General features: G+C 40.4%; 1 protein-coding gene across 1 annotated transcript; it reads left to right on the top strand.

Moving 5' to 3' along the window:
- Positions 1-30617: 30617 nt before the first annotated feature.
- On the top strand, positions 30618-70254 carry ANXA10 (annexin A10; the record flags this gene model as incomplete). The annotated part of the gene is made up of 12 exons (XM_082842373.1): positions 30618-30716; positions 31459-31540; positions 37864-37958; positions 53882-53995; positions 55619-55709; positions 56951-57030; positions 63828-63881; positions 63969-64062; positions 64923-65018; positions 65532-65590; positions 68102-68224; positions 70186-70254. The coding sequence occupies 12 exons, from the start codon at positions 30618-30620 to the stop codon at positions 70252-70254; spliced, it is 1056 nt and encodes a 351-aa protein (XP_082698499.1).
- Between the last annotated feature and the right edge of the window lie 1835 nt (positions 70255-72089).

Here is a 72089-nt window from a genome sequence, read left to right as displayed (position 1 = left end):
TACTAACTGACCCACCTGCCTTTGAAATCATCCACGTTTTTTTTTTTTTTTTCCAGTATGCGGGCCTCTCACCGCTGTGGCCTCTCCCGTTGCGGAGCACAGGCTCCGGACGCGCAGGCTCAGCGGCCATGGCTCACGGGCCCAGCCGCTCCGCGGCATGTGGGATCTTCCCGGACCGGGGCACGAACCCGTGTCCCCTGCATCGGCAGGCGGACTCTCAACCACTGCGCCAACAGGGAACCCCCATCCACATTATTTTTTTAAACAAATTATTAACTTTGATAGGTTAGGATCATGTCTTCTTGGCCTACAAGTCATTTTGTATTTTTAGACTGATTTGGCTAAGAAGATGTGATCCTCTCTGATCCAGGATGTACTGATTTATGACCAGGGGACATATTCACTCGAAGATATTGGATGCTGCTAATACTTCTCCTTTGAGTCTATCACATTGAATTTTAACTCCAAAAAATGAAGCAGAAAAAAATGCATTTTATTGTTGGCCATATATAACTAACTATTCAGTGTCAGATTTAGAACCGATACAATTACAGTACACATTTCATGACCTCCACCTCCCTACCCTATCCGTGTGAGCGCTAGTTTCTGGGTTTCCCTACCTGGAAGGCTCTTCTTCCATCTCAAAGCTACATTTCAAATGCTACTTCATCTGGGAAGGCTTCTGGATTTACTTGCAGCCTGAAAGAACCTGCCTGTCATGGAATTGTCCATAACGTTTTATGTAACTTGCTCACGGCACCTACTGCTTCTCATCTTGTATTCTATTAATTTTATCCACCCAACAAAATATAAATCCTTTGAATCAAGAAATGTTCTTTTTAGGGCTTCCCTGGTGGCGCAGTGGTTGAGGGTCCGCCTGCCGATGCAGGGGACACGGGTTCGTGCGCCGGTTTGGGAGGATCCCACATGCCGCGGAGCGGCTGGGCCCGTGAGCCATGGCCGCTGAGCCTGCGCGTCCGGAGCCTGTGCTCCGCAACGGGAGAGGCCACAGCAGTGAGAGGCCCGCGTACCACCAAAAAAAAAAAAAAGAAAAAAAAGAAATGTTCTTTTTAAATTTCTTTCTTTTTAACAGTTGTCTTGCTTTATTCACAGAGTACCTACACAGCACAGAGACTGAGGTTCACAGAGTACCCGAACAGCACAGAGACTGAGGTTATAAGTCCTGACACTAGACTGTCAAGGCTGAAATTTCTACTCTTTTTTTAGAGTGTGATCTTCGGCACATTTTCTGACTACACAGGACCTCAGTGTTCTCCCCACTAAAATATGGGTGATAATAGTACCTAGCCCGTAGAGTTGTTGTGAGAATTAAATTTATTTATACAGGTAAATTCAAGTGAAACAGTGTCTCATAGAGAATGAAAGCTCAAATATTGTTAGCATTTATTACTTTTCATACAGCAGATACTCAAAGCATAGTTAAATATGAGTAAATAAGTTAAATGCAAAATGTTTAAAATTTTACTATGAAAAAGTTCAAATGCATAAAACATATAATTATCTAATGAACTTCTATCTTCTGAACAGTTTTCAAGATTTTTCCATACTGGATTAATATCTCCCAAACCTTTATTTGCAAGAACTATTATAAAACAAATCCCAGACATTATAAACTGCGTATATGTTTTTTTTTAAAAAAAAAAGCTAAATCATAAAATAAGGATGAATAAAAATAAACAGTAAGTAATAATTGTTTGGCAGGAAATTAGGAAATATTATCAAATCTCGTTTCTCTCAATTATCTGATATTTGAAGAACATATGTTTGCTTCAAATTTTTTGACAATTTTTATTTCACATTGTCACACTGAGTCTATATAATTAAAGCCATAAATCACACAACCTTTGAAAATAATCATAAAAAGAAAATAATCGTAAATTTGTTTTAAAATTCTGAATCCTATACATATAACTATTATTTAGTAATTACCATATGCTCTCTAAATCTACACAGAAAAAACACAAGAACCAAATCCAGACACAAATACAGATGTGCATACATGCACATACATGTACGTAGTATGACTTACTAGATTTTAACTTCCTTGAAAGCAGGCATGCTTCTTTACATCTTTCATAGTACTAAGGATATTATTAAGTTAATCATATTCTATTATAAATTGAACTCTGCAGAAATCAGAGATTTTTCTGTTCATAATATATATATTAAATTAAAACATCCTGCTTAATGATTTTTTTCATATTTTAACATCAGATTTATTTGGGGGAAAGTGGTCCTAGAGTTATGCATGATCAGTTAATACTTAAAATTCTCTGTTCTTTCAACCAAGAATTATTTATCCCTAATTTGTCTTCAAAATCTTTTAAAAATTTTATAGACTAAATGAACACTGTATTGTTCCCTAAATGGCAAGTAGCAGTAAAATGATATAATACACATTTATTGTGTGATTTTTGGAATAATGTATGAAACTTATGATTATAGATATTTCCTAACAATATATTGGGTGTTGAAGGTATTTTTAAATTTTGTTTCCTTAAAAAGTAATAAAGTTAGGGCATCCCTGGTGGCACAGTGGTTGAGAGTCCGCCTGCCGATGCAGGGGACACGGGTTCGTGCCCCGGTCCGGGAAGATCCCACATGCCGCGGAGCGGCTGGGCCCGTGAGCCATGGCCGCTGAGCCTGCGTGTCCGGAGCCTGTGCTCCGCAACGGGAGGGGCCGCAACAGTGAGAGGCCCGCCATACAGCAAAAAAAAAAAAAAAAAAAAGTAATAAAGTTAAATATTAAAATAATATATATATGAAAGTGTGAAAATCATGGTGCATATATGACTTCTCCAAAGACTTTTCCTGCTGGGTAATCAATTCTGTCCTAAATCAATTATTTTTTAACATATGACGGGATACATAATAGTTCAAAACATTTAGAGAATGGTATAAATGCACATAAAATCTACCAACTTCAAGCATGAAGCTGGGGGCTTGAGTACCTCAAAGAGTCTGGGTGTTAAAAAACGACAAAGCAGAAAATAAATCATTAACTTCGTGGTTAATCAACCTACTTTCCATAAGTCACCAGCCTTCTCAAAAGATTACACTTCTTTCATTGGTTCGCTAATTTATGTTTCTTATATCAACATGGGGCCAGGGGCTAGGCTACTGGTTCTATTTGTTTTTTACACAAATTCTGCCTACTCACCGGTGACTGGTAGCTAAGTATAAATGCTGTGTCTTGAGACCTGCTGTGTCCAGAACTGACCCTTCACTTTCTTGCCTGAGAAACTGAGGTGGACGGTGGACATATTTAAATTGGATTGAACAGTGAACTTCACTTTGTTCTAGCAACACAGTGAAACAAGTCTATTCATCTGACCACACACCAAAGACCTTCTGAACTGCTCTGAACTTAACCACTAACAGCAAAATGTTCTGTGGAGACTATGTAAGTATAATGGCTATTTCTGTAAAACTTTCCAGTCCTTTGAGATTTGAACCTTGTCTATAAAATTTCATTTGCAGGACTTGACATTTTCAACAGGAAATATTGGTGTTCTAATTTATCTCATTAAAGTTTTAATTAGTAGATGCTCAGTGTAACCATTAAACAAAGTTAATACTATTAAATGTCAAATTCGTGCTAATTTTGAAGTAAGGTATTGTTCTCTAGAGGCAATTTAGTGATGCCTACTTTCTTAAGTAACCTGACTCAGAATTCTAACTGAAGTTATAACAAGATGTTTTTGTCTCCATATTTATTTTCTATAATAAAAATAAACTTTATTGTTAATTTTTATTTTAAATCCATGATATCTTCAGAAAGTACAGTTCATTTTTGACTAATTATCTGCTGAATTTAAGCAAATGCAAAACTCAGTTTAGTCATTTTATTTTTCTTCCTTGTCCGAATCATTTTGACCCAATTGCTCTAATGGTCCACGAACTGTGGAAGAGCCTACATAGACACTGAGTTATCTAAATATACACTGTTTGAAAAGATATCCGTTTCACGTGCTCTTGGAAATTACACATAAGTGTGTTGTGTGTTGATGATGATGTTTTAGAAATCTGTATTACGAAATATGCTTTCAGGAAGCCTTTCATTTTTAATGCAAAAATTTTATGCAAAAAATACAGCATAACTATTTGGTTAAACTTTGGCACAAAAATAATGTTATTTACTCATTTACGAAGTATTAATTCCTAGAAAATTTTATTCACTTATATTGTTTTTCAAATATTGAAGGAGGACCTAAAGTGTGGCCACTTTCCATCACTGTTGGCTCAAGAACCTTAATTTTATCTTGAGATTTCAGGATCTCATTTGCAGTTGAAACTTACTTTTTTGTCTTATTAACTGTGAGGCAGTTACATTTCACCACAGAAATAAAAGTCATTAGGTAATTTAGGCCAGTACAGTAAATGATTTAGTTTGTAAAAATCAGGTTGCTTTCTCCCAATTATTACTTCCAAATAATTGTACTTGAATGAATAGAAATTTTCTCCCTTTCTATTCATTCTAGTACAATTATTTGGAAGTAATTAAGACTATATTCTGTGTGCCATGTATGGTTTTTATATTAACATTTATATGGCAATGTATCAAAATAAACATTTATAGAATATTTAAATTATATTTCAGGGATTATTAAAAGTTACCAATGATAACAAGCTTTTAAAGAAATGCAATAATTTGGGGCTTCCCTGGTGGCGCAGTGTTTGAGAGTCCACCTGCCGATGCAGGGAACACGGGTTTGTGCCCCGGTCCGGGAAGATCCCACATGCCGCGGAGCGGCTGGGCCCGTGAGCCATGGCCGCTGAGCCTGCGCGTCCGGAGCCTGTGCTCCGGAATGGGAGAGGCCACAACAGTGAGAGGCCCGCATAACACAAAACAAAACAAAAAAACAAAGAAATGCAATAATTTGTCATGCTTCTGGAACAGATAAAGACTACCGGAGATTAAAAAAGAAAAAAAAATCAGAGATTAAAAAGCTGGATTGGAGCAAACCTGAAAATTCACTTTAAGTATTTTTTTTTTTTTTTTTTTTTTTGCGGTACGTGGGCCTCTCGCAGTTATGGCCTCTCCCCTTGCGGAGCACAGGCTCCAGACGCGCAGACTCAGCGGCCATGGCTCACGGGCCTAGCCACTCCACGCATGTGGCATCCTCCGGGACCGGGGCACGAACCTGTGACCCCCGCATCGGCAGGCAGACTTTCAACCACTGCGCCACCAGGGAAGCCCTCACTTTAAGTATTTTGATCAGCTATTTCAGGGCCAGATGTTAGGTTTTTATGTATTATCTCAGCAAGTTTTGATGATAAAATGGTTTTACATCATCAATATTATTATATTTTAGAGCAATTATTTATATTCTTAAGATATATGGTCCAATTTGTAAAAATTTGGTATTAAAGAGACCAATATTTGAGGTTAAGTTCGTCTGTTTAATCTCCATTCTGGGTCTGGCATCCTTAAGCAAAAGATAAGCTCTGCCATGGGCAGGAAAGCAGAAGTCCTCATATCACAGTGCAGATAATTATTGACTGGGTGGCTTCTTAAAAACAGACTCCCAGCCCCTCTGCTCAGCAGTTCTAATTCAATATACATGACGTCTGAATTTACCCCCTTCGGATAAATGCATGACTATTTTTGAGAACACCAAAGTAATGTGTTATGTCAGTTACAAAATATAGAAAATTTAAATATAAATCAAGCAAGAGGCAAGAATTATAGAAAGGTAGTTATATTTCTATAAGAAATAAGCATATGCACTCCTTTAAAATTACTTTCTAGAATTATGGAGTCAGATGATCCTCGATGATTAAGGTAATTTAAGTGAGTTAGTTACACTGGGATGGTAAATTTACCCTTGACGCAGGCAAGTATTTTACTATGTGCTTAGCTGTAAAACTGTCTATTGAAAGCAAGGCTTAATTAAAGGATTTTGGCAAGCCTGGAATTGTTTTATTTGTGTTTTTTTTTTAAGAAGATGTTGGGGGTCCGCCTGCCGATGCAGGGGACACGGGTTCGTGCCCCGATCTGGGAGGATCCCACATGCCGCGGAGCGGCTGGGCCCATGAGCCATGGCCGCTGGGCCTGCGCGTCCCGAGCCTGTGCTCCGCAGCGGGAGAGGCCACAACGGTGAGAGGCCCACGTACCGCAAAAAAAAAAAAAAAAAAAAGAAGATGTTGGGGGTAGGAGTTAATTAATTCATTCATTTATTTTTGCTGTGTTGGGTCTTCATTTCCGTGCGAGGGCTTTCTCTAGTTGTGGCAAGCGGGGGCCACTCTTCATCGCGGTGCGCGGGCCTCTCACTATCGCGGCGTCTCTTGTTGAGGAGCACAGGCTCCAGACGCACAGGCTCAGTAGTTGTGGCTCACGGGCCTAGTTGCTCCGCGGCATGTGGGATCCTCCCAGACCAGGGCTCGAACCCATGTCCCCTCCATTAGCAGGCAGATTCTCAACCACTGCGCCACCAGGGAAGCCCTGGAATTGTTTTGATTTATTTATTAGCCAGATATAAATCCCCCTTCAGGAAGATGTTATTATAATTTACTTCTTGGAGCGGAGGAAATTTCACTGCAGTGTTAAAAAAAACTTGCCCAAGCCAGGATCTAAACCAGGTATCTCTCTGTCATTGTAACTCAAGCTCTTCTTGTCCACTAAAATATATTGCCTCTTCCAAATATATTTCCCCGATTCTTCTAGTGAAATTGCTGGCTGCTGTTGTCCTGTTTTGTCATCAACTGATCCCCCCCTTTTTTGTACAGAAGCATTATATTTACTATAGATTTCTTTATTGGGTTACACCCTTCCTTTTTGCCTCTAAGGAGACTTTAGTCCTATTCCTTTTCCTTTCCTTTTGACAGCTTTCCTATTTCTACCATATTTATTGACTAACAGAAACAAGTTACGCAGAGCCGTATCACCAGCAATATAACATATGGAATGCATATTCAGAACGTGAATTAACATTCTCTATTATGTAGAGAGAAACTATTAAAATTTCCTGAGTCTCTACTAAACTTCAGGAGCTTTGTGTTCCTTGTCTAATTTAATAGTCACAGAAAATCTTTTTACAAAAATACCATTGAACATGCAAGGGTTTTGCCATTCTTCTTGGAGGCTCCAGATACTCTGCTCAGTGGTTTTATGTGTATTAATTTTAGGCTTCACAATCTTCAAGGAAAGTATTGTCATCCCCATTTTCCAAATGAATATACTGAGGCTTAGAGAAGTTAGATAATTTTCCCAGCAGAAAGAGCTCAAACACGCCTAAGCGTGATTATCCTACATAATATAGACTTTACGCTATGAAGGAAAGAGCAGATCCTTTGTGAGCCCAATTAAGAGAGAAAATGAGCACCGGTATCTTCACAAAGATGCTCTTACTCATAAATGTGCTCCCAGAATGACTCAACAACAGTCGAACATCAGCAACTGAGGCAACGTCTAGCATGGGCAGCGAGACATCCTGCATGTTAGCCCAACTAACATGAAGTAACTGCGCTGCGGCTCAGGTGTGAATGGCAGGTGGTGAAGGCAGACACTCAGTAAATCAGAAGCAAATTCCGGGCTTTCAATCCAGGAGGGGCCGCAGGCCGAGCAGGCCTCCCGTGCGGGCAGAAGCTGCTGAGGGGCAAGGTCTTTACTTTTTTAATTTTTATGGGAGTGTAGCTGATTTAAAAGCAAGATCATTGTTAAAGCAGGTTTCTCCTACTGAAAGGGATTCCTGGGAGAAACATTCCAACCAAGAAATCTGATTCTGATGGCTTATCTGCAATACGACTCACTGAACAAATATTAATAAAAGGTTATTCATACTGTAGATTGCTTTTTACTATCACAAGACTGCACTGTCTGAACTTTACACACTAGGATTCAACAAAAGTTATGAATCATACTGGTTAGGGCCTCCACTTTAACTGAAGCTTCTGTTGAACTAATACGTATTAGATTGGAAAATTAAATGCAGTCACTTTTTCCTAGTTGTGATATGTAAGCATGTCGGTTAAAATTTTAAAACTCCCTTTTAACAGCTATAGATTGCTTTTGTGGGAAGGGCTGGGCAAACATGACTGTAGAATAATAATTGAACAAGCACTCAGGCCAGCTTTACCCTGAGGATCCAAGACTGAGGACAATGTACTTAATCTTTCTGCATCTCAACTTTCCTACCTGTAAAACGGGTGTTATCATAGCACCTGTATTAGAAGAGTCTCTTGAGAATTAAGTGGCAGGTAAAACACCAAGAAGACCAGGAGCATAAACAGCACCTGGAAAGGTGAACTTTATTAACAGCTTTAATTAAGTAGTTGTGCCAAAGCCTGAACCCAACTAATGCAAACGCCCTGGCTTTCAACAGCCCGGTACACTGCTTCTGGAAGGGAGGTTGAGTTTGCACCCATTACACATATTCATAGATACATATATATGTATATTCATATATGTGTGTGATTATTCATAACATTTATGCATAAATTTTAATAACATCAAAAGTTTCATGGGTGGAAATATATTCTCTTAAACTCAGCGTAACATTTACTTCTAAATAGTTTCTACCATGCTAAAAAATTTCACAGTCCTACTTCCCGCATCAGTTATTGCCAAATTCTATTTTTTATGGCAAAAGGCCTCATTGTAGGAATTGTATCCAATTCCTTTCCTCCAAATCTCTGCCTCCATCCTAACTGGGCTTTCACCCAAAGCCCCTCCGCCTGAAGGGTCCGACAGAGGTAAGCAGCGACCTCCACGTTCCTGACCCCATACCCGACTCTCATGCCTTTTCTTGCTAGATATGAGTGTGGTCTGACACAGTCTCCTTTTGCCAGCAAAGCCCCGGGGCTAAATTCTGGAAACTTTTCTCTTTCCAACTTACAGCCACTCTTTTGGTCATTGTGCCCAATCTGACGGTTTTAATTACAACGTACACACAGCGTCTTCTTTGAATATGTACCTCAACCCAGCATCTATGCCCAAACCCCAGATTCGTAAAACCAGGTGTCTACACAGGAAGTGAAAACTCTATCCTCCTTTTAGGTCAAAGGGGGGAAAAAAAAGTAAAAACTTAAAAATCGGAGTTATCCCTGATTCCTCTGTCTCTCTCATACCTTACAAATAATCCACACATTCACAGTATTCATGATATGACCACCTCTCATCACTCCCTCTCCAACTGCCCTGGTCCACGCCAGCAACATCATCATTTGTCGACTTCATGCAGTAGCCTCCTACCTGGTCCCCTGCTTCTATCTTTGCTCTAGCTTCTATGTCTTGGGGACACAACAGTGAGAATGATTGTCAAAAACATGCATTCTATTGACACATTGATGATGGTGTAGGAGCCATCATCATCCTGGAGTGAGTTACAGAGTAGGAGGTAAAAACATTAAAGAGGAGCTTGTGAACAAGCTTTTGGTCCTGGTTTACCAGTTCTTAGAGTATTTACCATGATAGGAAGAAGAAGAATGAGGCTTCAATGTGTAGGGTCATTTCCATTTTCCAAAGTGCTTACAGTATACGGACCACAGGGTCTATGGAAGATAAGACACCTTTCTAACATACCTCTCTGGATATGCTGACTTCTTTTAAATGCTAGAGGCTTCCAGATTTTGACGTTATACAATGTATTAACGTCCCATTAATACATTGTGCTCATTTCAATAAGCATTATGGCAAAGCCAGAACCTGCTGCAAATGTCAACAGCACTGGGGGCTGTAAAACCCAAGGAACAGGAAAAATATGGTTGATGATATTTTAACTTTTTCGAATTAATCAACCCACTGCAACAGTACAAGAAGAATGTCATTGGAGTATCACAAATCACTTTCAAAAACTGTACTTCTTTTGTTAAGTCACGAGGTTAAAGACTGAAGAAATGACGTTGGAGCAATGAGGCTCAGAGTGATTTTAATGAGTCACGTCCTCCTGGGACGAAGGGAACTGGGGAAAGCAGATAGAGAGACACCATTTAGAGGGCGTTACTTGCTGATTTTTCATTGCTGGAGCACCACCTCTAGACCAACACCCAGCCCTCTATCTACCACAGATTTCTGCTATCAGCACAAATTCCTTGTAACCATTCACCAAAAGAGAAAGGATTATGGGAATATGTTTAAGTCTTTCAGAGTTCACGCTGTCAATCTCCCTGCCTCAGCCTCTTTCGAATTGCCTCCAGGAGTTCCTAAAACTCTGCTTACAGTTTGCGGACATGCCTTTCTCATCCAGGGAGTAGAAAAGACTGCTTCTTAAGACCCATCTCCTTCTCCAGCATCCCATCTTATCACAACACGTAGTTGTGACTATATTCCTTCTCAATTATACTTTGATATATATCCTTCAGACATTCTGGTAATTATGCTCAAAGGAACCAGGAAAATAAAATGTTAACAGACCGTGACATGTATCATGTACGAAACACAAATGTAATTCTAGGCTATCTGTGCACAAGATACCGTGTTTTACATTGTCCTGTTATGGAGAAAGTGGGACTCACTTTCACTCACAGGCTACTCTGGACTGTCTTTTCATCTTTATTTTGTGGCAGTCTGTAATAAAGCAACTGAATATCAATGTATTTTATCATCCTGTCTCTCAATTGCAATGTTTGTACTATTTTATTTTTAAATGAGTGAGAATTGATACCAGGGCAGAAATATTTTTTCAAGTTACTAACAAAAAGCACTTTAACCCCAGCAGACACATTGTTCTTAGAAATGTGTATTAGTAATGGTTTAAAAAATATATGAATCCTACTGTATTTTATAGGTGGATGACTCTTGTGTTCTTGTCATCACTACAATATTAATCTGCTTGAATTATTGTTCAGTTCTTTAGAGATACTGAATATATGTACACATTCTGCTAAGTTTTCATTTAGTTGCCAGTCTCAAAATGTTGTTTTAAAGGGTAAATTTAAAAAAAGACAAGTGTGCTGAAAGATAGAGACACTGGTACCTGGGGCCACACACCTTCTGTGTACCTTTCATCACCTGTTTACCGACTACTGTGTGTTTAATCAAGCATGTAACTCATAAAAAAAAAAGCAAATATTCATAGTGAGTACAGTAGTCCTTTCAAAGCAAACAAGGGTCAGATTGGTGAACTCTCAATGACATGTCAGTTACTGGTTTTGAAATGGGAATTTTTGGTGCACCCGTGGTCACAACTGAACATACAGCAACTTAATTGTCAGTAGAAGCTCCTGGAGATCTCAGGCCCCTGCAGCCCTTATTCTGTGTTATTCCAGACACTGCCTGATAGGGTGACCATGTACAGATATGCCAAGTCTTCCTTCAAGGAGCTGATTTCTTGATTTAGTGGACTTGGTCTTTCTTTTTTTTTTTTTTTTTTGCGGTACGCAGGCCTCTCACTGTTGTGGCTTCTCCCCTTGCGGAGCACAGGCTCCGGACGCGCAGACTCAGCGGCCATGGCTCACGGGCCCAGCCGCTCCGCGGCATGTGGGATCCTCCCGGACCGGGGCACGAACCCGTGTCCCCTGCATCGGGAGGCGGACTCTCAACCACTGCGCCACCAGGGAAGCCCGGTCTTTTTCTTCTGTATAATAATACTGATTTGGAGTAATTTGAATGCTTCAAAGATGGAAATGGTTTCGGAAAATGTTACTTTAGTTATTTAGCAGAGGGAAATAAGTACAAATAGTAAGCCTGTCAGGGAGGAAGAAATTTTCCTCTATCCATCTAGGTTCTTCTGGCTGGTCTAAGAAATAAACGGACATGAGACAGATGAACAGGAGAAAATCACACAAAAGTTGAAAAGCATGTATACATGGGAGAGACCCAGGAAAACTGAGTCACTTGCCAAAATGGCTGAAACCCTCAGCTTATACAACATCTTCAAAGATAAAAGAGAATGTTGGGGGGTAGGGGTTGGGACCTCAAAGGGGAGGAAGGCAATTCACATGGAGACGGAAAAGCACACGTTTGATAAACACGTGTCTGCTGGGCCAGCAGAGACAAGGGGCACAGAAGGGATTTTAACAGACTTTGCAGGTCCCTCCCTGTCGACACACCTGGTTCATATTAAAGTGACCTACGGTGTTGGTTCTCTGTCTCTCCCTCTCTCTCTAGCTACCTAACATCTACCTTCATAGTGATACATCCAATCTAACTCAGCCCCACATTTTAACCGTCACCATTAGTTACACATTCTTTCTCACACAATGAAAACGGTAACTATCCATGTCTAAAATACATGTGCTCCATTTGTTAATAACTCCATCACACATGTACATGCAGTTTAGAGTGTGCTAAGCCCTAGCCCTGTCAGAAAGCAGAGGACGTTGTTTGGGTTCTTTCCATCCTTAGCTTTACAGGCTCCCGACAAACACTACTTTGTGAAGTTACTCAGGGCACATCCCTTCTCCCAGCCCACTTCACTGTGGCTACAAGGTTCGTGTGTAATTTAGACAGATTTGTTTGCTACCATCTGCATTCCCTGTCGGGTTCCCTTACTTCATAGCTGATTTTGTTCCATTTAAATTTATGTGTGGTAACATGTGTTCTTTGTGGTATAGACACTCGTAAGAGTTTTGAGTCATGTATCCGATCCATTTCCTTACAGAGGCTTCCATCACCCCAAACATCCTCCACACTCCCGGTTTGTAGTCAACCAACACCCCAGCCCTCAAACCTGGCAAACACTGACCTGTTTACCTTTTCTCTAGTTCTACCTTTTCCAGATTGTCATATAAATGGAATCACAGACTATAAACCCATCTGGAAATGGCTTCTTTCACTTGGTGGGGTGCATTTAACAGTTATCCAAGTTGCTGCATGAATCACTAGCTGTCTTTTTATGGCTGAGAAGCAGTCTTGAATGAGTATACCTGCCGTCTGTTTATCCATTCAGCTTGAAGGACAAATGGTTTGTTTCCGACTTTTGATAATTACAAGCAAATCTTCTAAGAACACTCAAGTTAAGGTTTTTGAGTAAAGTTCCCATTGCTTTAGATAAATATCTAGGGGTCGGATTGCCAGGTTATATGCTAAGACTGTGTTTAAACTTTATAAGAAATTGTCCAATTGTTATTCCAAAGTGACCCACAATTTTGCATTCCGACCAGCAGTGTATATAGCAGTATCTCACTGCAGTCTTACTTTGCATTTTTTAATGTAAATGATATCCATAGTTTTTCATATGCTTATTTATTATACCTTCATTGGAAATGTGTCTGTTTATAATGCTTACTTATTTTCTAAGTTGGTTTTTTGTTTGTTTATTTTTTATTGGCCTTTATATATTTTAGATAAAAGGGCTTCATAAAAAATGCAATTTACAAATATTTTCTCCCATTCTGTGACTTGTCTTTCCATTTTTTAACAACATATTTCATACAGCCAAAGTTTTCAATTGTGGTGAAGTTCAATTTTTTTCTTTATAGATTGTATTTTTGTTGTCATGTCTAAAAATTTTTGACTAACCCCAAGTCATGCAGATTTTCTCCTATATTTTCTTCCAGATATTTCACACAGTTAACATTTCTATTTAGGTCTATGATCAATTTGGGGTTAATTTTTGTATAAGGTGTGAGGTATAGGTCAAGCTTAATTTTTTTTTCATATGGATGTTCAGTTTTTATAGCACCATTTCTTGGAAAAACTTTCTTTCTCCATTGAATTGCTTTTACAACTTTGTCAAAAATTATATATTGGGCTTCCCTGGTGGTGCAGTGGTTGAGAGTCCGCCTGCCGATGCAGGGGACACGGGTTCGTGCCCCGGTCCGGGAAGATCCCACATGCCGCGGAGCGGCTGGGCCCGTGAGCCATGGCCGCTGAGCCTGCGCGTCCGGAGCCTGTGCTCCGCAACGGGAGAGGCCACAACACTGAGAGGCCCGCGTATCGCAAAAAAAAAAAAAAAAAAAAAATTATGTATTTATATGGATCTATTGCTAGATTCTCTATTCTGTTCCACTGATCTTATTTTCTATAACATTAGCCAATACCACAATCTCATTCTTACTGTGACTCCATAATAATTCTTAAAATCAATTAGCATTATTCCTTTAATTTTGTTTTTCTTTTTCAAATCTGTTTCAGCTGTTCTAATTCCTTTGACTTTCAGTATGATGAAATAAATTGATTGATTTTTGAATGTCAAATCAGCCTTGCATTCTTGGAATAAACCTCACTTGGTCATGCTACTTATTCTTTTTATATGTTGCTGCATTGGAATTTCTTAGATTGGGCGTTTTTTTTAACAAAAAAAATTATAAAGACAAACCCTTATAATTTGTAGTCAAAATGGCTCATAGTTCATTGCAGTTTCCATGGTTAGATAGTTCTTTGGGAATGAAATAAGTACGGATTGAGAAAATCGACAAAGCGGGTAACAGAGCAAAGCAGAATGAAGACTTTCAGTGAAAGGTGGGGAGCAAGTCCTAAGAGGTTTTTTTAAGTGAATCTGACACATTGTTAATTTAACTTTTCTGATTAGATAAATGAATGCACTATTATTTATACTTTATTTAACAGGTACTTTGGGGGAAAAAACAATTTTTTTCAGGTAGTTAAATTAAACTTGGACTACTTATCAGAGAGAAAACAATATATACCTTTACTTGATTCCTACTTTGTCCGTTTAAACCCTACAGGGCTAGTTTCCCCTGGGTCCTGTCTTAGTCAGCTCCGGCTGCTGTAAGAAAATTTCATAGGCTGGGGTAGCTAAACCAACATTTGTTTCTCAGAGTTCGAAGGCCTACAATTCCAAGGTCAAGGTGCCAGCAGATTCTGGGTCTGCTGAGGACCATCTTCCCAGCTCACAGGCCTCTTTCCCACTGTGTCCTCAGGCGACAGAGACACTCAGCTCTGGCCTCCTCTTCTTATCAGGATATGAATCCCATCATGGGGCCCCCCACCCTCATGACCTCATCCAGCCTCCCAAAGGCTCCTTCAAACACCTTCACACTGGGGACTAGGGCTTCATCGTATGAATTTGGGGGACACAAGCATTCTGCACATAAGAGATCTCATGACTTGGCTTTTGCTCTTTGGCACTTAAATATTCACAAATCACTTTCACTATATATTTAATGCATAGAAATTAAAAATATCTAGATCTGTGCAAGGTGAAAATTTTGAACATTTCTTTTTTAAATTTATTTACTTTTTTATTGAAGTATAGTTGATTTACAATGTTGTGTTAATTACTGCTGTACAGCAAAGTGATTCAGTTATACATATATATACAAATTCTTTGTTTTATATTCTTTTCCATTATGGTTTATCATAGGATATTGAATATAGTTCCCTGTGCTCTACAGTAGGACCTTGTTTATCCATTCTATATATAAAAGCAACATTTCTTCTTAATTAAAGCATCTCTCCCTCACCTACTCCTGCCAGCTTCAGGTCAAAACCCTGCATTAGTAAAGAGGGTGAGACTGAGTTTTTTATCCTTCTGTGGGTGGCCCCCTCCACCTGTGAGTCCCCTGACTGAGGCACCCAACACCCCCAGGATTGGGGAAGAGTGTGTACGTGGGGGAAAAGTTCAGGAACGTCTTGGGTCTTACTTAACAGGTATTTTAGTCACTGATGCTCTGTGGCCGTAGAAGATGTCTCTTTGGGACCACTGTGGGTTTACAGGACACCTCTCACTGGCAGAATCTTCTCCTGAAGTTTATTTATCCGTCTGTTCTCAGAGTTCCTATTAGTCCCCCTGAAGAAAGATCTGGAGGCAGATCCCTTCAAAATGACTTGTGACGAACGTGTCCTACTCTGGGGCTCTCACTGGGTCCCCAGTAAACACGCACACGCCCTACATCCCTACTAGCTCTGGGATGGAATAAACACTTGGGGTTGAGGCATCCCCGGTAAAGCCGCCCTCCTCACACTGGGCAACTGCTTAGCCAGAGTCTCGGCTTCAGCCTCATTTGCAGTGTGTGTCACTGGGTCCCCAGAACTCTGTGGACATATTCAAGTTCTCCAGGCAGCCCCCTTGTTGAAGACACCCCCGCCCTGTACCCTTCACCCCGGTTCCCATGGCAGCACAGGAAGGTCTCAGAACACCATCACCTCGACCCCAATACTCCCACCTATAATTTCAGAGCCACTTCACCTCCTCCAGGTTGCTGAGTGGCTAAGATTTACAAAACTGGTTTCTAGAACCTTCTTTGCAACCTCCGCCCAGGTGGTCCACCCTTCACTTTGGAGTGTGGATGCCGTTGGCAGCCACTGTTTTGCCAGAAAATGAGAGCCTCAGGGAAATGGAACTATGAAGGGACCAAAGTTAAAATCCTACTACAGTGTTACATACACATCTTGACTGTTTGCCACTTTTTCCCTGTTGTTCGTCTATCAAATGAATCTCTCTACCAATCTTCACTTTCCAGAGAGAAGATTAATATATGTCTCATGTGGTGCAACCCATAACTGATTCGCATCTAACACACCCATATTTTATTTGGTAGAAATTTTCCCTTTAATATAAGGCACCATATGAATGTTGACGGATTTTGGTCTCCTCAGCACGTGTTCTCAGGTTTTGTAAAGTCTCTGAATACTAGTACTGCTTTACCTCTTATGCTTACATTTCTGTAGCTATCACATTTTTTAAATGAAGAAAAGTAACATAAAAGCATGTCAAATGCAATGTAGAGCAGACTATGGCACTGTACTTAAGTGCATACTAGGAAAATTACAGGTGCATTACCAATGCTTCAAAGTGTAAAAGTAACCAACTGAGAATTACTTTAAAAAAATAAAAGGACTGGATTCCCCCCTTGAGCAGGTGATGATCATTTCCTGAATGTATCCTGGTATCACTGTGGGGTTTGACAAATAGCTGACAGATTACTTTGAAGATTCAAAAAAGGGGGACACCTTTACCATATAATCAGATGGCCATCAATATTTTCTGAATTTTTCCCTTCCTAAACATTAGATGACTTCTGAGATCTAGTCTTCACAATGAGGTCACTTCTTAATTGCTCTTTATCATAACCTTCACCAACTTTTACAAGTAAAAGCATAACAAAATGTAAATCCAAGAACCCAGGTACTCTTGAGAAATTAAAAATTACCTTTAAATACTTTAAACAATTTAAAAGCGTTTTATCTATTAGTAAAGTTAATTAATGTCTCCCTGATCTTGGATTCCTTACTATGATGCCATCAATGTATTTCATTAAGGAAGTAGAAAGCTGTGAACCAACTGATGTAAAACCAGTCAAGGTACAAGGTGGTCCTCTGCCTCCTTCATCCCCAGAGCAAATGATGGCCTGAGGCACAACTAATGTCTATAAAGAAATCTTCTAGTAACGAATGTGATTCCATATTTCCACCTTTATTATGATTCCATATTTTGTCCATGTTTATTGTGATGCCATATTTTTTCTTCAGTATAATTCTTTGTTTTTGTTTTTTGTGTGTGTGTTTGGGTTTTGGTGTTTGGTTCTGCTTAGTTTTAGATTTATACATCTTCCCTCACTGAATGAAATAGAAATGCTTTGCAGGATACTTATTTAAAACAGTTCAAAGCAAAAATTGCCCTAAACAAACTGGCCATTAGTCTAACTCTGTAAAATATATTAGTCATATATCTATCAAAATTAATTGCAAAATTCTAAAACTTTTGTTTGGGTTAAATTTCCCTCAATAGAGAAATATAAAATGTCTTCATTTTACAGCTAAACAACTTAATTTACGGATTATCCAGCCAAAATTTTATTTAGCTGAGAGTTGTTTTTTTAAAAAAAACCCATATTCTCTGTGCTATGCAGCTGCTTCCCACTAGCTAGCTATTTTACATTTGGTAGTATTTATAAGTCCATGCCTAGCACAGGGAGATCAGCTCGGTGTCTTGTGACCACCTAGAGGGGTGGGATAGGGAGGGTGAGAGGGAGATGCAAGAGGGAAGAGATATGGGGATATATGTATATGTATGGCTGATTCACTTTGTTATAAGGCAGAAACTAACACACCATGGTAAAGCAATTATACTCCAATAAAGATGTTAAAAAAAATAAAAATAAAAACATAGGCCCTTCCTGAGACTATACAGATAATTCCAGAACAAGATTTACGATATCTAGAAAACAGGCCACACTGCTTAACAGGGATGCTTAATTTGTATTTTCAACATATATTTACAGGTAAAGCTTTACTGTGAACAGTATGTTCATCAGATCAAATGCATGGATGTAATTAAATTTCTGCTTGTTGATACTTGTTTCATAGCTCTTATTAAAAGTAAATGCAAATAAAGCTTGTTTGGAGATTAAAAAAAAGAAGAACATATTCTCTTGTTTTAGTTTATATTAACTCAGAGAAAAGAAAAAATGTCATACCAGCTAGAACCAAGCATTATTATAAAGGTAAACTCCGTTGGGAAAAGAACATCATGATTTTTTTCACAGTAGCCTTTCAGCGTTTTAAAAGGAAGTAAATGGTAGGCCAAAGAAGCCATTCTTTTTCTCATTACCATCTCAAGAACATGCAGTTCACTAGATAACATTATCACTGATTTCTGTTAAGGAAAGCTAAAGAATTCTTATCACCAGGAGGCTGTTTCTATCTGTGAAACAGATTATTGGGCTTTGAGAGTGCTGGTTACTAACCTCTAAAAATATCAAATTAGAGGAGAGTGGCTGAAATCACCATTCATCTAAGAGCTGCAACCTCATTTTGTAGAAATTGTTCTAATAAACCCATGAGATGCAATTCTTCACACATTAAATGTCAACATAATCTCTATCTTAAAAGTGAAATTCAGGACTACATGTGTTCCTTGAGTTTGAGCTATAGATCCTATATTGTATGTGCTTCCTAGTTAACCTTTAAAAAGTTGAAGTTATGATATGCTCTATTCCTCTAGACTATGTTATGGACATTAAGATATTTTAATCTTTTTATAAGGGACATAAACAAATATGAAAGTAGCATTAGGTTTTTGAAATATAAGAATAATCATCAACAAAGAGTAAAAAAGAAGAAGAATGAGAGGTAGGATATACAGGGAAAGCACTGGGTCTAAAGTCAGAACACTATTATTCTGGTCTGCCAATCATTAAGCCAATGGTGTTATATAAATACTGAGTCATCAGTTTTTATATGTAATGTAGAAATAAGAACACTTGCCTTGCCTGATACAGCCCTGTTGATAACTTCAAATTAAACAAAGAACGCAAAGGTGCTGTTTAAACTGCAAAGTAGCTATACGGCAAGCAAGAAGTATAGAGCCTCCCTCCCCTCAGAAAACCAGGTTTGCGAGGGGCTTCCCTGGTGGCACAGTGGTTGAGAGTCCGCCTGCCAATGCAGGGGGCACGGGTTCGTGCCCCAGTCTGGGAAGATCCCACATGCCGCGGAGCGGCTGGGCCCGTGAGCCATGGCTGCTGAGCCTGCGCGTCCGGAGCCTGTGCTCCGCAACGGGAGAGGCCACAACAGTGAGAGGCCCCCGTACTGCAAAAAAAAATTAAAAAATAAAAAATAATGTAGAAAACCAGGTTTGCAAAATACCCTTACACATTGTCTTATTGGGCACGTGGATATGTTTACTAGATTTAAATGTGATTTCAGGTCTCTATAAATAATATATTATGGATGAAAATTAACAGAGTGTTAAGACACTTTATTAATTAGATTATTCATACGTAAGGTTGAGCAGTATTTTTAGATCTGCTGCATGATCTTTTTATCTTCAAAGATAAGAAAAGAGCAGAAGAGACTTTAAGATATCTCCTATAGAGTGGTACACCAGGAAAAGACAGACTACCAAATATGTAACACATGATTCCATTTGGAAAAATACAATTATATGTAAAGATAGGAAAAGCACAAGAAGAGGATGTGGGAGATATTTCCTTTTGTTATAGACATTAAATATTTAACAATAATTTGTAGACAATGAGATCATAAATGATGTTTTAACTTTTTGTCAGAGATGTTCTTATTGGCTAACTCGATTATATTGAGTGTAGGTTTATTATTTAATGATAAAAAATTCCCACTTGAATTCCTTCAATGTTCAAGACGGGAGTCTAGCAGTTAGGAACACAGGTGTTGGTTTTTGAAGCCTGTGAGTCTGTTTCTGTTTTATAAATAAGTTCATTTGTAACTTTTTTTTTTTTTTTAGATTTAGCATGTAAGTGATGTCATGTGATATTTGTCTCTCTCTCTGTCTGGCTTACTTCACTTCGTATGATAATCTCTAGGACTGTCCATGTTGCTGCAAATGGCATTATTTCATTCTTTTTTGGGCTGAGTAATATTCCACTGTATATATGTACCACATCTTCAAAAACAAACTTATGGCTACCAAAAGGGAAACATTGGGGGGAGGGATAAATTAGGAGTTTGGGATTAACAGATACACACTACTATATATAAAATAAATAATCAGGGCTTCCCTGGTGGCGCAGTGGTTGAGGGTCCGCCTGCCGATGCAGGGGACACGGGTTTGTGCCCCGGTCCGGGAAGATCCCACATGCCGCGGAGCGGCTGGGCCCGTGAGCCATGGCCGCTGAGCCTGCGCGTCCGGAGCCTGTGCTCCGCAACGGGAGAGGCCACAACAGTGAGAGGCCTGCATACCGCAAAAAAAAAAAGATAATCAACAAGCATGTACTGTATAGCACAGGGAACTATACTCAATATTCTGTAATAATCTATATGGGGAAAGAATCTAAAAAAGAATGGATACATGTATATGTATAATTGAATCACTTTGCTGCACACCTGAAAGTAACACAACATTGTATATCAACTATACTCCAATATAAACTAAAAAATTAAATTAAAAAAAAGAACACGGGGACTGGAATCAGACCGGGCTGGGTCTGAATCTGGACACCATCGCTCACTAAGTATGTGATCTACGAACAGAAATTGACCTCTCTAAACCTCGCAGCAATAGTACCAACCTGGCTTGTGTGTATTTTTGATTGTTCAATTCCTTGGAGTCCAGTAGTGTAAATTAACACGATTTGGGGGACGTACTGGAAACTCAATGGGTGCTGACTAGTGGATTGAGGTACTAATAGTATTGAACTACTTCTGTTCTTTACTTGACTTCCTTGCGCTGATTCAGCTTCACTGGGCTGAATCATTCTTACCATGATCTGAAAAGGGTATGTAGGTGGTATCTTTTGCTTTTGCCCTTTCTTTTAAATTACAGTTTGCTGGGTTTAAAACTTCTGAATCCTAAATTGTTTCCTCTGAATTCTGGAAAGACTGATCAAATGCCTTCTAACATTGAATTTTGTGGAAGAGGATTCGGATCCCAGTTTGATTATTTCCCTTGTAAGCAAACTTGAATACGTTGTCTCTTAAGTGTTGATTTTTTCATTAATATTCCCCAATACGGATGGTCCCTTTTCATCACAAGAATGTGATTCTTTCATTGCTTGAATTTTTTCTACTTTTTCTTTTGTTATTGTTTTTCTTCCATTGTTCTCCTCTCTCCCAGCTGTATACACATTAAGTATGTCCTAAATCGTGTCTCCATATTTTATTGTTTCTTCCATAATTTATCGCCAAGTCTTTTTTCCGTTTATTCTGAAAGACCCCGGACACAATTATCAAGTAGCAATAATCTCCTTACAACCCTCCTTAGGTGGCATCAGTCACATGAAACTCTTCTATGATCTTTTACACTATGAAACATATTCTTTCTGGTAACTTCAGTGACTTACTTGATTTACTTATAGAACAGTAATAACCCATTGCCTTTTATTTATCCAGACAGAATGTTACTTCAAATTTCCTCATTATATCTTATCAAATGCTAACTTGCCCAAAACAGCACCAAAACCCCTCCGAGGATGAAGCACATCTAAGGGGAAGGTCCACCTTGATGATCTTAATAGCATCTCAGAGTGGAGGGGGAACAGCAGGATATTTATGAGGGTTGGGGGGTTTGGTTTAAGTGTATCCTTTGATGAGGGGGTGTGGGCCTGACTGGGAATGACCAAGTTTGTGATGTAAGCGTTTAGGATGGGAGGACGCGTGGAAACAAGGATTCCATGGTGACTGTTAACTTTCTGTTGCTGCTATAACAAATTGCCACAAGGTAGTGGCTTAAAACAAGTGTACTCTCTCACAGTTCTGGAGGCCAGGAATCTGGAAACAGCTTTACCAGGCAAACGTGGGGCTGTCAGCAGGGCTGGCTCCCCCTGGAGGCCCTGGGAAGGATGGCCTCTTCGGCTTTTCGAGCTGCCAGAAGTCGCCCACAGCCCTGGACCATGTGCTCCTCCTTCATCTTCACAGCCAGTACTGTGGCATCTTGCTTTCGGCTTCCTGTCACCTTCTTGTCCTGTAGTCAAATCTCCCTCTGCCCACCTCTCATAAGGGCAGGTGGGATTATAATTTACAGCCTCCCAGGTTAATCCAGGATAATCTCTCCATCTCAAAATCCTTCACTTAATCACACCAGCAAAGTCCCCTTTGGCAGGTGAGGTAACATTCGCAGATTCCAGGGTTTAGGAATCGAATATCTTGAGCCTTCAAGAGTAAGCAGTCATTTGATGCCATCGATTTTACTCTAATGAGGTTAAGTTTTGTAGTCTTCTACTACTTATTACTAAGATAAAGTTTACAGTACCTTCCTACACAACTGTTTCCTCAAAACATACAGTCACGTGAGTGAAGACGCTCTTGGATGGTAATCGTAAGAGGCTGTGTGGGTGAATCCAGGTTCCTCCATGCTTTTCTCAAACTCCTTGACATCCATCTACTAAGCTGTAAAGATTTTACAGCAACTAATTTAGTAATTGGTTCGTAGTCATAAACACTTCTGCATCAATCTGAAAATATAACCCAGCCTATCTTTTTTTTTAATTAATTTATTTATTTATTTATTCATTTATTTATTTATGGCTGTGTTGGGTCTTTGTTTCTGTGAGTGGGCTTTCTCCAGTTGTGGCGAGCCGGGGCCACTCTTCATCGCGGTGCGCGGGCCTCTCACTATCGCGGCCTCTCTTGTTGTGGAGCACAAGCTCCAGACACACAGGCTCAGTAGTTGTGGCACACAGGCCTAGTTGCTCCACGGCATGTGGGATCTTCCCAGACCAGGGCTCGAACCCGTGTCCCCTGCATTGGCAGGCAGACTCTCAACCACTGCGCCACCAGGGAAGCCCAACCCAGCCTATCTTAATATCAATAGCTGTGGCAGACATCAGATCATTAAGCTTTATTTTGATTATACGATAGATACATATTTCCTTTGCAAGTGTAACCCAGATGTAAGCTGCAGTCATCCTGTCCTTTACGACTCAAATTAAGTTCACAAAAATTCTTCTCCCGGTTACTCTTCCTCCCTAAAGATTCTTATCTGAGGCCAGGGGAACACAGGGAATAAAGATCAATCGTTCTCTCACTCACTGTAAGCGACGTTTCCATTTCTTTTTGTTCATGTATGCTGTCCCTTCTCAGTGGCTGGTGACCCATCATGGGACAACCCTAATTCCTTCCCTCCTGCAAAATACCATCAAGAGAAAGCCATCCCCACCAACACTGTGCCTGGCCCCCTGCCACGTCCCATGCCAGCCCCACTCCCCGTGGCCGGCAGCAGGCTGGCAGAACCCCGGGGGCTGCCACTCTGTGTGCCCAAAAGCCCCACCACGAGGGAGGGGTGGGGACGTGCAGGCAGCAGCTCAGACACTCAGAGGGACTGGCCAGGGACATACGAGCTGGACAGCCGGCCTCCTGCCCGCTCGAGGACATGGTCTGGGTGTCCTGGATCTGGGGCTGGAGCTGGACGTGCCAACTGCCCTGCCAGGTGCCGGGCCAGGGTGTCTACTCTGCCTGGCACCGTTCTCGTCCATAGCGGTCACCAAAAGAGACAGAAAACGACGGGGGTTCATGATAACAGGGGGATCTATACTGGGGTTCTACTGAAGTTAAATATTAGACATTCTGTTCTTAAACGCACTTTGGTGACCCAGCTAATGGGCATCTATTTTTGGCTGTCTTTCTCTAATTTCCTCAATCCCTCCTTCACACACACACACACACACACACACACGCCCCTTTCTTTTTCTCTTAGAATTGGTATAAGAAGAAGAACTTATGCTTTTAGAGTTTTGGTTTTACCCACAAGATCCTTTGCAACTAGAGGTATTTTTCAGTTGCAAAGATGAATAAAGGGCCTCAATCGTACATGTTATTTTACATCAGTTTCAGCTCTAAGGGAAAAGGCTCCAGCCAGGGAGTTAGATCTGGATTTGAGTGTCAGCTTCACGACACACGACCCGCATGGCTTCAGACAACTTAGCCTCAGAATCTCCTCATCTGTGAAATAAGCTTAGTATCACCAGCTTCACAAGACCGCTGAGGTGATTACCCAGGAAATGCAGGTGAAAACGCCCAGAGCACAGCCTGCATGTATGAATAATGAATTTTTAAGCTGCTGGATGAAAGCAGATGTCTCTGAGTCTGTGTATTTTTCTATTTAGTATTTTATAAACATTCTTAGAGCCCACTTTCTACCTAAGGTGCTGCCCTAAATGCTTTGGAAAGCAAGAGAAGAAGTGTCCCTGCCCTTCAGAAATTGAAAATTTAGAGGAAAAGGCAAATGCAAAAAATGCGAGGCCGTGGTCAACAGAGGTGCAAAGTAAACCATAGGTAATACTCGATGAAACCTGGAAAGACCCCACGTAACAGGTGGAATTTGAGTTGAGTCCAGAGTTTGGCTGGAATGAGAGTAATTCTGCATCACCATCCATTCGTGTTACTTGTCGTACCCTACCTCTTCCCACACTGTTTCCTGGAAATCCAAATAGTCTTCCTTCATTCACGAGAACAGTCCAATCTCTCAATTTGCACAACCACTCACATTCAGGTCCATTTTCCACAAAACAAAGGACGCCCAGTTAATGAGACTTACTACTCTTGGAAACCTGGTAGAACTAGGAATGGATATTTTCTGCTGTGCTCCTGGCACTTGAGCAGGATGTCCTGAAGCTCTGGCACCAGGAAGAGGGTAGACAATTCCTGGGGCGGCAGGTGGCGGGGGGGGGGTGGTGTCAGGAAGGACTCCCTGCACAGAGGGCCCTGGAGCCATCAGTTAAATCCTGAACAGATGTTCACGGTGGAGTCAGAGGATGCGAGTGTGTGTGGAGATGGGCACGGGTGGAGAAGAATCCAAACAGAAGGGACAAGGCCAGAGTCACTCAGGGCTGGGGTGTGGGTTGTGTGTCGTGTATAGGAGCCAAGAGGTTCAGGGCGAGAAAGTAAGACACGAACTCATGCAGACGGTCAGGGACCAGTCCTGAAGAGCACTGTTCACACTGTTAAAACATCCGATTGAGTCCCCCAGTCATCTATTCTCAGTCATGGGAACGAGTTGCCGCAAACACTGAAAATACTCCCATCAAGACCAACGAGCCAAAGCTCGAACGTCTTTTTCTATTCTATACACTCACGTTTTGCCCAATATATGATATTCTCACCCCGACCTATGACTATATACTCTGTTGAGTGGACGACACTGCAGTGTCCTCAAGGCTAGCACACTGGGATGTGTTTGTAAACCTAGGTGCTCCTAGGGGATGTTTCTTTCATGTGAAAATCAACCACCCCGTGGGCCAGAGCAGAAAACAGAGAAGCGCTGCTCTGGGCAGGAGGGACTTCGGCAGAGAAGGACACAGGACGTGTCTGATCTTGGGGAGGACCATTCTGGCTGAGGCAACAGCTCGTTGGGTGCGACCCGGGGGAAGGGGTAAAGGGGGCAGTAGCAGAGGTTAAGACAAGGGGGCCCCGTGGAAGGTATTGTGGGGAGAGGACGGACGGGACTGGACTGAAGGACATACTCGTGGAAGATGAGAAAGGGTGGGTTAACACGCTGGTTACTCAACCCCTAGGGCTGGTCATGCTGAAGCCACTGAAACCATTCAGGAAGCTCTTGTCAGACAGAAGTCAAAGGAGAGTGGGGTTCAGGGCGTTTGGAGATCCAGGGGCCAGTGCCCCAAAGATGAGTATGTGCCCTATGGTAACGGAGGCCCAGGACTTCTGTAGGATTTCCTCAGAGGGCTCCAAAAACCCTCAGTTCACTAGAAATCTAAGAATCTCCGTTACACCGAAACAAAGCTGAATTATTCGCTGAAACCCACATGCTGGCAGGTGCCCAGTCAGTCCAGCTGATATTTCAAAGTCCAAACTCTTTAGGTTCTCAGGTGGTCGGGATGAGGGTGACTTAAAAGCCAGATGAGAGAAAGGACTACAATGTGGGTGTTGAATAAGAAGCAACATGGGTTTATGGACCCCGGGCCCCTGGGTCACTATGAATGAGTGAAATACGCATTATCCATGTACTTATTGATATGAGATGATGAACATGTGTTTATCAACTTCATGAGCCGTCTATATGTGACTTTTCCAGTCTGTATTCAGTTCCAGACAATAATTGTGAAATTCTTCTGTCAGTTAAAGAACTCCGTTCATTATTTGCTCAGGGGGTAGATTCTGGAACGAATTTTAAATCTTCAAATCACTCATGATCTCCTGCACAGTGAGTTCATGACACAGTTTATTCTGTCATTTAAAAAGGGAGTGTTTTTTATTCCTCTGTCAAAACCTAAATTCGCAAATGACTAGAAGCAAAGATTATATTTTGATCACCTTGTGGTGAGAGTTCAAATGGAAATGACAGACACTGGGACTTACTTTGCCGCGACAAGTGATTCTATTTCTAAATCTGACCATTTTCAAGGTAAAAAAAATAATTTTACCATATACACATTATTTTCATGTCGCATCGGAAAGTGTCCACTTTTTCAAAATTTCCATTCTGCTCTAAGATGTGAACAAATTAGGAACACGCACATTAAAAAGGACTTTGCTTTAAAAGGTATACACGCTGAGAAACACCTGACACGACAGTCTCTTACTCTTTCAGAAGGTTAAACTAACGTGACTGGGTTAACTTAAAATACACCTCAAAAATTAGTAAGTTAAGTTACTCTCGGTCAACAAGCAAAACTGCATTCATCAAGAACACACAGTCTGCTTCAGTTCAGCTGTGCATTATACCTGCTAGAGGTTCTGAATTAGCCATGCCTACAACCTCTATCACTTCTTTTGGTTTCTTTCTTTAAGTGGCTGTAGAGTGGAACTCCAATCAGATTATTTCACTCTCTTGCTTAAAAAAACACTCCATGTCCCTTGGTAATCACGTGACAGCTCACCTCTATCTTTGCTTCCCACCCGAGTCACTGTCAAGCCAGACGTGCCCCATTAACTAGGCCCGTCTCCCACCCCACACCCTCTTCTCCAGGACAAGTCTCATTTGTCTGATCTGTTTGTCTCTCTTCAGTTTTCCTGATACAAACAAGAAATATGATCAGGATAATGACTTCAAGAATCTGCTTAATTCATGTACATTCTGTATTTGTAAAAAAAAACAAACAAAAAGAAAGTTTATCATATTAATTGTATAGAAAGCCAGGTCATTTGGCCAAAAATCTCATTAATGAATTTTTTTAAAGCAATCATTTAACTTAAGTGACATCACCAGTGAATGAGAACATTTTAAAAAGATGTCTCACTGCATAGAAAATCACGCATAGTTTTGAGGTACCCTCTGCAGACAAGGGACATAAAATATAACTAGAAGGATAAGGAATGAAGCCACAGAACAACTACTTGTACGGCAGCCAATTATAAAACAATACTGTACTTGACATAGGCAAAGCCCCAACTTTAAGAACTGTATCAACAAATGAACTTATCTACGAAATAAAACCCGACTCACAGACACAGAGAACAGACACAATGTGGTTGTCAAAGGGGAGGCGAGGTGGGGGAGGGATGGACTCGGGGTTTGGGATTAGCAGACGCAAACTAGTACATACAGGATGGATAAACAACAAGGTCCTACTGTAGAGCACAGGGAACTCTATTCAATATCCTGACATGAACCATAATGGAAAAGAATATAAAAAAGAATGTATATATATGTATAACTGAGTCACTGCTGTACAGCAGAAATCAACACAACATTGTAAATCAATGGTACTTCAATAATTAAAAAAAAAAAAAGAGGGGCTTCCCTGGTGGCGCAGTGGTTGGGGGTCCGCCTGCCGATGCGGGGGACACGGGTTCGTGTCCCGGTCTGGGAGGATCCCACATGCCGCGGAGCGGCTGGGCCCGTGAGCCATGGCCGCTGAGCCTGCGCGTCCGGAGCCTGTGCTCCACCGCGAGAGAGTCCACAACAGTGAGAGGCCCGCGTACCGCAAAAAAAAAAAAAAAAAAGAACTGTATCAAATAGAAAAATGTAAGATACTAATGAAAAATAAAAGGTCAGTGAGTGGTAGGGAAGTTTAAGAAGCTCTCAGTGTAGACTGACGTCATCAGGGAGCCTGGTGTTGGGTGTGAGGATGCATAGAATGCGGCCGAGCACAAATATTGGAAAACAGTCCAAAGAAAATAGAGGAACACATACCTACAGGTATATTGTAATCACTTGAAAAAAGTTTTATGGCCCAAAGCAATTAATCAATCAATTAATTTTTTCAAATAATTGTTTAATTCAGGGGACAAAGTTAAAACTGGTAACGGAACTGTTTCCATAGCTTAACTGGTCAGTTCAGTCAAAATGGTCCCTGACGGATGGTGATTGTCAGGGATGATGTTAGTCAGAGGTACAAACTCCCGGTTTTGAGGTGAACAAGTCCTGGGATGTCATGTACAGCACGGTGACTCCAGTTTTCTTTTCTTTTGTTTTAATTTAATTTTATTTATGTTTTGATACAGCACGTTCTCATTAGGTATCCATTTTATACGTATTAGTGTATATATGTCAAGCCCAATCTCCCAGTTCATCACATCCAGTCTTCAACACTGTCTTGTATACAGGAAAGCTGCTAGGAGCGTAGGTCTCAAATGTCCTCATCAGAAAAAAGGGACGTGCAAGGTGAGGGGTGTGTTAACCCACCTTACCGTGGGGATGACTTCACAGTGTACACGTGGATCAGGTCACACTGTGCACCTTAAACTTGCACAATGTTCCATGTCAATTATACCCCAATGAAACTGGAAAAATATGACCACTAAAAGACAAAGTCAGCATCCCAATGAGAAAATAAGTGAAAGGAACACTAAGTACGTGTCTTACATGGAATAGTGCTGCTCACTGAGCTTAACTGAAGTATAATTGACATAAAATGAATACAATGATTTAATACGCTACATAAATGGGCATGAATGACAAGTACTATAAAACTATTTCCTGAATTACTAAACATTCACAATGTTTTCTTAAAAAAAACATTTTTAGTGTATTCGTTTAAGGCCAATTGATAAGGAGATAATTTTAAGTGACAAAGGATATTGGAACTGTAATAAATAAATGAATAATAATTTTTGCACTACACTGTAAAAATACATTGTACTAGTAGTCTATATAAGGATTAAAAAAACTGTGAAGAAAAAAACTGTGGACTCTTATTTCACATACAAATTGTGTCTGATAAATCACTATAGGCAGTTCCGACTTTATGTATAACTTTCAGAGCTTTTTTTTTCTTTTCTATCTTTCATTTGTTTTTTTTGTGCAAAAGATAAACAGTTTCATTTTGTAGCACATACTCCAGTAGAAAACTGGGGGATCCTAGCCCGGCCAGAAATGAAATGTTCTGTTTTGTGATGGACATTTCCACACTCAGTGCTGAAATTGCCTAGGTAACTTATACTTATTTAACAATATGTCCCATTGTTTTCAAATACATTTTCTCTTTTATACTTTACAACAGTCCTTTGGTTGAGAGCACACAGCAAGACTAAGGTCACCAGGCATTGAATGGTACTGCCCCTCCAGACTTGTCCAAACAAGCCTTCTAACTCCTGAAACAGGGAACTAAAGTATCTCTTTCCCATGCCTCAAAAAACCTTTAATATTTCCAATGAAAAAAAAAAAAACAGAAAAAGCTACACAGACAAAAAGGATTTAGTAAAAGGCAGTGACAAATAGCAGAGAAGAAATTTTACATTTAAAGGCATGACTCTTCTTTCAAAAGTTTAAATCTTAAATTTCTCTAGGGTTATAAGATTCAAAACAAAATGACTGAGGTGAGGAGAACTCAATCAGGAAATGTATTTTAGAATCTGATCTCTGAACCTAATTTAGTAAATATAAGAAGAATCATAGTCTGTTTTCCTAATAGACTCTCAGCCAATGGGACTGGCTAGTGAATAAGGGAGATAAAATTCATGATGTCTCCTAATAAATAGCTTCTAGAATCACGGGTTGACTCAAGAGAACTTAGTTTCTGGATCATTGCCAAGAAGCTTGAACTATTAGAAGCAAATTGGACATTGGTTCGAAAACTCAGGCACGGGCATCATAAGATGCAAACTGTGTTCATATTTTAATTACATATGTCTGTCCGTCTAGGATTTAAGAAGAATGTTTCACTAACTTGGTTGTACTTCTACGTACGAAAATATGTCCATATTACAACTACTCTATGGTTTCCAGTCTACTTCAAACAGGCACCTTCCTGTTTATTAACATCAGTCAAGTGGAATACAAATGGAATTGAATTCTTAGTTTTAACTCAAGTGAACAGTTTTCTTAATCCCCCAAAAATCTTTTCATAAATATTTTGGCAACGGTATATGCATATTTCTTGGACTAGAAGTTCGGTCCAGTCTTTTGCTCATCAATTAATTAATTTTCTGCTGTTAGATGATGGGCCCTGGAAAACTTCACCTGCTGCAAAAGAGCTCGGTGAACCTGCCCGCTGAAGGCCTGGAGACCCGTTTTCTACAGGAAGACATTTTTCCCAATGTTTCTGGGCAAACTCAAGACAAACAGGGGAGAGCTCCCCTTCTTAATACACTTTGGTGGTCTGAGTGTCATCCTACAGAGCCCAGTCCTGCTGGCTCTGTCTCAAATAAGCGACTCAAAGCCTCACCTATGTCTTCTGCCATTTTATTATTAGCACGAGGGAGAACTGAAACAGAGAATTATCAGGAGTTCACGTCTTCCTCTGTAGCTGCAGAGGCTTTGCCAAAAATCTCTGCCCCGTCTTCCTCATGAATCCCTAATCCAAATTCAAATGTTTCAATTTCCTCTAATATGATTTCAGGGCCCCTGAATTGTTAAAAAAAAAAAAAAAAAGCTGTGGTGGTTAACTGCCACTTATAACTCATTTAAATGGGATGAATCCCCACAATTCATCTCTTTTCAGTTTCTATAAAATAGTCTCCAATTCCTAAGAAAATGCTTACTGTTTACTAAGAAGACATGTATTTATTTGATTCTTACACTCTTCTACTATTAGTTCTAGTTTCTCCGTTTCCTAGATGAACAATAGATGCCAGTGCAGGAGAAGCCAATAGACTAGAAAGAACACAATTAAGTCTCTGCAATTGACATACAATTAACACATTTGTTTAATAGACCCATATGTATGTCTTAGAGTAATTCAAACATACAGAATGTACTTTTGTTTTTATTTATCTAAAAAAATGTTGAAACCTTTGGTGTGCATTATTGCAATCCCTTTCTCTCTGACTCTCCCCACCAGGTGCAGGGAACCATCTTCCCAGCTCCCAATTTCAACCCCATGATGGACGCCCAAATGCTGGGGGAAGCACTCCAGGGATTTGGTAAGCCTGGTGATTTCTAGCACCTTTCTTGATCATTTTTTTCCTGTGCTTTACCTTGTCTTAAGACTGTAACATGGGTGTAAACAGCTGATGTCTAACAGAAAGCAAACACTGATTCAAACAAAAAGCTGGGCAAAAAAGTTGAACAAGAAAAATAATAGAAAAGATCAACAGAATTGCCTCTCGCAATTGCAGATCCGACCTTGACATGTTTTTGCCTTAGATGCTTAAATGCCTAACAACTAAATGAAATTCCAAACCAAAAAACTTAATCTGGGATAAACATCCTTTTTTCACCCTTGTTTGTTTTCTAGCCTGTTTCCTTTGAGACTTCCACATCCAGCCAAATCAGACTTCCTGCTGCTCCCCCGGGGGATCTGCTTTTCCACATCCCTGCAAATTGGCCCAGTAATCCCCCTGCCTGGAAGGCTATATTCTTCTCCCATCTACTTGGAATTCAAATTCTCTTCCTTCAGGAATTCCTTCAATTGAGCCTTCCTCTTTGAACCCTTCTTTGCCCTCCAAACTCATCAGTCGTCCCAAGCCCAGCACCTGCTTCTGCAAGGTCCTGCCTCTGACCCCACCTCCACCAGGCCTGTCCCCTCCCCCCACCCCTGTCACCTGCTGACTGGCCTCTGAGCTCCCAGGGAGGGAGGCTGGGTCAGGTGCTTGTAAGTGCATGTCCAGTGAATGAACTAGAGTTTAGGAAAGAAATGTAGAGAGAAGTGGGAAATTGCTGAGTTCTTTTAAAAAAGATTTAATCTTTAAGATATGACATGGAGCTGTTAAACATCCAACCTGTCCTAAGGAGACTTCTGGTGAACACGAAGATAAACACTGACAACAGAAAGGAAACGTTTCCATGAAACATAAAAAGCCTTTCGTGAGAAAGCAAGCTCTCAGCTTTGAAGACAAGGTCATCTTTACACAAGCTATACTGTGTGTGTGTGTGTGTGTGTGTGTGTGTGTGTGTGTGTGTGTGTGTGTGTCCCCACTAGCAGGACCCTGGAGGAAAACAATAAAGGACTTTGAATGTGCTTTAAAGTCAACATTAAGAGTCCGCAATGCTTATGCCTTTAAAAATATTAATCATCGCTAGAAAAATCTGGAGACAGGGCAACGAACAGTTATGGATTAACTTTTTCTTCAGAAGAATAATTTTTGCTTTAAAACTATAAATCAGAGCAATCTATTCACTGAAAATTCTTCTTTGTGCCAGTTTCAATTTTCCTGTCATCGCAATTTTAGGGTCAGAATTTGGATTCATTTTGACCCTTGTAGGTTTTTGCTTTTCAGTGTTTTAGCTGAAGAATTTCAGGAGGTTTGGGGTTTGACGGCACACCTCTGCTCTAGTACGACAAAGCAAGAACAAGCTCAAGATGCTGTGAAAGTCTATCCACCCTGATGCCCCTGGCAAAGGGCAATCGAAAACGACAATTGCAAATGTTTTCCTCGGCTACTGTGGGGTTTTTCCAGCTTTGCTGAGACACAAATGACCTATAACATTGTGTAAGTTTAAAGTGTACCATGTGATGATTTCAAAGACGTACATTTTGCTAAATGGTCAACACAATAAGGTTAGTTTACACATCCTTGTTCTCACAGAATTACCATTTTTGTCATTATTGTTATGGTGAGAACATTTACCCTCTACTCTCTTAGCCACTTTCAAGTATGCAATACAGTATTGTTAACTGTAGTCACCATGACGGATGTTAGATCCCCAGAACTTACTCCTCTTATAACTGGAAGTCTGTACACTTTGACTGTCACCTCCCCCTTTCCCCCATCCCCCAGCCCCTGGTTGTTTCCATGAATTCAGCTATTGTGGATTCCATGTATGTGAGATCATACAGTATCTGCATTTCTCTGTCTTATTTCACTTAGCGTAACGCCTTCAAGATTCATCCATGTTGGCACAAATGGCAGGATTTCCTTCTTTTTGTGGCTGAGTAATATTCCATTGTGTGTGTATCATATTTTCTTCATTCATTCCTTTGTCGATGGGACACCTAAGTGGTTTCCATGTCTCAGCGATTGTGAATAATGCTGTAATGAGCATGGGGGTGGAGATAACTCTGCAAGATAGCAATTTCATTTCCTGTGGATAAATACCCAGGAGTGGAACTACTGGATCATATGGTAGCTCTATTTTTAATTTTTTGAGGAACCTCCGTAACGTTTTCCATAGTGGTTGCACCAATCTACATGCCCACCAACAGTGCAGGAGGGTTCCCCTTTCTCCACATCCATGCCAACACTTTTTATCTCGTCTTTCAGATGATGGCCATTCTGACAGGTGAGAGGTGATATCTCACTGTGGTTTTGATTTGCATTTCCCTGATGATTAGTGATGTTGAGCAGCTTTTCGTGTACTTCTTGGCCATTTGTACACCTTCTTGGGAAAAATGTCTATTCAGGTCCTTTGCCCATTTTTTTCAATCAGATTATTAATTATTCTTTTTACTATTGAGTTGTATGAGCTCCTGACACATTGCAGCTATCAACTCCTTATCAGGTATATGATTTGCAAGTATTTTCTCCCATTCTATAGGTTGCCTTTTCACTTTGGTGATTGTTTCTCTCGCTCTGCAGAAGCTTTTGAGTTTAATGTAGTCTCACTTGTTGGCTTTTGACTTGGCTACTGTGTCTTACATAGAAAAATCAGAAAGCAAAAATATTCTCTGACGCAAATGGAAATGAGTAGTTTTAACAAAAATTGTCTTAAGTTGTATAACAATTCACCAAGGAAAAGCAGTACCTCTCAGGTAACAATGTCTAACAGTGCAGTCCGCTTGCCAAGTCCTAACTGCGACAAGCTACTTCCCTACCCACGCACTCTTAGAACAACTGTGTTTCTTTTGTCTCAGTTAACATATATAATTTCCAGATCATGCCTATGAGATCCTGGGCAAGGGGAACTATTTTTAACCTATATGCCTAGCTCATGGTAAAGCTGCGTACAGGACAAAATGAATCTTTGTGAAACACTGGGTGCTATTTAGACTAGGCGTCCTCACCTGCCCCAGGCCTTACTGACCACCAATATGATGTGAGCCGTAGGGTGTGTGTAGACCTTCTTTACAGAAGTGGAGGGAGTTTCCCTCTAGTCCTAGCGGCTGAGTTTTCCTATATTTCCCCTAGAAGCAGTCGTTCAGCATTTACTAATTCATGCTCACGGTGACTTTGTAGAAACCTTTCACTAAGAACAAGAATCAACTGTACATCATAAAAACCTATAAGACTGCTACGGTTCATCATGTCAGATTTTTCTGTTAAACCGTCGGATAGGAATTATCTAGAAATTCCTGCCCCTAATATAATAGGACAAGAAAGAGAAATAGATACGATGATTCTAAAAAACAAATCAAAATTCTCTGAAATTGCAGAGGACATTATTAATATATCTCAAAATCCAAGGTAATCAAGCAAAAGCATTATTAAAAATTATGAGAGTTCAATAATTTTTCTGGATACAAAGTCAACATAAAATTTGACATCATTTACTTCATTAAGCAATTATGTGTTAAGAAACAAAGCAAAAATAATATAGCTTGAAATATCAATAGAAATGCAAATATGAATAATTTCAACAAAATCAAGTTTCTTGTTATTTGTAAAAATTCTACAAATCTTTACTAAGTCTTTTAGAAAAGAAAAACACATAATTAATTCAACAGATTCATCATGTTAGTGACAGAAATATAATTTCTCTAAATTGATTCCTAAGTTTACAGTTATTTTAATTGAAATTTTAATAATATTTTTGAGATCCATATGATATTACTCTGAAATATCTCTAGAAGGATAAATGAGCCAGAGTTGCTATGAACTTTGAAAAATGGAGAGTAATTCAGAGAGGTAGGTTGTGGATAATCCCAACAGAACAACAACGAAAACCAGAAGGGTACAAAAATTACAGAAGTGTGACGATAGCAAAATCAACAATGGATCCAACTGAAAAACCTTCTATTTATTATTAAAAATACGTTCATCTGGACCGCCCATCATGCAGTCAGCAGATCCCTTCAGAACCACCTAATGTCCCTTGGCTCCAGCGCTGAACCTGGGGCCCCGTGCACCTGATGCTCTGTGCCTTTCTCTACAGGCTGCCTTTGCTCCCAAACCCGAAATCCCAGGCTCTGGAGCTGATCCTCTGCCTCCCTCCCTCCATTCTGCAGCTGCCGGACCATTTCTCTCACCTGCATAAATACCTCGCTCCCCCTTTGGGTTCTTCCAGGCACGGTCATCTGTGTATATCCAGTCCCGTGCCCTCATTCACTGGACGTTCTCACATGCAGCTCATCACTCTCCCATGATCCGAACACATCCAGGATGGCTTTAACTTCCAAAAAGATGATCTGCTTAACATCCTAGCACTTCAACTCATTCTTCTCCTCATCTCCATCATTTGTCAAAGGGAAAGTATACCACACAGAATTCAACAGGCAGGGAAGCCTTTATGAAAGAGGAGAGAGACTGAACTCAGCTCCTCTGAAACAAAAGGCAGGCGAGGTCTGAGCCCTGGGATGTTCTAGAGGTCACAGGGGCGGGGGCCTTGGTCAACACAATGAGGACTTCTGAGGCTGCTCATTGGTACTCAGGGTCCTGCCTGCCACAGAGGCTGGGAGACAGTGGCTCTATCTTTCCTGGCGATTGTATTTCAAAGGGATGCATCCCAAGTCCTTGAGAAAGGCATTTCTGGGCATTAAAACTGGCAGGTGGTTGGGACAAGATTTATGTCTTGAGGGGAAAAGAAAGAATTTACAACTGCAAGTTTTCTGAAGTAAATGCTCTCAGAAAAAAGGAAAGAAAGCAGGAAGGAAGGAAGGAAGGAAGGAAGACAAGAAGAAAGAAAGAAAGAAGGAAGGAAGGAAGGAAGGAAAGAAAGAGAAAGAAAGAAAGAAAAGAAAGAAAGAAAGAAAGAAAGAAAGAAAGAAAGAAAGAAAGAAAGAAAGAAAGAAAGAAAGAAAGAAAGAAAGAAAGAAAGAAAGAAAGAAAGGAGGAAGGAAAGAGGTCAAAGGCTTCTAATCAGGAGAAGTTTGTCTGAATTTTGGTCAAGCTGAGGGGATGCTAACACCTTCTTGGTTACTCTACCACCACTAACGTTGCAGCTAAATTTCCCTGAAGCAGCTGTGCATTCAGGCGTTTTTTCAGGTTCATGGGTTGGTGCAGGAGGAAGCGGGGCCTCAGAGCCCAGGAGCAGAGCCTCTGTTATGGGGAGGGGCTGCCCACCCCTGGGCAGGGGCATGGTCCCCCCCTCACAGCCCCTTCCCCAGGACTCTTCCTTCTGTTGGGGTCTGGACTGAGGTATGAGGCAGATGCACCCCTGGGCTGAGCAGCTGGGGTATGTCAAGTGGACTCAACTGGAGCTCTGTTTTCCCCTGACACTCGAAGGACAAAGTTAATGGCAGGAGCTGAGCTCTGCTGAAGAGGTGAGATGACCATGACTATCACATCTCCTGAGGTCAGGGAAACCTCTCCAAGCGCACATGCACAGAGAGGCTCCTCAGGGGGTCAAAAAGGGAGGGGGCACTACCCCATAATACGTGTTGTCAGACCTCCCGTCAGCCTCCGCGCTGGAATCCATCTTGGCAAAAAGATGTGCACACATACTGGGAGGGCCCGGAGACAGGTCAGATGTGGGAGAAGAAGGGAGATAATTGGCCAGAGGAGAACAGAGACCTGGAAGAACTGTCCCGAATAAGTGATTTAAATCCACTCTCCTCGTTCAGGACTCCTGCACTCTTCTCTGGGTGTGTATCTGCGCTTTGCTTCTGCTCTAAATAAATCGCTTCTCTTTTCTCATACTGTGCTTCCAATAAACTCTGTGCCTGCTTTACAATGTCTCTTTGTGGGATTCTTTCTCCAAAGGAGACAATGACCGGGATCCTCTCACCTGCTGACATCAGCACCACAGCAGTTACTTTTGTCTTAATGTACATTTGTTGTAAGTCATATCAAACCGTACAGTAAGAAAGATACGTGGCCAATTCAAACAGGAATCAGCTTGGCGTCCAGGAAAGCCTTTTGTTGGTGGGGTAGGAGGGGTGGTAGAAGAAAGACCACATTCTTCACTCCTCTGTATTTTTACTGAATCCTTTTGAAGGAAAATCTGTAGTTGTAGCATCAAGAGGAGAGACGGGAGGTACCTCGCCACGTCAGGGGCTGCCCTGTGACTTCCATTTGAGTTGGAATCGTTCCCTGCCTGCTGGAAGCATCACGGGGACAAGCTTGCATGCTGCCTTTGATCCCTGGACACTGAGTTCTTCCTACCTACAGGGTAGCAGTCTCACGACTCTCCAAATACGCCCCTTTTCCAGGCTGTGACAAGGACCTGCTGATCGACATCCTGACCCAGCGCTGCAACGCGCAGAGGCTGGTGATCGCGGAGGCCTACCTGAGCACCTTTGGCCGGGTGAGTCACTCCCTCCCCACCCCTTTCCAAGGAAATTCCTGAGAAGCCTCAGAACTGGTACCGGTACCCTTTTCAGCCTCTGATTACAAAGGCTTCCGACTTCACCAAACATCAGAAACAGTTCTTCTGCCCCAAATGTGTTGCACAGAATGTCGGAAAGAGACACATCCAATGTGCCTGTGATCCCACCAGCCCTTTCTCAGAAATTGTTCAGCTTCATGAAGTAAAAGTTCTGGTAGCCCGACACCACCACTTGGTCCAGTTAGGCTGAAAACACCCCTGCGTCAGGCTCTAGGGAAAGTGCGCAAGGGGCTGACAATCCAAGGCCCCCAAATAAGACCTTTTCCTGCATTTCTCCAGAGGTCCTCACCCACCTCTCAACCCAAGCAAATTCCCCACTAGCTTTCCTTCCCACAGCTGCCGTTGCGCTTAAAAATAGTTTCGGGCAATCAAACTACCCACAGGGCTTTAAAGTCATCGCCCCAATTTCAAAGCAAGCGGCATTAAAGCTTTCTTTTGTTATGCATTTAAACCACAGATTCAGAACAGAAACTCTTCAGGCCAAAAGGACCTGCAACAGCAATTTCTTTGTCAACTGAGCCTTATCCATGAAACGCCATCATAAATCTTTTTCTGTAACGTTAGTCCTTAAAAACATACTCCATCTCCAAACCTCAGTCTCAACACCTACAGTACGCAAAACAAAGGTATACCTCTGCTTTAGAATGAATGACGAGTCCAAAAAGCCACCACTGCTCATGAAATTGGCTGAATTAAGCCGTAGATGGAAACCAGTTTTGCTTTTTCTCCAGGTAAAACTGTTACTTTTCTTATGTTCCAATGACACCAGTACTAGTTCTCTTTTGAAAGAGAATGTAAAAGCTATACAAGTTGCGGCATTAGTAATCCAATATTGTTTTGATATGCATACTGCCATAAGAGAGGTCATTTTTCAGTAAATTTTTAACCCAAAACTTTGCATACATCTGTGCTTTTCATAGATCAGGTTAACTTAGGTAACAGCATTACTTTATCACTCTCTACAAAATTACCCTAGAACAGATTCAAATAATTCAGAAATGAGGTGCTTACAACTCATCGAACAACGGATCCTCCAGGGTGGAGCACTTACCACACGCCCAACGTCTCAGAGTGGTCAGATCCCCTGTGCTGAGGTCCCTGGGCACCGGGGAACTTAGGGACCCTTAGACGAGCTGATAGGGGCCTCTCTGCTCTGAAATGCCCCGTCAGACATCAGTTACCGGGTCTCAGAGTCACTTTTCCTGTCCCGTGTCCCTGGCTCACACTGTCCTGATTTGGGCCCTCACCATGTGGTACCCAGATGGATGTGGAAATGCCCCTCGCCCCCAGAGCTGCTGCCCCCCAGCCCTTCCCCTGGGTACCCCCCAAATTGAAGCCAGAAAGAGTCCAAATCTAAAACTCCACTTTCTTGCTTTAATCCCTGAGCGTTAATCTCAATTCCCCTCACAAATACCCATCTGGGCACCGAATTCAACCCACCTGCCCACAGGCTCACCGAGTCCCGCAGCCCCTCTCTGCTCCGCACCTCAAGCCGGCTCACCACCTCCTGCTTCATCCACCGCATCAAAGGCAGGCCCTGCGGTCTGCAAACTGACAGCAGGCTGCCCGGCCCGCCTGGTCCTCCGTGTACTCCAGGGCCCAGACCTGCACAGCCAGGCCACCCTAGACACGCATCCCTGACACCTGACACCGTTGCACCACATTCTCTCCAGCTGCTGCCCCATCCTCTCCTGCAGGCGCCCAGGTCAGGGGGTCATGCTGTCCTCCTCCCCACCAGGGGTTCGGGTTTACTTACCTCCTGACCCCTCGACCATCACCTCCTGGAAATCAGGGACCGGGTTACTGGCCGCCATCCTTCCCTCCAGAGTCCTGCCTGGGTCTGACACAGAACAGGCACTGCATTTATAGAATTCCGCTCTGCCTCTAAAAACAAAGGAGAAAAAGAAAAACATCACTTTAGAATCCAATAGTTAAAAAGAACATTCACAAACTGCCTACATTTCCCTTCTCCCTCATTCCCTGCTCTGGCTGCCCCGGGTCACCCTGCCTGACCTTGGTGAGGGCCCCTTGACCTCCCCCAGTGCTCACGTTCAGAATGATTTCTTCCACCTGGACAAGGTGTGTCTTCTGCTGGCTTTCCCTTTCTGCGGGAGAGTTTATAGATTTCTTGTATGTTAATCATTGATATTCCTATATTTTTATTAATGTGAATAATCAAGATTAGAGGGAATTATTTTCTTAGCTACTGAGTAAGGTACAATTCTAGGCATGTTCCATAAATACCTATTATCATATATTTGACTCCTGTCTAACAGCTCCCAAGTTCAAAAAGGAGGTAATACAAATGCTAAAGGAATTAAGAAAAATTTCGATAGAAACGCAGATCACTGTAACAAGCAACTAGAAACTATACAGAGGAGCCAGTCAAAATTAGACAGCTCAATTGCTGAGACAAAAACTGAGCTAAAAGCAGTGAATAGCGGACTAAATAATGCAGAAGAACAAGTAAGTGATCTGGAAGATAGAATAATGGAAATCACCCAATCAGAACAGCAGACAAAAAGACAAATTTAAAAAAAGCAACATACGAGACCTATGGGCTAATACAAAGTGTACCAACCTATGCTAAATAGGGATCCCAGAAGGAGAAAAAAGAAGAAAGGGGATTGAAAATGTATTTGAAGAAATTATGGCTAAAAACTTCCCAAACCTAAAGAAGGAGATAGCTATCCAGGAACATGAAGCACAGAGGGTCCCAAACAAGATGAATGCAAAAAGACTCACACCAAGGAATATCATAATTGAAATGGCAAAAGTGAAAGACAAAGAGAGGATTCTAAAGGCAGCAAAAGAAACACAAAGGGAACTCCCATAAGGCTATCAGCTGATTTCTCTGCAGAAACTTTGCAGGCCAGAGGGAGTGGCAATATATATTCAAAGTGCTGAAAGGGAAAAATCTGCAAACTTGGATACTCTACCCAGCATGATTATCATTTAGAACAGAAAGAAAGATAAAGAATTTCTCAGACAAGAAAAAGCTAAAAGAATATAGCAATGTTAAATCTATCCTAAAAGAAATATTGCAAGGTTTTCTCAAAAGAGAAAAGAAACAACAATCTATAAGAAAAGGAAAAACATAACAGGAAAGGCAAATATATAAAAGGACTGAAAATCACTTAAATTGGCCAATACATAGATTAAAAACAATCAAAAATTTTTGTAAAAGTGATTGTAACTACAATTAACAGCAAAAGAATAAACATGAAGATAAAAATAGGATGTCAAAATTACAAAATGTGGGAAGGCGAGTAAGAAAATGTAGACCTTTTAGAATGTGTTTGAGCTTATATGACTATCGGTCTAAAGCAATTAGATATGGTTAAGGGTTAACATACTTGAAAATCAGGGTAATTACAAATAAAAAACATACAAGAGATTCACAAAAACCAAAAAGAAAGGAGCTCAAGCATAATACAAAAGAAAACCATCAAATCGCAAAAGAAAAAACAAAAAGAAGGAACAAAAGAGAAATACAAAATCAACTGGAAAACAAGGTTTGAAATGGCAGTAAATACATACTTATCAAAAATTACTTTAAATGTCTATAGACTAAATGCTCTGTTAAAAAGACACAGAGTAGCAGATTGGATAAAAACAAGAACCTACAATATGCTGCCTACAAGGACTCACTTTAGGGCACAAGTCACACAGATTACAAGTGAGGGGTCCGACAAGATATTTCATGCAAATGGAAATGACAAGAAAGCAGCGGTAGCTATACTCATGTCAGACAAAATACACTTTAAAACAAAGGCCATAAAGAAAGACAACGAAGGACACTATATAACGATAAGAGGATCAATACAAAAGGATATGCCACTCATTAACATATATGCACCCAATATAGGAGCACCTAAATACACAAAACAAATGCTAACAGATATGAAGGGAGAAACTGACAAAAATACAATATAGTAGGAGACTTTAACACCCCACTGACATCAATGGACAGATCTTCCAGACAGAAAATCAGTAAAGCAACAGAGACCCTAAATGACACAATGGAACAGTTTAACTTAATTGACATCTACAGGACACTACATCCAAAAACATGCCAGAATACACATTCTCTAGTATACATCACATACTAGGAACAAAACAAGCCTCAAGAAATTTAAGAGGAGAGAAATTATTTCAAGCCTCTTTTCTGACCACAACGGCATAAAACTAGAAATCAACCACAGAAAGAATGGGGAAATTATCACATGGAGACTAAACAACATGCTACTGAAAAACAAATGGGTCAATGATGAAATCAAAGAGGAAATCAGAAAACACCTCGAGACAAATGGCAATGAAAACACAGCCTTACAAAACCTATGGGATGCAGCAAAGGCAGTTAGAAGAGAGAAGTTCACAGTGATATAGGCCTTCCTCAAGAAATAAGAAAAATCTTAAATTAACAACTTAACCTACCACCTAAAAGAACTAGAAAAAGAAGAAAAAACAAAACCCAAAGTTAGCAAAAGGAATGAAATATTAAAGATCAGAGAGGAAATAAATAGAGATAATCAATAGAAAAAAAATCAGTAAAACCAAGAACTGGTTTTTTGAAAGGATAAAGAAAAAATCAACAAACCTCTAGTCAGGCTCACCAAGAAGAAAAGAGAGAGAACCCAAATAAACAAAATAAGAAATGAAAGAGGAGAGGGCTTCCCTGGTGGCGCAGTTGTTGAGAGTCCGCCTGCCGACGCAGGGGACACGGGTTCGTGCCCCGGTCTGGGAAGATCCCACATGCCGCGGAGCGGCTAGGCCCATGAGCCATGGCCACTGAGCCTGTGCGTCCGGAGCCTGTGCTCCGCAACGGGAGAGGCCACAGCGGTGAGAGGCCCGCGTACCGCCAAAAAAAAAAAAAAGAAAGAAATGAAAGAGGAAAAATATCAACTGATACCACAGAAATACCAAAAAAAAATGTAAGAAAATACTTTGAACAGTTATATACCAGCACATTGGACAATCTAGAATAGGCAAGTTTCTAAAAACATACAACCTGCCAAAATTGAGCCAATAAAAAAGAGATAATTTGAACAGACTGATACTAGAAGTGAAATAGAATCTGCGATTAAAAAAAACAAAACAAAAACAAAACTCCCTGCAAACAAAAGTCCAGGACTGGATGTCTTCTCTGGGGAATTCTACCAAACATACAAAGAACTTATACCTATCCTTCTCAAACTCTTCCAAAAGACTGAAGAGGAGGGAACACTCCCAAAGTCATTCTATGAAGCCACCATTACCCTGATACCAAAACCAGACAAAGTCACTACAAAAAAATAGAATTACAGGCCAATATCTTTGATGAATATAGATGAAAAATTCCTCAAAAATATTAGCAAATTGGATCCAACAGCATATTACAAGTAGGACTTATTCCAAGGTCACAACAATGGTTCAACACATACAAATCTATCAATGTGATGCACTACATTAAGAAAAGAAAGGACAAAGTCTCAATAGACACAGAAAAAGCATTTGATAAAATTAAACATCCATTTGTGATAAAAACTCTCACCAAAATGGGTATAGAGGGAACATGTCTCAAGATGATAAAAGCCATTTATGACAAACCCACAACCAACATAATAATCAGTGGTGAAAAGCTGAAAACCTTCCCACTAAATTCTGAAGCAAGACAAAGATGCCCACTCTCACCACTTCTATTCAACATAATATTGGAAGTCCTAGCTACAGCAATCAGACAAGAAAAAGAAATAAAAAGTATCCAAATTCAAAGGGAAGAGGTAAAATTGTCATTATATGCACATGACATGATACTATACATAGAAAACTGTAAAGACCCTGCACAAAAACTATTCAGCAAAGTAGCAGGATACAAAATTAATGTACAGAAATCTGCTGCATTTCTTTACACTAACAATGAAATATCAGAAAGAGAAAATTAAAAAATCAATCCCATTTAAAATTGCTTCAAAATAAAGAAGATACCTAGGCATAAACCTAACCAAGGAGGTGAAAGAACTATATGTTGAGAACTATAAAATGTTGATAAAGAAAGCTGAAGATGATTCAAAGAAATGGAAAGATAACCCATGCTCTTGGAAGAATTTATATTGTTAAAATGGCCATACTCGGGCTTCCCTGGTGGCGCAGTGGTTGGGGGTCTGCCTGCCAATGCAGGGGACACGGGTTCGTGCCCCGGTCTGGGAGGATCCCACATGCCGCGGAGCAGCTGGGCCTGTGAGCCATGGCCGCTGAGCCTGCACGTCCAGAGCCTGTGCTCCGCAACGGGAGAGGCTGCAGCAGTGAGAGGCCCGACTACCGCAAAAAAAAAAAAAAAAAAAGGCCATACTCCCCTATCATTTAATGTGATCCCTATCAAATTACCCATGACATTTTTCACAGAATTAGAACAAATAATCTTAAAATTTATATGGAACCACGGAAGACCCAGAATTGCCAAAGCAATCCTGAGAAAAAAGAAAAAAACTGGAGGCATAAGCCTCCCAGACTTTGGACAATACTACAAAGCTACAGGAATCAAGACAGTGTGATATTGGCACATAAACAGATATATGAATCAATGGAACAGAAGAGAGAGCCCCAAAATAAATCCACACACATACAGTCAATTAATCTTCAACAAAGGAGGCAAGAATACACAGTGGAGAAAAGACAGTCTCTTTAACAAGTGGTGTTGGGAAAGCTGGACAGCCACACGTAAATCAATGAAGTCAGAACACCCCCTCACACCATACATAAAAATAAACTCCAAATGGCGTAAAGCTTATATATAAGACATGGTACCATAAAACTCCTAGAAGAGAACATAGGCAAAATATTCTCTGACATAAATCCTAGCAATATTTTCTTAGATCAATCTCCCAAGGCAAAGAAATAAAAGCAAAAATAAACAAATGGGACCTAATCAAACTTAAAAGCTTTTGTGCAGCAAAGGAAATCACAAACAAACCAAAAAGACAACCTATGGACTGGGAGAAAATATTTGCAAAGGATGCAACAGACAAGGGTTTAATTTCCAAAATATACAAACAGCTCATAGAGCTCAATATCAAAAAAACAAAAAAACCAACCCAATCAAAAAATAGGCAGAATACCTAAATAAACATTTCTCAAAAGAAGACATACAAATGGCCGATATGTATATGAAAAGATGTTCAACATCACTAATTATCAGAGAAATGCAAATAAAAACCACAATGAGGTATCACCACACACCAGTCAGAATAGCCATCAATAAAAATTTACAAATAACAAATGCTGGAGAGAGTGTGGAGAAAAGGGAATGTAAATTGTTGCAGCCACTATGGAAAACAGTATGGAGGTTCCTCAAAAAACTAAAAATAGAGTTACCATATAATCCTGCAATCCCATTCCTGGGCATATATCTGGAAAACATGGAAACTTTAATTTGAAAAGATACATGCACCCCAATGTTCACTGCAGCACTGTTTACAATAGCCAGGACATGGAAATATCCTAAATTTCCAATAACAGGGGAATGGATAAAGAAGATGTGGTACATATATACAATGGAATATTACTCAGCCATAAAAAAGAATGAAATAATGTCATTTGCAGCAACATGGATGGACCTAGAGGTGACCATACTAAGTGAAGTTAAGTCAGACAGAGAAGGACAAATGTCACATGATATCACTTACATGTGGAATCTAAAAAATAATACAAATGAATCTATATAAAAAACAGAAACAGACTCACAGAATGGAAAACAAACTTATGGTTACCAAAGGGGAAAGGGAGTGGGGGAAAGGGATAAATTAGGAGTTTGGGATTAACAGATACACGCTGAATATATAAAATAAACAACAAGGGTTTACTGTATAGCACAGGGAACTATATTCAACATCCTGTAGTAACCTATAACTGAATCACTTTGCTGTATACTTGAAACTAACACAAGATAATAAATCAACTATACTTCAATATAAATAAATACATTTTTAAAAAATTTACTTATCACTGCACAGTGACAAAGCAGCTTGCACTAGTGTTTTTATAATATACAATTGCCCAAGTATTTACACAATGAATACCAGTGGGGGTAGAATGAAGACAACTTCTAAGTTACACTTTGTACAGGCCTACATCACAGAGTGTTTCAACAGCAAGTATTTTTTTTATGATAACAGAAAAGGCATACAAGTTAAAAGCATATAAAACTATTCCCCTGAGCATATTCAGACAGAGTGCTAGTCATCCTTCTATGTCTTGCCCCTGAGTGCACACAATTAGATAAAGGTAAAAAGAAGAAAGGAAAAGGAACCGCCATGTTACTTTGTTTAAATGGAGCTGTCGGAATTGCTGTGGGTGGCCCACCTGCAGCCCCCAGGAGCTCAGAGCAGCCCAGCTTGAACAGCATGTACTCATTAGCCTAATGCAGGGCCAAGCTGTGAGGTCCATAGCATCCCTGTAGGGCAAACAAGAAAGCAGAGGCAGTCGGCCTGGGGAAAGGCACACTCCAAAGGTTGCATTGGCAAAGCTATTTCTATCCCTCCCAGAGAGAATTTAAGACTCTAACTAGAGAATGTGTTTGAAGGCTCCTCTTTGAACTTGCAAAGTTTAGCTACTTAAACATATTATTCAATATGTATCTTCGCAAATGAAAGTGATATGTTCTTGTGATGCCCTGAAAAACCACTGTAGCACTCTTTGCCCATTTGCAGTGCAAGGGCACTGTAATTCCTGAGTTCCAGCCCCTCCATGAAATCAAAGTGCGTGCAGATGGGGAACGTTGCTTGTTTTTCCTTGAGCAGCCAATGCCTCCAAACAAACAACTGAGGAAATACGAGTGGACCCATTCGTTCATTATTTTATACCAATGCTGTGTAGCTGGCACCGTGCTACGGCTGGAGAAACTGCCATGAATAAAACAGACCAAAAGCCCTGCCAGGGTCTTTACCTGGTGAGACAGAGAAAAATTAGTGAAACGTGTCCTGTTAGAAGGGACTAGTGCTCTGGAGAAAAGATGAAGCCTGGTAAGAAGGACAGGGAGTGCTGGCGGACCAAGTGGCCAGTAAGTCCCCCACGTGCGAACGAGTTCCGTTCCCAGAGCGCGTTCACAAGTCCGATTTGTTCGTAAGTCCAGCAAAGTTAGCCTAGGAACCCCACTGACACAGTCGGCTGTATAGTATGTACTGTCATAGGTTTATAATACTCTTCACACAAAGAATACATAAAAAACAAAGAAACACAAAAAATAGAGAAAAGCTTTTTAATCTTACAGTACAGTACTGTAAAGTACAGTAGTCCAGTACAACAGCTGGCATCCAGGGGCTGGTATCGAGGGAACAGGCAAGAAGAGTTACTGACTGGAGGAGGGAGAGGAGGTGGGAGATGGCAGAGCTGAAGGATCGTCAGCAATAGGGGACGGAGGGCAAGCTGCAGTTTCACTCACGCCTGACGCTGATGGCACAGGCTCTGGTTCCTTGCTGGATTCACTTCTATCTACTCTCTTGAAAGAACGATCCAGTGATGTCTGGGTAGTAGCTCTTTTTTTCTCGTCATAGATGACACGGTAGCACTGGATTGCATTCTGAACGGCTGCTGCAACCTTCGTGTACCGTTCTACGTTCGGGTTCTGTGCCTCAGAAACTAACAGTGCCTCCTCAGATAGAGAAAATCCCCTTGCCGTTTCCTGCGTCGTGAACCTCTTCGGTTCTTCAGTTACTTCTTCTTCTCTCTCTTTGTCCTTTCTCTGGGCATATTCGCATCTCTGAAAGTTCACACCGTGAACGTTCGTATGTAGAGGACTTACTGTAATTGTAAATAGCCTGACGATGGCAGGCTCTGTGAAGAAGTCCAAGGGGCGAGCCACGTGCTGGGCTAGAGAAGGAACATTCAAGCTACAGGGAGGAGAAAGCAATGGCCCTGAGGGGGCAGGTCTGCTGTGCCAGGAGCCACCGGAAGCCCAGGGGGTGGAGGGGGGTCGGGAGCAGGCAGAGGAAGGGCAGGAGGTGAGGGCACAGATTGGCCAAGGGGACATCGTGCGCCTTGGTGACCATCGCATAAAACACCTGCATGTTTGCTTATCCCGAGCTCAGCTGCACAAAAGTAGCTGTAACTCATCCTGGAGTTGGGAGTGGCAAAGGGTGTTTCTGCAGAGGAGTGACTAACTGATCGGCATTCTTCCAGGAGCACCTGTCAGGTGTGTGTGGGGAGGACAGGTGTAAGGGCAGAAGGGGACTCACTCGGAGGCTGCTGCATTGTCGTAAGGAGCCACGACGGTGCCGAAGCCAGGGTTATGGCGGTAGAAGTGGGACAAAATCGTCAGTTTCTGGATGTAAGTTAGAGACCATAGAATTTACTGACAATGGATATTGGTAACGTGTGAGAACTGCAGTGTAACACGCAAACTTCTGGGGTGCAGAGAGACAGAAAGAGGGGAGAGAGGAAGCAGCTAGTATCAGCCATTTTTAATCTGCAGCAAATTACCTAATATTGGGGGGGGGAGATATTTTGAGTGCCTCATACCTCCCAGAAAATATTTTAAGAATTCCACCTGAGTTAAATATATTCTGTTAAGGCCAATGCTATGAGGTGGGTGCTGTTAGAATTCTCACTGTACAGACGGGAAGCAGACACAGAAGTAAGGGCACCTACCTGTCACCTCACAGCTGATGCTTGGCCAGGACCGGAACCACACGCCACCCCCAGGCCTGGCGCGACGGGTTGGGAAGACGCCTGGCACTGCCTGTTCCACCCAAATTCTCTGACTTCCTCGAGCCACCTTATGAAATCAGTTTGCTAGAGCCATGTACACACGCACGCACGCACACGCATACGCGCACGCACAGACGCACGCACGCCTGCGCTCCAAAGCAAAGCTCCCCCGCGCCATCTAGCGGCCGCGCTGATCCCTATCAGCAGTGGAAACCGCACAGGTGTTCAGGGTCAGCGCCCAAGGCGATCACAGGTGAAGTAAGGGAAGATGCTGTTATGAATGTTTGGGAGGGATACGGACCCAAAAAGTGACTGAAGATCAAATGGAAGATTTTGCAGTGCCCAGGCCATTGCCTTTATCTTTTACATTTAATCAGTAAATTCAGGGCTTTCTCCTCCCACATTTATTCCTTTATTCTCGCACTTGTTCACATGTTCATTTATACATTATATACCACGTACTCTGCACATCTGAGTACTCAGCACTGTGCCAGAGCGAGATGATGGATTTGAGGACATTTGTGAGAAAGTCCGTGTCTGATAGACGTTGGGGGGACATAAATGCATATAATATGGTCATTAAATCTAGTGTAATAAGTGCGAGGGTGCAGCAGCGGTGGCAAAGAAATAATCAGCTTCCCCGAGGGTCAGAGGAAGTCTCGCAAAAGTGATGATAATTCTAACATTTCTATCTTTCCATCAGCTGCCAGGACCCTTTACTCTCTACATAAAAGTCTATTCCATTGGTCTGTTTGCATTTAAACCTTTAAGGCACTGCGCTGGATTTAGTTTTTTGTTTGTTTTTTGTTTGTTTGGGGGTTTTTTGGTATTAGGACAGCACTAGTCACATAAAATAAATTGATAAGTATTCTTTCATCTGCTGCTTTCTACAAGATTTTGTGCAGGGTGGATTTTACTTCCACCTTAAATGTTTCATAGATTGTATCAAGTGACTTCACCTGGGTCTAGAGATTAAGAGTGTGGGTTAATTGTGAATCCAGTTTTTCAAAATAAATAAAAGGAAATTTCGACTGAGTTTCAAACTCTCCTTGAGTTTATTCTGGTAATTTGTGTCTGTCAAGGAATCGAACCATTTCAACTAAATTTTAAAATATAGTGGTGTATCTTTGAATTATGGTTTTCTGCAGATATATGCTGAGGAATTGGTTTGCTGGGTCATACGGTAACTCTATTTTTGTTTTTTAAGGAACCTCCATACTGTTCTCCATAGTGGCTGCACCAGTTTACATTCCCACTGACACTGTAGGAGGGTTCCCTTTTCTCCACATCCTCTCCAGCAAGTCAACCTTAGCTTCTGCTTGGCTGTTTCTGTGATGCAGCCACAGGCAGCTTCTAGGGATGCACCAGCAAGGCAATAAACATAACCTATAGGTGGTGAGCAGCCTCTCCAGCAGTTATTATTTGTAGACTTTTTGATGATGGCATAATTCAAAAGGATACATGCACCCCAATGTTCACTGCAGCACTATTTACAATAGCCAAAACATGGAAGTAACCTAAATGTCCATCGACAGATGAATGGATAAAGAAGATGTGGTACATATATACAATGGAATATTACTCAGCCATGAAAATGAATGAAATAATGCCATTTGCAGTGACATGGATGGACCTAGAAATAATTACACTAAGTGAAGTAAAACAGAAAGACAAATATCATATGATATCACTTATATGTGGAATCTAAAATATGACACAAATGAACGTATTTACAAAACAGAAACAGACTGACAGCACAGAGAATAGACTTGTGATTGCCAAGTTTGGAGAGGGCAGGATAAATTAGTAGTATGGGATTAACAGACACACACTACTATATATAGAATAGATAAACAACAAGGACCTACTGTATAGCAGAGGGAACGCTACTCAATATTTTGTAATAACCTATAAGGGAAAAGAATTTGGAAAAAATTAAAATATATATATATGTATAACTGAATCACTTTGCTCTACACTTGAAACTAACACAACATTGTAAATCAGCTATATTTCACTTACATATATAGTGTTATAAATATGTTCATAAATTCTTTTTTCCTTTAATGTCTGTAGTATTTGTATATGTCACTCTTACTTTGCCAATATTTTTGTATTTTTTTTCGTCAGTCTAATTCGAATTTTATTAACATTACTCATCTTTTCAGAAAATTACATTTTGATTTCATTCACAGTTTCTAGTATTTATTAATTTGCAGTTTCATTGATTGCTGATCTTATTCTTATTTCCTTCCTTCTTATCCTGGACTTAATTTACTCTTCCTTTTTCTAGATTTTTTGAGGTGGAAGATTAGGTCACTGACTGTATGTTTCTCTTCTAACATAAATATTTAAAGCTAAAAGTGTATTTTCAATTACTATCTTCACCACATCTCACAAATTTTGACATGTTGCATTTTCACCTTCATTAAATTAAAAGTATTTTCTAACTCCCTTGTGATATATTCTTTGAGATTTGGATCATACAAAAGTGCATTTTAAAATTTCCAAACATTTGGGATTCTCCAGCTATATTTTTATTGTTAGTTTGAAGTTAATTTTGTTGTAGTGGGAGAATAAACACCTGTGAGAGGCACATTATGAGCCATATTGAAGGAAACATCTCAACCACATGCTGTTCCAACTATGCAAGGTCCTCACTGTTGGGAACGATGTCAACAGATGTGTAGAGAGAGGGAGATTTTGAGGAATTAGCTCACGTGATTACAGAGGCCTGCAAGCCCAAATACACACAGCAGGCCAGCAGAGACTATGGTAGGCTAGAGCCTCAGAGAGGGTAGCCGCTCAGTTCCAAAGGCCGTCTGCTGGTAGAATTCTTGAAGGAAAATCAATTTTTTCTTATAAAGTCTTCAACTGACTGAACGAGACCCACCCACATTGTGGAGAGTAATCTGCTTTACTCAAAGTCCACTGATGTGAATGTTAATCATCTAAAAAATACCTTCACAGGATGTGGTCCATATATACAATGGAATACTGCTCAGCCATAAAAAAAGAATGAAATCATGCCATTTGCAGCAACATGATATGATAGAGATTGTCATACTAAGTGAAGTAAGTCAGAAAGAGAAAGACAGACACCATATGATATCATTTATATGTGGAATCTAAAATACAACACAAATGACATTATCTATTAAACAGAAACAGACTCACAGACATAGAGAACAGACTTGTGGTTGCCAAGGGGGAGGGGGGTGGGGGAGGCATGGGCTGGCAGTTTGGGGTTAGCAGATGCAAACTATTATATATATGATGGATAAACAACAAGGTCCTACTGTAGAGCACAGGGAACTATATTCAATATCCTGGGATAAACCATAATGGAAAAAAATAGGAAAAAAGAATGCATATACATGTATAACTGAGTCACTTTGCTGTACTGCAGTAACAAACACAACATTGTAAATCAGCTATACTTCAATTTAAAAAAATTTTTTTTTAAATACCTTCACAGAAACATCTAGAAGAACGTTTGACCAAACATCCGGGTGCTGTGGCCCATCCAAGCTGACATAAAATCAACCATCACAAATGGCACCTGAACTCCTACCTCCATGCCACTTGTCCTTCCTTGTGTAACTGTGTCTTGTGTCCTCTGATCCTGTAAGGCCATTCTGATATCTTATCTGAATTCTTAGAACTCTCTTGAACTACTGCTTTAGGATCTTATAAAGTGAAAAATGAAGATCAGAGCCTTCGAAAGCATTAGCTCACATTTTTACTTACGCTACGTCTGGGTTTATGGGCTGTTGGTCCTCTTGAAAACAGAGACCCTGTGTTATTTTTCTCCAGCTCCTACCACCATGTCTGGGAAAGAGTAGAAATAAACACTCATTGAATACACTGCCATCTTTCCTTCAAAAAAGATGTATTGAGCTCATGGAAGCATGAGAACAAAGCCTTCACGAGCTCAGATGTTCACGTCAGCTTTATTCATTGCTATCACCTGTCTCCTAATAGCACCGTCAGGACTATTTGGTAAAGGGATTAGAAACAGTCGATGGTGAACGAGGGAATTGACTAGACTACCAGCTCCATGAGGAAGGGATCTTATAAGTCTTATATCTATCTACTCCAAGCACCTGCCACAACTCCCAGACACCTATTAACTGCTCATTAAACAAATTGCACTGACCTGGGCGCAAATTCAATAGATTCTCTCTGTTACCAATTACCACCTTGTGGATGATGCTTTTATTTGTTAAAAAAGAAAACCCACAGTATAGGAAACATGCTTCCAGATTATACTAAATAAAATGAAAATTATGACTATTTCGTTTTTATTGTAACAAAGCTTATTTATTATGCCTTATTGAATTATATTATTGAACCAAGTCAGAACTAAAATATTGTGTATTTCAACATAAAACTGAATATACACTAAACATTTTAGCAAGAAATGGTAAATTTTAAGTATCTTTCAGATATCTTTGTAACCCTACAAAAAATAAATTGAACATATATGTTTTTAAACAATCCATTCTACATGAGTAAAAGGAAAGTCACATTAAAACGATCAATTTCATGCTCTTGTACCTGTATTTCAAGGCCAAAAATCCAGCACACTTATTTTTCCTTTTAAGCATTTAATTTTCAATATTTTCACTAAGTATATTCATGTGACTATTTGAAGAAAGTTCTAAGACTACTTAATTCACTTATACAAGCTTTTTGGCAATAGTATAACCAGAAACTCTTTGCTAAAAGACATTGCTATAATGATAAAATAAAATGCATATATTCTTTAAGGACTTTCTTTCATTAATTCCACACAAGAAAACTAAGCACTCCCAAGTAACATGCTTTCAGGTTTCAAATTTTATTTATTTTCATAATGAGATGAGAAGAGGGGTCGGGTTGGGATTAGGGAAGGAGTATCCCTCTGTGTTTACGTGACTAGAATATCCATACAGATGATGTTTCATACAGAGATGTCATCGCATCAGTCATTTTCAAACCCTCAAGTCCACGATATCGTGTAATCCACGTACACACGTGTGAACTAAAACCAGACTAGTTATTATGTGAAGTGACGTGGAAAAGGAAATCGTGCTAGAAGACTTTCTGCCATTATCCCATTTCTCTCATAAAATTGGTAAGCGATATAATGAAGGTATTTGTTTTTCCCTCCACAGGACCTGGTTAGTGACCTGAAGGAGAAGCTTTCCAATCACTTCAAGGAAGTCATGGTGGGCCTCATGTACCCACCGCCCTCCTACGATGCCCACGAGCTCTGGCACGCCATGAAGGTAGAAATCGGATGAGAAAATATTTCCATAGTGCGGGACCTGCCCTATGATGCTGCTGTGTGTGATCAGGGAGGGGAGGGAACTTCTGCACAAAGAAGAAACAAAAGAAATGCTGGAGGGGGGGTGTCAGGAAAGGGGGGACCTCCAGAGCCCAGCGGCGGGATCAGTGGATTCTCCTGTTGTGCAAACTCAGACCCACCAACGCCGCTCTGTGCAATCTGCCAAAAGGAAAGCTTCCAGGGCTGTTTGGATTTGTCTCTCCCAAGTGTATCTTCATACATTAAGAGGAAATATTATAATTCATGTGAATCTCTTTACACTGTGGTATAAATTGGGCTCATAAAGTAATGAGTCAGCAGTAATGCTGAGTCAGAGACAAAATATAGATGACATCTTTATTTTTGTGACCCTAAAATAATCCTTTACAAAAACTATTGCTCAAATGTAGCAAAATGTTACTTCTGAAGGATTAGAGCAATTCTTTCTTACAGGAAAGAAATTAACTACAGATTTGTTAGAGGGTTGTTGGCTAGGGATGGAGGCCAAAAGGCTTTTCACATCTTTCCAAATGCTGATATGAAACACCTGCAGAGCTGCTGCAATCATTCCAATACAATGCCTGCCAATGACCTGATTACCCTGGTGTGGGAACAATGTGTGACTCGAAAAGGGAAATGGAAAAAATATTAAGGAATCTGGATCTTGGCCATCATATTTGTAGATCAGAATAAGCCTTATTTAAAATATGAATTTCAACTAATTTTTTTTTACAATTCCATATGTGGAATTTACTCAATTAAAATTCAGTGAGTAGATATGATTTTTGTTTTTACTATTTAAAAAAAAATTTATTGGAGTATAGTTGATTTAAACTGTTGTGTTAGTTTCAGGTGTACAGCAAAGTGACTCAGTTATACGTGTGCATACATCCACTCCACTTTTGTTTGTTTTTTTAGATTCGTTTCCCATATAGCCTATTACAGAGTATTGAGTGTTGCATAATGTCAATCCCTACCTCTTGCAAAATGATGTGAAGTAAGTCCTATGTTACTGTTTAGATGACACTGTTACATTGTATCGATGTCTCATAGGATGGAAAGGATTTCTGAAGCTTTCTGAAAAGATGTGTTGTCTTTAAAATCACCATCAGAGAAGAGTTTATGCCTATGGCTGAAAGAGACTACAGAAAGTAGCCAGTCCAAATGTTTAGGCAAACGGTGCAGAAGTCCACATCCTGGGAGAGGCAGGGAGACGTCTCTAAAACATCTGTGCAAAATTAGAGACCCAGGATCAAATTCGAGCTTGCCCAAGAATTGATATTCTAGCAGGAAAAAAATCAGTGTCATGAGCATTGTTTAAACATCTTTTCCCACATTATTTAGAAATGCCCATGCTGTTTTACTCTATGAAGGAACAGAGTTTCAGATAATATTATCTTCTTGGGACCAAAGAGCTAGTAAGTAGCAGAGGCAGACTGAACTGGGCCTGTCTTTAACCCAAACATACTTCCTTGCCCTCTGCCACCTCTCAGAACACCAGGGAGGCTGTATCCCTTTACTGCACAGAGTGCACTGTTATTTCCAGCACAGATGCCTTTATATTTCTCTCACTCTGTCCTTCTAGGGAGCAGGCACTGACGAGAATTGCCTCATTGATATATTAGCTTCAAGAACAAACGGAGAAATTTTCCAGATGCGAGAAGCCTACTATTTGCGTAAGGAAATACACATTTGTACATATGTTTTACACTCATATAAACTTTATATTTTGCAAATAACATGTAAAATATTCCAGTTTATGTATTTTAAAGAATTTTCTAAGACACTCATGTGTGAAATACCACTCACTCAAGACTCATTAATTCCTTAGGTAGAATCGATGATTAGCGTACTAAAAATGAAACAATTCCCTAGACAATCAAGTTAAGCTGACTTTCCAGGAAAATAATTACTAGTTTCTATGAGGTGGGTGTTTACATTAGGGCAGCAAGTACTTGGCACAGTGGCTCAGGGAGCATCGTATCTCTTACCTAGTAGGGACCAGGGATAAAGACAGAACAAAGCAAAGTGCGATGATCGCTCAGCAAATTCTACAAATATGGGCAACTACTTCAATTTACATAAACCTCATAATCACTGCAATCCACCTCAGAATCAGGTTTTTACGCATTTTAAAAGTAGAAAGGTTAACTCTTTTCATTTTTAAAAAGGCTTAATGCCTTAAGTTCCATTGCGTCGTGTATTATGTGACATTGAACTGTCAAGAAAATGTTACAGACAATCAGCTCTATCGCATTCAAACAAAAACAAGACTTTCCCAAGGGGAGTGAAGTAAGACCCTTCCCTGAAAATATTAAGACAGGACAAAGACTTGGGGAGAGCTGGGCTGGGCAGTGTGCTAAGGAAAGAGAAGGCAGAATTCTGAATTTTAAAGATTGCAGAATGCGGGCTTCCCTGGTGGCGCAGTGGTTGAGAGTCCGCCTGCCGATGCAGGGGACATGGGTTCGTGCCCTGGTCCGGGAAGATCCCACATGCCGCAGAGCGGCTGGGCCCGTGAGCCATGGCCACTGAGCCTGCGCGTCCAGAGCCTGTGCTCTGCAACGGGAGAGGCCACAACAGTGAGAGGCCCGTGTACCGCAAAAAAAAAAACAAAAAAAAAAGATTGCAGAATGCAAAATGATTCTCAATGTTGTTTCTCAGTTTTGAAATAGACATAGTACTTTTTTTTTTAAGAAAACCAACCTGGGCCTATGTTACCATTGCTGTCAAATTACTTGGGTGGACTGTTTATTGGCTTCATGTGAGTAGAATGTGGTAAAAGACTAAGAAATGTCAGCAGATTAGATGTCTCCTCACTTTCCGCTCATACGGGGGAAGTAGCGCTGACCTAGGCAAGCACAGCGATACGTGGTTCTATCATAAACCAACCCTCCAACATGGGCGTTCTCGTACCCAGAATACAGCCGCGACCTGCAGGAGGACATTTACTCAGAGACCTCGGGACACTTCAGAGATACGCTGGTGAACTTGGTCCAGGTATGAAACTCCAAAATTCACACCATTTTGCACTATTTAAAAAAACAGGTATGTTTCGTTTTCAAAAAATAGGACAGAAAATTCCAGTTTACCCCAGTTTAACAGTGAATTCTGTACAATAACAACTACTGAATGCCAGCTAAATTCAAGGCACTATGATAGAAACTTGGGTTGGATATAGAAACAAACAAATATGAATAAGACACCATCTCTGCTCTCAAAACAATCTGCTGTAAGTAAAATGATTATAATTATCAATAAATGCATAAATAATTATATATTACAAGGGTGTTAACAGATTTAAAATACTACGGTTACAATTAGAATGAGAACATCGCCTAAGGCCCCAGGGACCCAGGACCGCACCAATAGGTGAATAGCTAGAATCACCAAATGAGAGTACAATACACATAGGGATCCAGGAGCCTCACGCATGACTTTAAATGAGGAGAATCTGGATTACTGAAAATAAAAACTAGTTTTCCCTTCTTACCATCTCTTTATTTCTGTAATTCCATCTTCTCCTTCAGCTTGTGTTGACCAAATCAATCAGACACACACTCAGTGCCTGATGAAGTGATGCAGGAAACGGGAGAGGATTCAGCAGGAAACAAGGGGCTTGGATTTAGGCAAGAAAAGCTATTTCGGTTCCTCTGTGTTATCACTCAGATTGTTGGCTAGCCATCTTCTAGCAGGGAGAGCAGTGGATGGAACTCGATGTTCCAGGGCAGGTTACAGAACTTACAGAATGAAAGAAAACAAGGGAACATCAGTTCAGGAAAAAAATACAGAAAATCTCCCAACCACTCCAGAAAACAGACCCACAGCCATATGCTAATTTTTCTTTCTGAAATTGCAGGTTCCAACTTTTACCTAGAGAGAGTTCTTTTTTTTTTAATTCTACGAAGTTTTTTTTACAAAATGAACAACTTTATTTCTCAAGTTAAAGTATTGTATTACTTTACACAAGAAAGATAAAAATTAAGAATTCTTTCTACCCTGTCTAGAACTACTCTATATACAGAAAATAGTTAAAATGACTATTGATAATGATTTTTTTTCCTTTAAAATATCAATGGCAGTGTGCAAATAAGTGACTACTTCATTTTCCTTCTTTTTTGATTGGGCAATTTTGCTATCTTCCTCCTTCTGGGTGGATTAACACATCCAATAAAACACAGGAGGTGTGGTTTCTTTAATGTGTGTTTATTGTGATTAAAAACTTTATACTGTACTTCACAATAGTCTCTATAATTTAAGAATGAATAAATATATCAGCCAGATTAGAACACAAACTAACAATTCCATTCATTGCCAGGCAACAAGGATTTAAAATTTTTTTGTCTCTTTTTTTTGAGCCCAAGTTATTGTCAGTTCTGAATTAGGAATAAAGAAATCCAAAAGGAAAGATTCCAGAGGAAGCAAGTATTAGCTGCCCCAGACGGAGGAGAGATTGGTGACTAGGGCTGGTTGGATTTCTTCAAAATTGTTCAACTGAAAAAAATGGCATAGTACTGAGCAAATCTATTGACCTTTCAACTAAAGTAAAAATTCTATTTGTAAAAACAAAATCAAGAATTTGCTTTCTTGTTTAATTTGGTTTGCTGTGGTTTAATCTGCATGTGCATGGCATGGCTGCATAGTTCATAAAACTGCCTGTATCAATTCCTCAAGTCCTATTCTGAAGATTCTAATCTCTGGGATGAGAACATCAATAGAGAATAGATATCGTCCAACTTGAGACTTCTGTGTAAGGTGTTGTAGAAATACGCTTACTTAAATTTGTGACAGAAGTTGCGTCATTATAGGAAAAAAGGTTTTAATAATCATTATTAATATTAAAAATAATCTCACTTGGCAACGTCAGTTGAATATTTTCTAACTTTTCAACGTTGTAAGATTAATTAAAACATTCTCTCAATTTAGAAGGGTCTTCATCTTTTGGTTTTCTAGGACTGATGCTCCGTAATGTAAATTAAAACAACAGTTTCCAGTCAGAAATTCGTGTTGGCATTAGTACTGCCCCTAATAAAACCAAAAGCCCTATTATAAATCCATGAGTTGCATCTTAATAGCAAACACGTTTTTATTTTCTTAGTATCCGAAAAGAAATTTATGTCAATTTATTAAAGAAATATATAAGCTTTCTAGGAAGACAAAAAATATATTTCATTAGGACTATGTTGCATTCCACTAGGCCTATATCACAGTCCAGCCTCTCCTTCCAAATTTGGCTTCTTTTCTCTCCCATCCATGGTTGATCCCCAGCACATCCCATAATAACAAGAATCTGTTTTGTAAATAAGATCATTTGTATCATGTTTTAGATACTACATATAAGCGCTATATGGTATTTGTCTTTCTCTGTCTGACTTCCTTCACTCAGTAGGATCATCTCTAGGTCCATCCATGTTGCTGCAAATGGCATTATTTCATTCTTTTTTATGGCTGAGGAGTATTCCATTGTATATATGGACCACATCTTTATCCATTCATCTGCTGATGGACATTTAGGTTGCTTCCATGTCCTGGCTATTGTAAACAGTGCTGCTATGAACATAGGGGTGCAGGTATCTTTTCAATATGTGTATGTGTATAACTGAATCACTTTGCTATACACCTGAAACTAACCCAACACTGTAAATCAACTATACTTCAATAATTGGTTTTTTAAAAAGGCAAAAAAATATAACAAGGTACCTGCTGGTCTCCATCTCAGAGTCAGCTCCCCAGGGGAGCCGAGTGGCTGCACCGCGTCCCTGGGAACTCAGATGGGCTCCGTGGCTGGCCTGACGTTTCACGTCTGCTGAGTGAGAGACTAACATGAAAACAGCCCCAAGACACCATACCTCCACCTCTACTGTTAAATGTGATTGCTCCCACCTCCAACCCCATCTACTTGTACTCCAGTTCTATTTCCATCTGGTAAAATTCCAATGATCAAGTATTCAAATAACCTCTCAGAATCTCTGCACCTCATCAAAGGTTATGCTACAAACCCCCTAAAAGTAACTGACAGCCAAGAATCAGGATCGCAGTGTGTTTTTATAAAGCAAAGCTCTTATATTTCAGGGAAAAACACACAGTTCTGAAAACTAAACTTGAGAGAAAATAAATCACAAGGGGAAAAAAATCAGCAAACGATATTTTCCCTTGATGTAATAGAGCTATCTATCTTAGGCACAATTGCAGGTCCTTTTTCCTGAAGTTAAACAATAATGCTTTATTTTTGATAGAGTATAAATGTGACGATGTGTATTTGTATGTATAATATTATTTGTATAGACACACATATTTTAAAATAATACACAATTTATTTTATCACTGGGTTTCACCTAATTTGGATTATGACTTTACAGGATAAAGTATTACTTCTTAAGTTCAATTTCTAGAGTTGGAACTTAAGTGTGTGTGTGTGTTTAACCTTGAAATAGCTCTTCAGAGCAGTAAAATTGTCCTTTCAACATAGAATATAAAAATTGATGGTGAAGCAAGACCTAGATTTTATAAGAAGCCAAGGGGAATTAATGAGGTTTACTTAAATATTATGTATTTGTAAGGTTTCATAGTATATTCCCCTTAAAATGTAAAACACAATTTACGAGTATAAGATAATACATATTTCAAAGAAAGCACTTCACTCATAATTGAAAATGGAAGTGAAAAACTTATATTTCAAGATCAGGAGTCCCATGTAATGCTTAGTAAAATGTATAATTTCTCATAGATGTTTAAATATTTTGAAGTCTGACTTCTACATTAATGGCTCTTCATTTTGGACCTCCTGGTTTAGGCTTTGGATCAGTAAATTTCCAAGAGTGAAAATGATGTAACATTAACTAGAGAATTGAAGAAGTCCATCACTTCTGACCACTGTCTGTGGTGTACACCATTTCAGAGACTCTGTCTAGACATCTTACAAAAAGAGGTGATGAGTTCCAGCCAAATAACTGGCACTGTCACATGACCAAGTTCTTTCTACCCTCTAGTTGGGATCCTTATTCTCTCTGCCCCTATCTCTCTCTCTAGATAGATGTTTGATAGATGGTAGATGATAGATACATACATACATATATACATAGAGAGATGATAGACACATAGATAGATAGATAGAGCTATAGATAGGTAGACAGGTAGACAGATGACGGATAGATAATAGATAGATAGATACTCTGTGTAAAACAACCAGGTACATATCTATGTATCTTTTGCTCTTGGCTCTAAGTCAGCTGTGTGTCCTTGGGTTTATCTCTTTGCTTTCTTGAGATTCCAGATATTTACCCTGTAAATTAAAGGAAGTGAACCCATTCTGCTCCATTCCCTCCCAGTACCCATATTCTAAAATTCTTCAGCAATTAAAATCACTTCCTCCTCCCTCCCTCTGCAGCTTCACTTCCAGAATCAAGGGAAACACCGCCCATGCCTTTCATCTTTTTGACATCATGAACATTCAGATACACCTCATTTTTGTGAATTAACAGAGATTGAGGGAATTGGAAGCTTTAAGGTATTCATGAAACGTGAAGTGTTTAAATTACTGTCATATTTTCTGGGAAAAAAAAGAGCTTTTAATCTATAAAGAATTTTCCAACAGGGCTATTTCTAATAAGAAAACCACTCAACCAGAACACGTTCTTCTTGAAAACTAATGCCAATCACTGAACTGGCTCACAGCACTTCCTGTGCTTTTATTAAACCAGATTTACAGGAGATCTAATTATCTGTCAAATAATGAAAAGTTAGTCACTTAGAGATCAATTAATCCATATGTGCAAATCACGCTGCAGATGATAAATGTTTCCACAGACAAAAGAAATGGAAACTGTCCTCATCTTGGCTGCCGGGAGTCTCCGGCGATGCTGCCTCAGACTCATGCCCTGAGGCCTCTGGGGATCATCTGTAGCCACTTTGCTCCAAACACTTCCAGCCAGATTTCAATTCCTTTCATTGCTTCCTTTCACATTTTGATTTTGCCCTTAACCCCAATTCTCATTTATGCCATTTCTCTGGCAATTACATCACCTGCCAGTCTACTGTCTTAGGCTTTTTATACGACAAAATCCACTTGCTGGGAAAAGCTAAATCACACATTAAACTGATACACATTTTTTTAATCTACCAGTCTGCTTAAAGTGCTTTTGGCAATTAACTGCACAAAGAAGTAGACAGATGGGCACCATTTCAAGTTAAATGTCCAAAAATCAAAACTCTCACAAAAATTTCAGAACTGCAGAAATTTCTTAAATATTTCTCACAAACTTTGCATGCGTAGGTGTTTAGTTAGCTACATCGTTTGATTGGAAATCACAAAAAACACTTCAATGATCCAGAAAATCTTCCCGTTCCTACTAACTGGTGTTTAAATTCTGCCATCTAAAAGGTATTTCTTTAACTTCCCTTCCTTCATTTAGTATTGACTCAGTGAATATTTCTCAAAAGCCTACAACGTGCCAAGGACAATTGGGAATTATCCAAAGAGACAAAGACCCCAGTCTTAAGAAGCTTGCATTCTAGTCGGGGGATGCAGACAGCTAAGGAGAAATCTAATAAATTGGTGCATTTCACAGCATGTTAGGCGATGAAGGATACGGCAGGGCAGGGGAGGGGATGGCGGGTAGGTTATGACGTTGCACAGCTTGGTCAGGGCAAATCCCACTGAGAAGACGAGACTTGACCAGTTAAGCTGGTTAACTTATATCGCTTTTTCTGTCTCAGTTTGATCAGAACCAAGGAACCTTCATGATGCTTGGCCTCACCCTTGCTCCCTCTGGAGCCTAAGACTCCCACTAGTGCCCGGGTGTGTTCCCCACAGGGCTCCAGCCAGCGCGGTCTGTCTCACAGCCCTGGCCTGCTGGAAGGGTCTGCCCTGCTGCGGCCATAAACCACTCCACCTGTCAGGCTCCGCTGCCAAGCTCCTCCATCAGGAGCAGATGAGAGATTTGGGGCCCATTCGTGCTGCTTCGGGACTGAGACGAATGCAGGAAGGTGTCCTCAGGGCCTCGGCTGCCCTATCTTGCTCTGTCACCGAGTTCATTTCCAGAGTCCGAAAAGACAACAGGAGCAGAAGACAGTGACCTCTGTGTTCTTCCAGCAAAGTCAAAAAAGAAAAAAAGAGCATTTCCTCCAGATCTGGACCCAAAGGAAAGGAAAGGTTAAATAAACTGTCTCATCACACGTCTCTACCTCTTTCTGCCCTCTGGTCCTCATAACCCTCAGGGACCAGAGGGTCCTGCATTAGTGAGCTCTCCTTCCCTCCTGTTGAAAGGACTTCTCTTAGGGCAGCTTGGCCGTGTCTGTTCTTTCTTCATATGATAAAGAGGCTGGAGAGAAACAAATTTACAAAATACTCTCACTGCACACATTCTGGATTTCATGGTTATTTTACTGTTGCCAATATGAGATGTTACAAGTCAGAGACCGAGCATTAACTCACGCTTTCTCTCTGCCTTTTTCTTCTGACGATGTTAAAATCCCGTCTCTACCAGCCGGCCAGGCGGTGGGTGCTGTTTGAAGGGGTGGGCGGCAGAGATACCGCTCAGGGAATTGGAAAAGCGAAAAACTTGTCAACTCCTTTGAAAGATTACCTCGGCTACAAAGAAAAAATGAAAAGTGCCCACATTTTTAAAAAGACCTGCATTGCATAAAGTACCCAAGAAATGTAGACTAACTCCGACTAATGATAGAACTTTCTTAGGAGTCTCCAGGGTATTTGGTGGCTCAAAGATTTGTGTCCCGGTAACCCTACTAAGTTGTCAATTCAGAGCACTTACAGAGGGAAACCTGTGCTTACTTCACAGGGAACCAGGGAAGAAGGGTACACGGACCCTGCCACGGCTGCCCAGGACGCCATGGTAACGAGCCAGCCCTAGGGCAACCGCGGGACCTTGGGCATGCCAGCCTGGGGCCGCGGTGCTACCTGGCGGCCTGTGATGTTTCAGGTGCTGTGGGAGAGCTGCCAGAAGAGGACAGGGGAGCACAAAACGCTTTTGCAAATGATCCTGTGTAACAAGAGCTACCAGCAGCTATGGCTGGGTAACTGCCCTCTGTTCTTTACAGCTATCCCCCGATTAGAGAATAAAAAGCAAGTAGGTAATTGGGAAAGGGGGGTGTTACATATGAAGAGAGGAAAGCCAGTTATCTCAAAGGTACCTCTTTCGGGTTATGTTTATACAGACGTGCCTCATCTAATAACATTGCTAAGGATGAAGTTCCCCTAGAATTTTATTTTGCCAATAATTGAATCACATAACCTTTCAGTACTAAACTTTTTTAAACCACCCCTATTTCTGATGGAGAACTTACCTATTACCTGTTAGGTGCATCATATGTTGTCTTAAAAAGAATATGGTGAGGGCTTCCCTGGTGGCGCAGTGGTTGAGAGTCCGCCTGCCGATGCTGGGGACACGGGTTCATGCCCCGGTCTGGGAGGATCCCACATGCCGCGGAGCGGCTGGGCCCGTGAGCCATGGCCGCTAAGCCTGTGCGTCCAGAGCCTGTGCTCCACAACGGAAGAGGCCACAGCAGTGAGAGGCCCGCGTACCGCAAAAAAAAAAAAAAAAGAATATGGTGAACACAGTCCGTAATGAACCAAGGCCATTATTACTGAAGTCGTGATTTATGTGAAGCTGCCTTACTGGTCCTACTTTGTTCAACTTTCCCCAAACTGCTGTACCTTCCTGTCTCCCTTATTTTTTAAAATATTTTTGGTTTTTTTCTACGATATATAACACACAAAAGTTGATTAAAAAAATTTAAAAGATGGCCTACTGCAACCCAACACCCACCGCTATACTTTATTTACCTGCACTGTGTATAAGCAATCAAATCCACGTTTGCATTTTAAATTTATAATATTCATAAAATCTCCTTTGAATTATATCGATTTGTTGAAGTTTTCCAGGAATTTCAAACTATTTCTGGGCAAGACATAGTAGATGCCATTAATGAATGTTACGATGGATCCTTTCAAGAGCTGCTAGTTGCAATTGGTGAGTAATAATGTGTTTGGCACAATGAAGGCTGATTAGCTCTGACTGAATTAAAGATGCATGAGCAAGCTCTTGATTGAGTCACTTTCCCCTGAATTTAATTATTTAGACAGAATGTTAACTCTGTAGAGGAAACATGCATCGGCTACTGATACAATGCACTAAACTGGCAAGTTAATAACTTTCATGAACCCGTACCCTTCCTAACAGCTGTCAACTTTCACACTAGGAAACCTTGAATTCTCAGGTAATGGGGATCTCACACCTTTAAATTCATCTTGCACATACTAACTTCCTTTCTCTTGTAAAGAAGGTTATGGTTTTGCCGCTATTCTAAATGTTGACATTTTAATACCATGTACAATGAGGGATCCCACAGAGAACTCACAAAGTATCAGTCTTCCAGGACTGTAACTGGAAAAAAAAAAAAGCATTCTCATTGTTTCCCAAATTTTGAAGAAAACATGTACTGTCACTCCCAAACTTTCTTCTTTTCTCTCTGATTTTTCCTAGTTCTCTGTGTTCGAGACAAACCAGGCTATTTTGCTTACAGATTATACAGTGCAATCCATGTAAGTATGAGCCACGAATTTTTAAAATTTCTCCAGAAATCATGTCTACTTTCTCAAAGGACTAGTTTTACTTCAATTATTTAAATATTGATTCCCATATTTGAATTTGTATGCAAATATATTAATTTCAGAGAAAATATGCTCCAGTGAAGAAATATATTAACACCAAAATGAGACCCATCAAATAAAGATAATGCTCTGCTTTCTGTATCAAACAGAGGTACCTAAGAAGTATTCCTTGGGGCCTCTCCCCCCAGGGAGATGTGCTTTAGCGTTTCTTAGCATCTGGAGAAACTGGTAGGTCCAAATACTTTTACCGCATATGAAGACCACCCCCTCATACTCAGGCAATTACACAACATATGGCATCAATCAGAAAATGTCGAAACATTACAAACTCTCAGAAAGAAATGGCTGCATTCCTGAGCTTTAAAAACACAAAAGGTGAGTGGTCATTTTTAAACATAAAGTATTATTTTAAAAAACACTTAAAATGAGACATCTAGACAACAATAAACTCTAAAGCTATTTTTGTAATTAAGTGAGAATGTTTTTTAGTTTCGGGTGATAGTCAACTGCACATCTTTGGTGCATTCATTTTCAAAGAAACAAACACTTATGTGCATGAGACAATGTGTATCTCATCCACAATGTGCACGAAAATATTGAGAAAATGAAAAGGTCTCATACAAATCACTATACATGTCATAGCCCTGAAAACTCAAAGAAAATCATTAAAAACAATTCAGTGGTACAATAATTTCACGGGAGTGTTTTATCCTCAAAGTAATTGTCATAGACCAGCTTCTTAGAGGTAGCCAGCAAGCTTGGATAATATGTGAATCATCAAGAATATTTTATTTATTTATTTTTATTGATGTGCAAGTATTTTTTATTAGGTACAAGAACCCATGTGTCCTCAGAACACAGGATCAAGATCAGAGCTCTCAGTCCTCTGCTTCTTTTTGATTCTATTTCCAAGAATAAAGGTGGATTTGATTAACTATATTTAAAAGTGTATTGGGCAAGGATGTTGGATGACATCAACCATTTCCTTCTCCAACAAAAAGAGTAAAGCTTCACTTGTGAATGACCTTGGGAAAATAATCACATTACTCCGATTCCAATTATGCCCAAAGTGAGGGCCAATTATCCTAATAATAAAAACTCTACCCTTGCTGTGTGTGTCAATGCAAAAAGGAAGGTATGTGTACTCACGAACAGTTTGCAGGTACAGCAGAGGAGTGTATATTCCAGTAATCAGAGTGTTCATATACAAGGGTCTCCTGCGAATGTCAAGTATTGTTCAAAAGCTGTTTTCACCAGCTCTCACCAAAGAAAATCTCTGTTTTTCTCCTGTGTATTCTAAGTGAATGATACGCAACTTAAATATGGGAAGTTGGTTGGATCATTCATTTTGATCACTTTAAATTATGGAAAAGTTTGTTAGTAGGTCTATACCCAAAACATTCAGACATCAAAAATTAGCTGCTGCTTCCTGGCCACTGGATGTCACCAGTACTCCATTTGAACAGACAAGTTGAAATTGTTTTGTGAAGCGGAATTCGTTCCGGACCTAGTACACAGAAAGGGATGGCTGTGTATTGTTCAGTATTGGAGGTTAAATCAGCAAATATTTTGAGTACCTGGAATTCTTACTTTTACAGTTTTCCACAATAAGCAGACGATAAAATAAAAATATAATTGCCGTCTTAGAAACGCTGACGTTCATCTAACAGAGTTGGGACCCACCTCCCAACCCAGGAAGAATTTTTACCTAGAAGGAGCACATGATCAGATTTGCATCTTAAGATGCAGTGTTCAGGCGACAAAGGAGAGGTTGACCAGGTTTAAAAGGGAGAATTATAGAGTCTCAGATGTAGAAAACCAACTTATGGTCGCCAGGGGGAAAGGGGAGAGGGTTAAATTAGGAGATTGGGACTGACATATACACACTACTATGTATAAAATGGATAACTAATAAGGCCCTACTATATATATAGCTCAGGGGACTCTACTCAACGCTCTGTAATGGGCTATATGGGAAAAGAATTTAAAAAAGAGTGGAGATATATATATATATATATATATATGTACATGTATAACTGAATCACTTCGCTGTACAGCAGAAGCTAACACAACATTGTAAATCAAATACACTCCAATAAAAAATGTTTTTTTAAATAAAAGGGAGGATTATTGCAGAATCAGGTGAAGTGATGAGGGCCAGTATCAAGGCTGTGACCCTGGAAATAGAGATTAGAGGGCATTTAAGAAGCAGAGTAGATGGACCACTTGACTGTGTGTGTACAGTGCGGGGGGCTGGGGGGGGGGCGGGTCACAGAGGGGAGGCAGAGTCTGAGTCGATGCCCGTGGGTGGGGATGCCAGGGCTTGAAGGATACAGGACCAGGAGCCTGCAGCCACAGAAAAGAGGATGAGTCGATTTTAGAGAGACTGACTTTAAGGTGCTATTTCCTTATTGTTTTTCTCCCCTTGGCTGTGTCTTTTAGGACTTTGGTTTCCATAATAAAACCGTGATCAGGATTCTCATTGGCAGAAGTGAAGTAGACCTGATGACCATAAGGAAACGATACAAAGACAGATACGGGAAGTCCCTCTTCCATGACATCAAAGTAAGTCTCCTCCTCGTGACTTGTTTGCAGCCATATTTGATCCTTTTCGAAACTGAAACAAGAGCTGTAATTTAAGTAACCTCACGGTGGAATCTAAAAAGTTAACTATTCTGGCTGGGATCATCTACATGAGTAGGTCAGGCAGCCTTAGTGCACCAACAGGTGAGAAAAATCCCTTCACCTCGGTGACAAAACTTATTCCTCTTTGATGTGTTTTAAGCAAAAGTCATTGGTTTGTCATGCAAACTCTTCATCCCACGAGCATGTGATGAGGCTCTACAAGCTAACTGGCCAAGCATGATTAGCGCCAGCAAGAAAACGTTTCGCCAGAAGAGCCCATTAATGGTGAAGAGCTTTCTGAGATCAGCTCTCCTGTGTTGTCATAGGAGGGGGCAGCCAGTCAGATCCCATCACACGGGTGCAAAATTCTGCACACTGCCATCCCATGAGCCCTTGGAGCTCATGCCTAGAAGCAATGACTCAGAAGTCAACAGGCCGGTGGTTTCTCCATTCTGATACACCTAAGCTTGAGCCTGGATTTTGATCAAACCTAGCAAAGAATTATCAGAGTACGTAGGACCATCTACGTAATTTGGGGCACCCCATGGAAAATGAAAACATTTGACCCCTTGTTCAAAAAAGTATAAAGAACTTCAAGACGGCACCCTCAGAGCATTAACCCAAGCACAGGGCCCTAGAATGTATCTTAATGTATAGTTTGCACATAGCTAAGTCCTGTTACCTTGTCCACGTTGTTTCCATTGAAATTTTCAATTGCATAAAATAGCCTTTTAGTTTATTGAAAGATACGGAAGAAACTTGACAACCCAAGGAGGAAGAGATCCCACAACCCAGAAGACCTTGTAGACCCTCAGGGAGCTGAAGTGGTTTCCAAGAGGAAGGGTTAAGGGAGCATTTAAGAGACATCTTCCTCCTTCATCTTTGATAAAACTCTCCTTACAGCCACCTTCAAAACCTTAAACTTTTAGTAGTGCTAAACATTTCTCATTGAGAAATGCGTGTCATAACTCATTTTCTAAATGAATAAACTAGTTCTAATACCTATACAGCAATTAACGACCTCAAAATCTACTAATATTCACATATGATTATTGCAACTTTACTATGTGCATTTAAGGCAGTGAATTATAATTACACAACTTTGTGTAAGAGAACATGGATGTGAGAGTTGACTTTTAACAAAGATAAGTTTTATAATTCCTTTTATTTATTACTATCTTTTTTTGGAAAACTTTGAAACTACGGAAGCATGATAAAAGGATTAAAATGGCCCTAATTCTCCACCACAGATAACCAATAACAAAATTTTTTGTACATGTTTTCTTTTAAAAACTGTTTTACTACTTAAAGTAATATTTTTATTAAATCATGGATCCCACTGTAAAAGTTCTAAAGTACATAAACTGCCCCACATTATTATTTATTGCTTTTTACTTTTCCCTATTATACATAATATTATGGTGTATATTTTGGAGCATAAATCTTGGGCTCATCAATAATTGATCATTATTTCCTTAGGACAGATTTCTTGAAGTAGAATTTCTGCATTAATGAGTATAAACATTTTTAAGCCGTCTGAGGCATACTGCCCAATCTGCCCTCCAGACTCCACACTGATTTACAACAATAAATGAGGACACCTCTTTCAAGTTGAGGAGAAGATTTGATTCTACTGGAAGTTATTCTTCTTATAAAAACACATTAGGGTTCCATCAACTTTATATAAACTTCGTTCTATTGACTATAACCATGGTATTACTTTTCAGTAACTTCCAGGGAATAGTTCTCAGGGCATATTAAATACTTAGATGAAAAAAATAAATAATTCTTGTGATGCTAACGGCCCATGGTCTTTCATTCTACAGTTCAGAGGAATTATGCTTCTTTTTAGAAATACTATGACATTGTATTTCAAATACATTACATTTTCTTCCTTTCAGCATTTCGCTTCAGGGCATTACGAGAAGGCTCTGCTTGCCATCTGTGCCGGTGATGCTGACGATTACTAAATGAAAAGAAGGATTTGGAGGATGCACTCATCTTCAGAGACACGTCAAAATATAGATTCTGTGATTAATATGCATTGTCAGTAGCATTATTACAAAACTATAGAATCATATTTTCTTTTCTCTCTTTAAAATTATTCCAAGAATAATGATTATCAATAGGTTATTCAAGAAAAACCTATTGACAAAAGTGTATGAGATTGGATTTGCACATATCTAAATCAGGAATTCGTTAGATTGCGTGTAACGGAATAATAAAAGACAGTATTGCATTGACATATGTTATTTAATGTGAGCCATCAATTCCCTACAAGGAGTGGGTCTGCTTATAGCTGTCCCAGCATGCTGTGAGAGATGAGGGAAACGGGGTGCATGGCCATCCCCTTCCCCACTCGAGACTCTGGGCAAACGCAGTAAAGCCAAAGTGAACATCTCAGTCCCCTTTAAACGAAAATAAAGGTAAAAAACAGCAGAATACCGCCAGATATATACTTGTCAAGCTTAGCTGTGTAAGAGACTTAGATGGAAAAATAGGCATGTGTGTGCACACACGTGTGCGTGAGTGCTGTGTATTTGACAGCCACTCAGGTAAAGGCAACCTCTCTAGCTATTGCTGTTCTTGGCGTTAGTGCCTAGCCAGCCACTTGCCCAGGCAACGTCAGCAGAGTCCTTGCTGCTTGTCTGTCTTCACTCCTTAACATCAGCATCAAAGCCTACCTGGGAAGTAACTCTACGATTTGTGCCATTAGTCAAGGCTGTTCCCTTCTGTGTCTGAAGATGTGCTAAATTAGGAGCAGCAAAAAAAGTACTCACTGAGTCAGATTTGGAGGAGAATCTAGTTTGACGCCACAGTCTAGCCAAGAGCAAAAGCAGGGACAGAGATGGGTGAGCCCAAGGGATAAGCTCCCAGGATACGCAGGGGGGGACACACAAATGAGGTCACAGAAAGCAGCGGTTAAGGAAGGCGAGCAAGGCTAATGTGGACACGCAGGCAATAAATCTAGACGTACTGGTGACGCTGGCCGATGTGCTTTATTCCACGTGGAGAGCTCTCAGTGGCTCACAGCCTAGTCTCTGTAGATGTGTCCCCACTGGTCTCAGGGACATGGAAAATGTGCTCAGAACCTGGGGTCTGCCTGGGGGAAGAATGCAGGACATTTAGAAACATGTAATAATTAGACATCTGAAACGACTTTCAAGAGTTCAGCTCACTGCTACAGTGTATGATGTTGTATAATTTTAACTTGGGTTTTATTTCTGCCTTTAAAAAGAATCATTAGCATTTCAAGCCAAAGTAGTAATTGCTTGAGACATTTAGCATAGCTATTACACAAGCTAAAACTCTTAGAAGAAAAATGTTAGAATTCCTGATGAGAACTTAGATATCTAACGAAAAACTTTCCACCCTAAGATATCTTTATATACGCTATTCAATAAATTGTGAAATCTATACTTTAGTTAAGTAATATCTTGTACGTCTTTAGCGCAGCGAGAAAATCGAATCAAAAACAAATCTGGACTTAGGTAAGAAGAGATTTATTGGAAAAAACCATTGCAGTAAGTGGAAAAGCCTACTGCAAAGGGAAAACACTCTGACCGTGGGATGTGCGGGGGTCTCAAGGTCAGCAGAAAAAGATCTTCAATTTATAGGGATTAGTAAACAAGGCTGGAAATGATCAGGTGAGGGGGAATGGGGGTGTGTGTGGTGTGATTGCACAGTTGACCTTACAGTGACCTGGGGTTGGGGCAGGGACAGGTGATCTGGGGACCCCTCCGGGCAGCTTTCAGGAGGAGCCTAAGGGTGGATTAAAGTTCAGGGACTTGTGGGGCAGATGGGA

This window comes from Leucopleurus acutus (assembly GCF_964270905.1).
Source record: "Leucopleurus acutus genome assembly, chromosome: 7".
Taxonomy (NCBI): Eukaryota; Metazoa; Chordata; class Mammalia; order Artiodactyla; family Delphinidae; genus Leucopleurus; species Leucopleurus acutus.
Note: the sequence above shows the minus strand (reverse complement) of the source record. Positions and strands in the feature narration are given on the sequence as shown.